At 35.8% G+C, this 67,759-nt stretch overlaps 2 protein-coding genes and 2 pseudogenes across 2 annotated transcripts; 3 read left to right on the forward strand and 1 right to left on the reverse strand.

The window, feature by feature from the left end:
* Window positions 1-5,523: 5,523 nt before the first annotated feature.
* LOC119540982 lies at window positions 5,524-6,479 on the reverse strand (annotated as a pseudogene).
* Window positions 6,480-28,158: 21,679 nt separating this feature from the next.
* Window positions 28,159-29,091, forward strand: LOC119540766 (olfactory receptor 2G6-like). Its single transcript, XM_037844720.1, has one exon. The coding sequence runs from the start codon at window positions 28,159-28,161 to the stop codon at window positions 29,089-29,091; it is 933 nt and encodes a 310-aa protein (XP_037700648.1).
* A 294-nt stretch (window positions 29,092-29,385) lies between these two features.
* Window positions 29,386-37,950, forward strand: LOC119540767 (annotated as a pseudogene).
* Window positions 37,951-53,211: 15,261 nt separating this feature from the next.
* On the forward strand, window positions 53,212-54,132 carry LOC119539712 (olfactory receptor 2G3-like). Its single transcript, XM_037843428.1, has one exon. The coding sequence runs from the start codon at window positions 53,212-53,214 to the stop codon at window positions 54,130-54,132; it is 921 nt and encodes a 306-aa protein (XP_037699356.1).
* Window positions 54,133-67,759: the final 13,627 nt, after the last annotated feature.

Raw genomic sequence — 67,759 nt, forward strand, 5'->3', positions numbered from 1 at the left:
AATCCACATCCAGGTCAAATGATTTTATTTTTTATATGATATTTTTAGTCCATTCTGCAGGAACCATATTACATGTACCCACACATGTATTTAGCAGTGTTTAATTGCCTGCTTTAATGCTCTGCTCACAATTTAATGCTTCTGAAATTTAATGGGTTTGTATTTAACAATTCATTTCTAAAATAACTGATTTTAGCATTAAAATTTTTTCAGTCATAATGTGCTCCAAAATAACCATTCTTTGATCAGTACAATTCAGTTGTGATTAAACATTCAGTAAGCAATAGTCCCACAACTACCACTAAAGGAAGACACAGCCATAATTGATGTTATAGACAAGAAAAGGGGCTCAGATAAAGATGAAATGATATTTCAGATATCAGAGAGAAAAGTAGTAGTAGCAAGTGATATAAATGAGCTGCAAATAGTTTTTCTGACTTTCAAATCATTATACTAAAATTGCTACATATTTGAAGCTTATATATATATAAGCCAAAGTATACTTTTGAGGATCCAAATTATTAGGCATAAACAATCATGTAAGTCATCCATAAAACTATGTACACATGTGTGCATTCTTACACTTATACTTCCACCCCAGAGGCACACACACATATATGCATACTGAGTAGCTTTATGATTAAGAGTATTCTGGAGATATTATATATGAGTTAATTCCTATTTTAGCTGGGTAAATTTAATATTTATTGAAACTATCTGTTTCTCAGTTTGCCCATTTCTAAAAGGAGGTAATAATAATATTTTCCTCATGGAGTTGGTAAAAGGTTTAAGCAAAATAATTTCCATGTGCACTTGGAAAAGTGATGAAGTCTTCCACAAGTATCATATACAGCAGGGCCTGGATACACATGCAGACATGTGAACATGGAACACCACAATAGATTTACCCTCTATTTTACATAATAATCCCCAGTCATTCCTCGTGTTCATCATATTCATCTCCATTTCATCCTTTTCTACTCATCTGCTATAACAGTGAGAGGCAAAGCAAAAAAAATCCACCCACCCAACCACACATATATATCGACACAAAAATTGCCCCCTGAATCTTATGCCCTCAGGAAAAATTATTGGGTATTATACATAAATGTATTAGTAATTTGTAATCCATTAAGTTACACAAAATTTCAAAGAACTTGAGGATAGAGAGCAAGCATACTGATTCAGAACACACTTAAAAATGAAATCAAAACTCTTCATGGCTCCATGGACCCTCTTGTAAAAATTGCCTACAAATCTAGAAGCCTATTAGAATGGGCTGACATTTATATCAAAGCACTTACACAGATCTTTGGATTGCATTAATTTTAATATGTATATTTCCCATGATTCCAAACAATTAGTTTAAGGCTTAAGCAAAGAAGACAAAGACAATGTCTTACTTATTTTTTATTACATAAAGATTTTCTTAAATATCTTGACTCCTCATAAGAGTTCATGCAGTTTCATAGAAAGCTCTTGATTTGAAGGGATTATCATCCCATTTGTCAGTTAAATTTAAAAACAAATTCCTAAATATTAGTTTGTGCTTCACTTGCTCAATATCTTTTCCTCTTTCCATGCACCCTTTACCTTACAATAATCAAATAATACCATCATCATAATATAAAAGATTGCTAACTGAAGTGCAGTGTCTATCTCAGCAGAGGTCTCAGGATCAAGAAGAAACAGGACTTTAGAAGCTCATCCAGATTCCACATGAACATGATCAGACACTTAGGCAGGACTTTTAAAGGAAGTGGATTGACATCTGCTTTTGTGATTATATCAGAAATATTTGCTCCTATCAGAGAGAGTAGGACATGCTATATATAGTAAGAAAAGATGCAAAAATCTCCATGGCTTAAAACAACAATAATTTATTTCATACTCATAATCTATTAAGTTCAGCCTGTGGCTCTGCCAGGTCACCTTTCTCAGGATCACAGCCTCTCAGAGTTGCTACCATCCCTAATGTTGCTAGAGGTTGTAGCAGAGGGAAAGACACAGCTTCAGAGACTTTTGCACTGGCAATTGAATGTTCTGGCTTGGAATGAACATGGGTCACTTTTTCTCACACCTCACTAGCAAAAACTAGTCATAGGCCCCACCCAGGTTTAAAGGGTGTGTGGGGTGTGGTGGGGGAAGAACAGGGTAGGTGGTTACAGACTCCATGGAGAACTATGTATCTCTTTATAGATAATAGAGCTGATGTGCCATAATCAGCTGGTTATCCATATTCAGATTGAGGAATAGGAGAGATGAGATTTGACAATGAAGGGAGGATTCTTTGGCACAAATTCTGCTGTGGGTTTTTCCTCCTCACCTCAAGTCAAGTAAAAGGTATTCAGTGGGATGACTTAGAGAACTTGTTAGGTGTTTCTGGGGTGGGGGGGTGGATTTGGGGAACAGAGTGAGCTGATCTCATAATACTTGCCTAAGAATGCATGAATGTGAGAGACTGAGTGAAGCAGTTGCTAGCTGTAGAGTAGAGTAAGACTTGTTGAATTTCTCCCTTCATTGTATTCAGAGTTTTCCAGTGACAGTTTCAGAAACTGCATTTATGTTTCTGGGGAAACAGAGGAACATAAACAAGGTGAAGAAATGGAGACACTTACAAGCCTCATATCACCTCTGCAGTGTCCCTGTTTGGAAAGGGCTCAAAGTGGGGAGCACAGAATCTTTAACCATAAATGAAGGGTTACATGGAGTGAATATTTGTATTACTGATATGACAATATTACTGATGTGAGTAATAAACTAGAAATGGCCATTTTTGCCATCTGAAAATGACCAGACCAGAAAAATAATCAGACAGTATAAAGATGTAGCACAAGGAAATGTAATGTAGGAAAAGAGCTGCTCAATGATATGGGCAGCATAGATAAAAAAAGAAAGCTATTGCTTCTTTTAATACCACCCCATTAGTGTGCACTGAGTTTTCTAGGTGCAAGTCACTCTACCATGTGGGTCTCATGCCTTGTCTCACTTACCCCATCCCCCCACCCTGTTCAGTTAGTACTCATATTCTATTCACTCCAGATTTGGAAACTTTATCTTCAAGAGGGGAAATGCCTTGCCCTGGGTTTCAGAACCTAGATTGGTCTTACTCTAGAGTCCAGGGACTTATAAAATACAAGAAGCTCTCCTAGACCTCCTATGTTATTCCAAACTCCTTAGAAACAGAGAAAAAAGCCCTTTCTAAATTTGGTCATTATTTACTATTCCAGGTTATGTCTTATTGTTCCCTATTATGATCTTCATTTCTCAACTATAAAAGAGTACCTGGATTTTCTTCAGAATCCTTTTGTTTCATGCATTAATTAACTAGCCCATGGAAAATGACATTGCACTGCAGAGGAGGAAAAGGTTTGATGAATTCATCAGGACATGTTGTGGAAGATATAAGATTCAAGCAGGACCTTAAGAAGTAGAGTGATGAGGTTAATAGAAGGAAAATCATTCTGATACTGATGGGCACCTAATTATTACTGAAAGATGGAATGACTGAGGGCATGTTGTAAAAGCTGAGAGCTAAATTAGATCATGTAGGTGGAGAAAGTGTAAATTTTTACATTATTCTCTAAGCACTGGGAGCCACTTAATAACAGAAAGGTATAGTCATATTTAATAGCTCATTTTTTGTGAAATAATCAGTTAACATGTTTTTTTAAAAAAAGCAAGATTTGAAGAGAACAGTTTAGAACTTTACAGATTAGGCTAAAGTTACCAATACTTTAAGGGCCTCAGTGACTAAGGGGTCAATCACATGATAACTTGAGCAATCTGCAAAGGTCTGTCATAAAGTAGAGAGCATATTACATGGTGGAAGCAATTTATCAAATTCAGTGTTTAAAAAAAAAAAGGTGCCCATGAAACCATTTGTGCCTGAGGGTCACAAGTTTACAAATAAATTAGGATTAAGATAGAGGATCTGAATTAGGGAAGTGATCATATGATTGAGGTGGAAAGAATGGGTGACAGGTAATATGATATGACATTTATATTCATATGAAGGTAGGTAGACATAAATACATGGAGGGCACATATTGAGAGCTTATGCTGAGGCCCACATTTAGAGCTTTATGAAAGAAAGTGGATATGGGGGTATATTTGAAGGTTATTAGAAGAAACTTGGAAGTAATTAGAGCTGCAAAAGAGAAGTCATTGAATGGGTAAGTTCTATTACATTATAGTGAGGTTTGGAACTATAAAAATGGCACTGAAATAGAAGAAGAAAATTATTGGGTGGCTGCTTTTCATATGTAACAGGATTTGGACTAATATTCACAACAGTGAGGTAAAATAGGAACCTTCTTATCGCTCTCTTAGAGGTGAGGAAACTGATGACACAGCACACTTGAGTTCATAAGCATTGCCCTAGGTAATTATCTAGTTCTTAACAGAATTGTGTTTTATACTCATGCACTCTGAGTCAAAGAGCCTTCAGCAAGAACCAGTGCTTTAGAGCAAAGATTACAAGGTCAAAATTGACACTTGTGAAAACTGATGATGATTCAAAGCAGTGTGAAGTTGAGAAGACAGATTGTGGCTGGTGTCACTATTTCCAGGGAAGTTAAAAAAGAAGAGAAACAAATACACACCAAGAAGCAAAGAACAACTTGAGAATGATAGAGGAAGAGTGAAGAATTTGAAGATTAAGCCACCATACAATTTTTGGAAAGTAAATTAGTAATTGTTAAGTTTTATTTGGCATTTACCAGTGCTAGAACTTGTTTTTAACCACTATGCATGAATTAGTTTATTTAATCCTCACTGCAAACTATGACGTGCTTGAACATACAGATTAGGTAAAAAGCAGAAAGTTAAACACAAATAGAGAGTAGAAGAGGAAAATTTTGAACCCAGGCAGTCTGGGTCCAGTACCCATGTGTTATCTACCATAAAAGCCCTAAGAAAGAAAAGAAAGTGATAAATATGATTAAATAAAAGGTTTTTCCAGCAGGTCCTAGAGCCATCTGAAGCTAGATAAGCTGAATGTTTAGTGATACAAATATTTTTCTTAAATATATATATATATATATATATATATATATATATATATAATGTTTCCTTCATAACATCAGTAGATTCATATCTCTGATTATTTACTACAAGCCCCCTTACACAAATTTTCAAATTTTGACTTGCTGTATATTTTCTTAAAATAACTGGGATAATGTGTACAAAATGTTTTAAGTAATATTACATCAGGAATTTCTTAAAAGGAAATGCTACAAGAGTAATTTCCTCACCCTAATAAATAAAACTAGTATATTAAAAAATTGTTTTAATTCTGTACCAATGTATGAAGGCATAAGAGAGTGTGTGAAAAGATTTGTTCACCCAAACACAGGCACTCACAGTGGAATTTTATGAGCTAAGCTGAATCTGAATGTGTTTCTTCTCAGATGGTTTTTGCCTTCTTGTATGTACATACAGAGAGGTAAATGACATGCATGGTATATACTGGGGAGTAGTTATTATCATTATGTCTCTTAAATAAATTTCCAGAACTGAAAGTCACTGGTTCATGACTTTTCTTTAGGAATTTGGCTCTCTCCTCAGCAATCTCTTCAGGGCTCCTTTCACATCCTTGTTCCTCAGGGTATAAATGAGGGGATTGAGGGTGGGAGTCACAACTGTGTAAAAGAGTGTGAGGAACTTGCCCTGGCTGTGGCCATAGGATCGCTTTGGCTGGATGTAGATGGCCGAGCTGGTTCCAAAAAAGAGGGACACCACTAAGAGATGGGAGCCACAGGTCCCCAGGGCCTTGCGCCAAGCTTGGACGGACTTGATTTTATCACTGCTTGAACAATGAGTCCGTAGGAGACCAGTATCAAAGACATAGGAAAAAGAAGCAGCACTAATGTGGCCATAAAAAGCTGTACTCCATTTGCATGGATGTTGACACATGCCAGCTTGATCATGGCAGGCACCTCACACAGGAAGTGGTGGAGATGGTGATGCCCACATCGGGGAAGCCAAAGGGTGATGGTGCTCTGGATGAGAGTGTTCCCTACCCCACAGAGCCACACTATTCCTGCTAAGGCCTTGCAGAATGATGGGTGCATGATAGAAGTGTAGCTGAGAGGTCTGCACACAGCCATGTAGTGGTCAAATGCCATGACAGTAAGGAGCACACATTCACTGGAACCCAATGAGAGGGACACATAGAGTTGTATGGCACAGACAGTGGATGAGATGGTCTTGGCTGGTCCCTTCAGGTTCCACAATAGTTGGGAGGCAATGCTGGTAGTGAAGCAAAGGTCAAGAAAGGAGAGGTGAGTGAGGAAGAAATAAATAGGTGTGTGGAATTTAGAGTCCAGACAGGAGGCCAGGATGATGGCTGTGTTGCCAATGAGGGTTAGAATATAGGATATCAAAACTACTACAAAAAGGAACACCTCCAGTTGTGGTTCATCAGAGAATCCAAGCAAAACAAAATCTTCTCCAGAAGTTAAATTGATTTTCTCCATTGGCATGTTATAGTAAAACAGAAAAATGGGCATTGGAAACTGAACTGGGGAAAATCCTTCATTTACTTATTTGAAGTATAATTGAAGTAATAGTAGATGTAAACTTCTAGATGAGGTTTTTGTGGGTCTTTGCAGAGAAGGGAAAATAAGTAATTACTTTTTTAAAAGTGTCCTTAAAGGCATTCTTTTGAATCAAAATTTTTGTCTCAATACACAATTAACCAATCATCTTTTCTTCATGGGACCACTAAGTATTCCCCATTTCCCGATAAATATTATTGAAAATTATCTACTTAAAGTACAAGAGAAAACATCCCAGCATGAGCACCTGTAAAATACTCTTAATGAAAGGGCATGAATACTGAGACTATGAAATACTAAATAGATCATGAGTGATCATTGTACTTTATTACAAAAATTAGAATACAGAAATATGGAGAGAAATGAGCACTGCATCAGGAAAATAACTGGAAAATATTTTGTGTCTTCTCGGTCTCATAGATAGGTTTTTTTCCTTATTATTAATTATCTGATCAGGGATTAATCATGTTAAAACATAGGCCAGTTTTTGTATAGAGGGGAGCTAAGTGGAATTATAATACTCTTTAACAACTGATTTATGATTATTTACATGCTAATTTTATATCTCTTAAAGTTTGTAGAAAGAAGATATCTCTGGTACATTGACATAAGAATATGAAAACTAACTCAGACATGCACACATTTCCAATATAGATAACAATAAAATGTATATGATAAAATTATGGTAAAACTCACCTGCAAATACTCAATAGTTAAGATCAGGCACTGCATTTGCAAAAGTCATGAAAAGGCAAAATATGTCTTGTTCAGTTCATTCTACAATGTTCTGCACAATAAACAAAAACCCAGACTATATATTCCACTGTAACTCTTTATTTACTCTTTTGTGTGATATTACACTTTTAACCCAAACTTCCCTGCACCTAAAATACTCTCTGACAGAATCATTTCTTATAAGGAATATTGAAAGAAGGATTAAGTTGTCATTTTATTCAGGTATGTTTATGTTTCATAAGTAAATTTGTGTCTTTATAGAGAATAAAGTTTATATTTTAAATTCTGGAACTAAATGTTCAGTTTCTTTTAGCTAGTAAAAAGTTCTCAGAAAACTTGAAAATCATCCTACATAGATTCCCACATCTTCCTATTTCTAATGCTGCTTAATGTAAAATGCTAATTTATCCCAGATTGTTGTTTTTGTTTTAGTAATTAAAATCATATTTCAATGAATTCAAACACTACTAAGTTCTACTACTAAGAACAAATGGGAGTACAAGAAGTTATTTCCATCACCTCCAGAAAGTATCACAATTTACAAACATTAAAAATGTAAAATTTGTCTTCAATTTGCACTTTTTCAAAATGGAATGTCTATCTAAGTATGAATTTATATATTACCCAGCCTTTTTAATCAGAAATCTAGTAAATTCCAATTTTCTTATTTGCTATCCAATTTTCAAGTCCCTTAATCTCATATAACGTTAATTTGGAAGCAGCATGAAAAATAACCTTTATGAATTTTCATATTTTACAAAGGAAAATAACATTAATGTAAGAGATGATAAGTGCCCTACTTACATCAGAATCAGAAATGAAATCAAAATAATGTAATTGATCTTCTCATATCTTTCCATTTCAACATTCTAAATTATTTTTATAACATTGGGATTATGAGGAATCATTCAAGGAGGGCCTACCACTGCAGCCATTCTTTGGTTTATATTTTATCCTGTTTTTGTGGAACAGTAACTATTCTCTCCCATCCAACAGAAACAGCCTATTGAATAAAGTGAGATGACGAGGCATCTGTCTTTTGCTGGTTCAAGTCTGAGAGTTGTGGCTTAACAGGTCTGAGGAGTGATCAGTTTGGACTTTGAAATGTGTCTGTGTGTGTGTGTGTATAAAACTTTAACTCAGCAAAGATTTAAAGAACAATTTTTCCCTACGTGTCTCTTACAAAATCTGAAGTATGAACAACAGCTATCAAGTGTGGTTTAGAAGAGGAAGAAATCCCTAGAGGAATATCCTTTTCGTTCTGAGAAAAAGATCAAGAATTTTCTTTCCCCAAATGCTTTTTTGTAATTTTTCATGTTACAAACAATCATGATTTCATCTGAGGTAGATTCATAAAGTTCTGACCTCAGGAAGAAATCCTAAAAGGAGATTTGTAGGAGACACAAAGTGAGCCATGGAAGGAAGGAGCTGAGCTGGTCAATGTTGATCAGTGCAACTGCGGGCAGCACACGAGGGAGGAAGAAGTGGTCAGATGAGAAAGTAAGACGTGTGATCAATCCTCTAAATCACCCCCTTCTCCCTTTTACCTTTCCCATTGTGTAGAGAAGATAACCAAAGACCTGACTTGAGCATATTAGGGTTTCTGTCCTGAAGTCAATGCCACAGCTCAATAACCATGAGCGAGGCTCAAGTAAAAAGTTCTTCAGCAATATTCTCTGAAGGAAAACACGTAATGATAAATGACAGGTACATGGTCTACAAATACTCTCAAGACCTTGGGGATTTGTATCTCCAATTTGCTAATTAATATGGAGTTCTTAGTGCCCAGAACAGAGTTTTCTCATGAAAAAGGAAGAAGAAAGGTATTTCTCAACTGGACATTTGCTATATCTCCAGTCAGATCATCTCATAAACCAACTCACGCACCCATACCCAAGTCCCTAAAAATATATTTATATTTTTCCTTTGGGAGAATGAAAGGAAAAAGAGGCAATGATGTTAGTATTAGTTGTTAGCTCTATATTTGAGTGGAAAATATTTGTTTCAATTTTATAAACAAATGTTTATTAATAAGTAAAAGCATTTTTCAATTATCAATAAACATTAACCATAAGACCAATGATTGAATAGTGCTTCTTTATGAGGATACTGCAAATTATTTGACTCAATTACAAATTATTGGTCATTAATTTTGTTTGTAATATGACTGTAAATACTAAACTGTACCGATTAATAGTTTTGTATTTAGAAATGTGCACACATTATTATTTATCTACTTGTGTATACTATGGATGTTTGAGCCAATGATATAACATTGCTATATCTAAAGGAGTTGAAATATAATCCATCTATTTCTGAATCTGGTACAAGACTTCCCCCATCCATTCCATTCAGTGATATTATTTGTTTTGTAATCTGTTAGGTGAAAAATTACACATCATCCTCTTGTTTATTTGTTTTGTAAAAACTTTCCTAATCAAGGTTTATGCAAGTATACATGCATGTTTTCTCCCCATTCCCCTATTAAGATTTATATTTTGCAGTAAGTTCTTTACATATTTAATCTTCTCAGGTATATTGTAGTTAAATTTATAATCATAGATTTAATATGTTTTAGTGAATTATTGCTTACTATATTGAATAATTCATCATTTCTTCACTGATTTTCAATACCAGATTTATGACATTTGATTATTTCAGACATGTGTATTTGTATTTAAGTTTATGTTTTTTTCAGTTATACATCTGTCAGAGATATATTTAATAATTGCATTAATTCCTGCAAATTCTATTCTGCTTTTATGACTGTTGCCTTTACAATGTTTTAAGTTCATATGACTATTACTATCCAAAACTTCTATAGCCCCATTTTTTCAGAATTGTTATCAAATTATCATTTTAAGATTGAATTTGATAATATTGATGGTTATTTTTATGTTTTAACTTCACTAGGCCATCATATCAAGTTTGTAATTCAAACTCTAAATGTTGCTTGAAGGCATTTTGTAATTATGGTTAGCATCTACATTCAGCTGATTCCTGGAGATAATGTTGGTGTCTGTCATCCAATCATTGGAAAGATCAGGAGCAAAATCGAGGATTCCCAGAACAGAAGAAATTCTTTCTCAAGATGGCAGCATCGAATCTTACCTGCCCTATGGATTTTTCACTTGATAGCTTCCACAATTGCATGAGTCAATTTCCTTAAATAAGTAAATCTCATATATGTAAATGTGTGGTATACTCTTTCCCTCTCTTTCCATAAGTACATCTTCTGTTGATTGTTTCTCTGGAAAACAATAATGATACAGTAAAAAATCCAAAAACACTGACACTGGATTTCATTCTCAGCTAAACATTATTGCCTTATTGGTTAACTTACCCTACTGTTCCCTACTTTCTCAAAAAGTGTTTCAAATATCCATATGATTTAAATTTTGAATTGTGAATAATGTTATTTGTTGAATGTTTCCTTCTGTTTTTCATCATTTGAGATTTTTATCTGTGGTAATATTCTTGAATTCTGAAATAATTTCCACATGACCATGGTGCATTATTCTTTAGTTTCTTCTTGAATTTCATATAAAATATTTCCATTATGATCTTATGTACATATGCATAGGAAATATTAGACCCTATTTGTCTTTTTCAACTATTTTATCAGCTTCCACAACAGTATAATCCTTGTAATAATGAGATTTTACACTTTTTTCTACTTAGACAATGTAATAGAAAATGAGAAACAATTACAATAGTAGTTAATAATTGAAAGTATCTAGGAAGTAGGATAATAAAGCAGAAAACCTATGAAAACATTTTAAAATTCCAAAAAGTGCATTAGATTGCTCCTCTCATCATACAATCTTACACTTTTCCATGTATGAGGTGAGCAATCAAGTTTAGTCAAGATGAGGATTCTCTACAAAATAGTCAATATTGACACTTCTTATATTATTTAAGCTGTCTTTATAATGTCCTTATGTAAAAGAAAAAGTTATGAGGCATAATATAAATGCCCCAAGATAGTGGACACCTCAATAATTGCCAATTCTCCATGAATCAAACTATTAAAAATGTGGTTTCTAGAAAAAATATTGTAGTAAAAACAGTTTGTATTGAAATGTAATTTAAATAAACAAAAACCAATAGAATTGATTTTAAATCTGTTTCTAAGTTAAAAGAAAAATATAAAATAGAATAAAAAGAAATTGCTTTCAGGAAAAAATAAATCCACCATTCAGATCACAGAAAATACGAGCAGAATAGGCCTCACGTTCAGCATCCTTGTCTTCCCCAATTTGGGTGAATTATGTTAGTAATTATGCTGAGTGGTTTACTTGCTTCATCTCCCCTAATCCCATTTTTAACCTCTGAGGAAGTTATTATCTTCATTTTACACATGAGGAAACTGAGCATTATGGTGATGGTCAAGGACAAACATTTTAATAAGTACAATAAAATCTGCACACCAGAATTCTGGTTTTCAAAATAAGCATACAAAATATAAAATGAATTGTGTAATATTTATGTCACTTTAGAAGTCAGAGTGGTAAGAAAAAAAGAGTTGGGGGAAAATGAGAGAGTATTTATTTCTGACTGAGAAAACACTACTTACATCTGTAGAAGTTGAGCATTTATGCTCAAATTTATCCCCTCCTTTCATTTCCAAATTCTATTTATTGAATATAGATTACTTTTACACAGATATTAAGATAATCTGGCAAGGGCAATTATTTTTCTTTATTTCTACTTTTGACAATTTAGTATAATTATGACTTATTCATATGATACAATTTAGTTCTTAGGAAGATTTTACTGGAGATACAGAAATGTATGTCTTCATATAATTCAATTTTTCTTCTAAATTATGAAATATTTAAATATGCAGAATTAGCCAAAGCCCATGGACTCACCACCCAAAATAATAATGGTTAGCATTGCTATGGATGCAAATCTCTTTTAAGAATAAAACCATTCAGATACAGGGAAAGTCTTCTTTGTTTTATTCCTCAGTCCCATGCTCTCTCATCATCCCCCAAAGCAACTGTTATCCTGAAGCTGATGTGTTCTCCTCCTAACCATTTTATAACTTCATTGCAGAGGAATATGTTCACAGTGATACAGAGTAATGCTTTATGAGTTATTAAAGTTTCCATATGCAGTATATTTTGAAACTTTTTCCTCACTCATTATTATTTAGCAGTATGTGGAAAATACTCTTTTTTCCATATCAGAGCAAATACAATTGTTGAATATTTACTTTAACCTTTCTGATGAGCATGAATTTTACCTCTTGTTTTAATATGCATATTTATTGACTAGCAGAGAAGTTGAATTCTTTTTCTCTTGTGTTTATTGGCCATTGAGTTTTCCTTTTCTGTTAACTGATGGTTCTTACCGTGGACCATTTTGCTATTTAATGACATTAGGGATTCTTTCTTTATTATCACTAATAAAACTTTGTTGGCTGTTGATTTTGCAAATAACTTCTCCCAGGTTTGAATTTTGACATTATCTTCTTTTTTTTGTGCTGCTAACATATGGACAGTTTTTATAAAGTAATCAATTTTGGAAATAATGTTTCAAAAGATTTTTCTCTACTTTTGTTTATATCCTAAAGCCATATTCTTGCATTTTCCCCCAAATCTTGAAGATGGGGCTCCTCCAAATTGGGGTTTATTGCTTGGTGTGACTTAATACATGGAAACACCAAACAGGCTGTGGAGGAAAGAGGGTTTACTTACACTTGTGGGAGGTCAGAAGAAATTCCCAAATCTGCTCCCTTGTAGTGATTTTTCACGTGACTTTTATACCTGTTAGAGACAAAGAAAGATAATCATTTTGGGTAATATGTAACTGGGGTCTGGAGAACTTCGTTAGTTCTTTATCCAGTTATTTACTACATTACTTTGGATTACATCCTTTAAGACACATGGTTCATGGTGCCTCAAAGTTTGTGGTGATAGATGAGAGAACACAGTTAATAATGATTAATGTATAGCTTAATTTCTGTCTATATATGCCTGGGAGCATGTCCCATAATTTGCTTCTAAATGGGACTAAAACTTAAATACATAGCTTGCTTACAGTTTCAAGGTTGAATAGCTTGCTTACAGTATCAAGGTTACATTTAAAATACTAACTCCACAATCTAACATATTGTTTTTCATGTTTAGGGTTTAATCCACAAAGATATGGATTTTGTTTCCTTCTATAAGGCTAAACCAAATTCATTCATTCAATTAGAATTAATATAAATCCCATGTTCTGAGTCTCTCAAATTTTCTCCTCAGACAATCTTGGCTAATCGAGCCCTTTATACTTTTCTTTGAAATTTAGTATTCTTTCATATTATTGTGAACAAGTCCTGTTGTTAGTTCATGAATCAGTGTTAGTGCCAACATATTACCAATTCTAAATCTTTCATCCATGTAAATGGAATATCTGTTTACACATTTAGTTATTAGACACAACCTGTGTGAGGCTTCTTCTCAGCTTTCTTGACTGTCTCCTTTTTCTCCTTAAACAGTGCCTTCTGTGCCAAGACAGATGTTCACTTTGAAACATCATACTGACATGGGAGTCTATGTGGAAATTTCCTCCCCATTGAGTAAAAGCTGACCTAAGAAAGATGACATAAAGGGTTCAAGTTAGATAGGTCCTCTCTCCTTTATCCCCTCTATGGGCTGTTTGAGGGAAGTTTCTCCTTGCACAACTTTGGGTAAGTCTCACATACCAGGCAAACACAAATACATGTTTGGTCTCATTCTCCCATTTATTCCTCCCTTTTCACACCTGGTTTTAACTCCCAAATAGAATATTAGTGCTTAAATTCTTGTTTCCAGATATGCTTTCTAGAGGAACCCAGCATAAGATGGTGTTTACAGAAATCATTAGCCTAGGTATTGTATCTCCAGTTAAAATATTCTAAACTATAAATTTCATTGTCTTTGATCAATCAAAGGAAACATTTCAAGCTGTATTGTATTAGTTCATATAGGTGTAGTCTTTTATTATCTGGGATGTTAATTTATTTGCCTAAGGCCAAGAAATTTAGGGTTGTTCCCAGAATTTTAAATTCTAATCATTCTACTCTCTTTAAAGTGAGCCTAATTCCTTCACACATTAAATAAATCAAACCAATTTATGGTTCTGATGGCAACAAACACAGTACCAGAACACCTGGTAAATAATTTTACCTCCTTTTAGCAGTATAGTTGAAAGAACATCTTACAGAAGGAGGTGTCAGAAGGAATCTATGTACCTGATTTTTCTAATTCTCTTCAATCAAGTACATCAACAGTTTTTGGACATGCAACCCCAAAATATGAATATTTTTGTATCCAAATTAAGTGCATGTATGACTCTATACATGTGTTTATCTCCTTTATAAGCTAAAAGAGAAATTATAATAGCCCCAAAATGAATTCATCAATGTTGCCTAATTTCTTTGTGATATGAAGTTTTAGTTTTAAGGATTTCACAAGAGTTAATGAGTCTGCAATTCTCTCTCTCCTTTATATACTATATATCACAGCTCACATCCTTCTTGTCATGTCCTATTTTTCAGCTCTCTATGAAGCAGTTCTTAGTACCTCAGCAATTGTGTTTTAACTTCATCCATGTGTGCATGGATATGTGGATATCTGAACACATATGTACAACACAGAGAACTCAACTATCCAAAAATTTACAAGTGAATATATTTTAAAACTGAAACTTTTAAGAAGCTATTAAGGGGCAAGATGGTGGAGTAGGGAGGTGTGGGTTTTAGTTACTCCTCTGGGGCAGCTGTTAGTTAGCCAGGAACTGTGTGGAACAACCACCTCAGGGGAATCTGTGATCAGCCACTCATTGTACAACAATCTGGAATTGGAAGAGCAGTTAAGATCACAGCAAAACCTGTAAGTTCCTATGGCCAGAGAGCCAGTGCCACTCCGTACAATGCATGGCAGACTGTCTTGTAGCTGGTTTCCCAAGGAAGAAGCAAGCAGTTTCTCCTGGGAACTGGGAGGGCCCCAGTTGCAGAATTAACAAATTTAGGCTCCTAAATAAAAACTCCAACCACAGATAAACTGAGACCAGTCACTAGAGAATCTGGGAGCAATCAGCCCAGTGGAGAGGAGACAAGGCAAGAATAAACAGCAAAAACAAAACAAAAAACAAAAACAAACAAATAAAAAAACACAGGCTTTTGGAGTTGGAGGTGTCCATAATAGAGAAAGGATCTGGGCTCCAATAGAATCAGGCACATTTGCAAACCTGGGAAGCCAGGGCCCTTCTCTGAAGGGCCATTTTTTCTGGTTTCTTGTTTCCTCTTCTCTTGCTCTTCAATTCCTTGTTGTTTTTCATTTCAGTAGCTCACCAGAGCTCCTGTGTCAACCTTGCCCCATGGCAGAGTAATCATCCAGTAGGAAGAGATAGTCTCAAGGGCTTCTTTTTAAATAGTCTATTCCGGGTCTGATAAAACTTAGGGGCTGGGGAAAGGCCTTTCTTTTTCTCTTATAACTATTCTAACTAGCCCATTGCAGAAAGCCTCAAAGATTTGCAATTGGCCAATGGCCACAGGTAAGACTGGGGCTAAGATAGCTGAGAGACAAAACAATGAATCTAGTAGAGGAGACAATTCCCTAAAGGGCATAAGCTCCCCAAGAAAAGAAGAGGGCGGGCCCAGCTCTAGTGGCAGCCCTCCTTCAGAGAATTCCATGCCTGGGAGCTGGAAAACAGAAACCAGCTTGAGTCAGCCATGCCCCCAACAGTAACAAGGTCTGTGAAGAATTAAAGGCACCTGAGACACCTCTTTACACTGGTGGGGAGCTGCAGGTTGACAAGCACCACCTGCTGGACAGGATAGGAAAAGCACAAAGGCTAGACGCTTAACAGGAGGTCTGGGGACCTGCAGATTATTATTGTCAGGGAAACTCCATGCACTCCTCATGACATTTTGGCCCATCTGGACTGAGAAAATCTGATTGGGGTCAATCTGAGGAGACTCTCTCACTAAAAGGTTACATAGAGGTAGAGCAAGAACCAGTAAAGGAAAAGTTGAAAATCTCAGATCAGCTAAACCGAATTTATGGTAGAGGTCTAGAATAAGTTGAACTGAAGTCCAAAGAACAGATAGAGAACAAAGCCAATGAACAAGAAAACCCTACAAAAAAGAGTGTAAATCAACTCCTGAATAAATTAATCAAGAAAACCAGATTCCTAGACAGCTCAAGATAACAAGCCACACTAAGAAACATGAAAATATGGACTAGCCAAAGGAATAAACTAACAATTCAACTAAAATACAGGAATTGAAGCAACTAATTAATAACCAAACAGATCTCCTAAATCAAGTCAAAAATCAGGTCAAAAATCAATTCAAAGAACTGAGGGAAGACATAACAAAAGACATGAAAGATATAAAGAAGACTTTGGGTGAACATGAGGAGGATGTAGAAAGTATGAAAATGCAAATGGCAGAACTAATGGGAATTAAAGACTCAATAAAAGAGATGAACCACCCAATGGAGACTTATAACACCAGATTTGAAGACACAGAAAAAAGATAAGTGAATTAGAAGACAAAACATCTGAAAGCCTACAAATAAAAGAACAGAAAAGGAAAAGAATGTAAAAATACGAACAGGGTCTTAGGGAACTGAATGACAACATGAAGCACATGAATATAAATGTTATGGGTGTCCCAGAAGGAGAAGAGAAGGCAAAAGAGGCAGAAAGAATAATAGAAGAAATAATCATTGAAAATTTTCCAATTCTTATGAAAGACATAAAATTGGATTCAAGATGTGCATCATATCTTAAACAGAATAGATCCCAATAGATTTACTCCAAGACTCTTATGAGCAGACTATCCAATGTCAAAAACAAATAATTCTGAAAGCAGCAAGGGAAAAGTGATCCATCACATAAAGGGAAGCTCAGTAAGACTATGTACAGTTTTCTCTGCAGAAATTATGGAGGTGAGAAGGCAGTGCTATGATATACTCAAGATACTGAAAAGGAAAACCACCCACCAAGAATTCTAAATCCAGCAAAACTGTCTTTCAAAAATGAGGGAGAGATCAAAATATTTTCAGACAGACAGACAATAAGTGAGATTGATAATAAGAGATCTGTGCTTCAAGGAATACTAAAAGGATTATTAAAGGCTAATAGAAAAAGACAGGTGTGCAAGTTTGAAAGTAGTATGTCCCCTTAAATACCATTATCTTTGATGCAATCTTGTGTGGGCAGACCTATTAGTGTTGATTAGATTTTAGTTCTTTGATTGAGTGTTTCCATGGAGATATGACCTACCCAAATGTAACTGATAACTCTGATTAGATAATTTCCATGGAGACATGGCCCTGCCCATTCAGTGTGGTCCTTGAGTAGTTCACTGGAGCCCTACAAAATCTTAGAGAGAGAAGTGAGCTTGCTACAGCCAAGAGGGACACTTTGGAGAATGCACAGGAGCTGAGAGAGGACATGCAGATGAGAGACAGTTTGAAGATGGCCATTGAAAGCAGACTCTTGCTCTGGAGAAGCTAAGAGAGGACAAACACCCCCAAGAGCAACTGAGAGTGACATTTTGAAGAGGAGCTGTTGCCTAGAGATGAATGTTCTGGGAGAAAGCCATTTTGAAATACAACCTGAGAGCAAGCAAACACCAGACACATGCTTTTCCAGCAAGCAGAGGTTTCCTGGACACCATTGGCCATCCTCCAGTGAAGGTGCCCAATTGTCAATGTCTCACCTTGGACACTTTATGGCCTTAAGACTGTAATTGTGTAACCAAATAAACACTCTTTTATAAAAGCCAATCCACTTCTGGTGTTTTGCAATCTGGCAGCATTAGTAAACTGGAACAACAGGGAAAAACAGGCTTGGAGAAGAATATAGAAATTAAGTCAATCAGGAAGGGTAAATGGAGGGAGGAAAAGAAAAACAAATAAGATATGACATATAAAATCCAAAAGAGAAAATGGTAGAATAAAGTACTGCACTTACAGTAATACATTAAACGTCAATGGGTAAAGTTCCCAAATAAAAAGACATAGACTGGCAGAATGTATTAGAAAACCAAAATCCATCTATAGGCTGTCCACAAGAAACTGATTGCAGACACAAGAACAAAAATAGGGTGAAAGTGAAAGGTTAGAAAAAGATATATCACATAGACAACAACCAGAAAAAAGCAAGAGGGGCTATATTAATATCAGACAAATTAGACTTCAAATGTAAAACAACAGAGACAAACAAGTACACTATACATTAATAAAAGGGACAAATCATCAAGAAAACATCACGATCATAAATATTTATGCATTGAGTCAGAGTGCCCCAAAACACATGTAGAAAACACTGTCAACACTGAAGTGAGAAGTAGATACCTCTATAATAATAGTTGGAGACTTCAATACACTGCTTTCATCAATGGATAGAACATCTAAACAGAGGATCAATAAGAAAACACAGATGTTGAATTGTACAATAAATGAACTAGACTTGACAGACATTTGTAGAACACTACACCCCACAACAGCAGGATACACATTTTTCTCAAGTGCTCATGGATCATTCTCTATGATAGACCACATCTTGGGTCATAGAGCAAGTCTCAACAAATTTCAAAGAATTGATATTATACAAAACACCTTCTCAGATTATAATGGAATGAAACTGGAAATCAATAGCAGGAAGAAGGTGAGAAAATTAACAAATATATGGAGGCTAAATAACACACTTTTATCCAACCAGTGGGTAAAGGAAGAAATTACAAGAGAAATCACTAAATACCTTGAGGCAAATGAAAATGAAAACACAACATATCAAAACATATGGGATGCAGCAAAGTTAGTGCTGACAGGAAAATCTATTGCCCTATATCAAAAAACAAGTTAGACAAAAAATGAGGAATTAACAGCTCACCTGGAGGAACTAGAGAAAGAACAACAAACTAACCCCAAAGCAAACAGAAGGAAAGAAATAACAAAGGTTAGAGCAGAAATTAATAAAATTGAGAACCAGAAAACAATAGGGAGAATCAACAAAACCAGAAGTTGGTTCTTTGGGAGAATAAATAAAATTGAAAGACCCTTACCTAGGCTAATGAGAGAGAGAGAGAGAGAGAGAGAGAGAGAGAGAGAGAGAGAGAGAGAGAGAATGCAAATAAACACAATCAGAAATGGAAAAGGGTACATAACTACTGAACCTACAAAAATAAAGGAGATAATGAGAGGATAAAATGAGCAACTAAGCGCTAATAAATTAGACAACCTAGATGAAATGGACAATTTCCTAGAAAAGCATGAACAACCAATACTGACACAAGAAGAAATAGATGACCTCAAGAAACCAATCACAAGTAAAGAGATTGAATCAGTCATCAAAAAGCTCCCAAAAAAGAAAAGCCCAGAACCAGATGGTTTACATGTGATTTCTACCAACCTTTCAAGAAAGAATTAGGACCAATCCTATTCATACTCTTCAAAAAAATTAAAGAGTAGGGAAAGCTTCCTATCTCATTCTGTGAAGCCAACATCACCCTAATACTAAAGTCAGACAAAGATACCACAAAAAAAGAAAATTATAGACCTATCTCTTTAATGAATATAGATGCAAAAATCCTCAACAAAATACTCACAAATCAATTCCAACAGCACATTAAAAGAATTATACACCATAATCAATTGGGATTTATTCCAGGTATGCAAGGCTGGTTCAACATAAGAAAATCAATGAATATTATATACCACATCAATACATCAAAGTGAAGAACCACATGATCATCTCAATCAATGAAGAAAGAACACTAGAGAAAATTCAACATATTTCTTGATGGAAACACTTCAAAGGATAGGAATAAAAGGACACTTTCTCAGTATGATAAAGGCAATATATGAAAAATACACAGCTAACATCATACTCAATGGGGAGAGACTGAAAGCTTTCCCCCTAAAATCAGGCATGCCCACTGTCACCATTGTTATTCAACTTATGCTGGAAGTGCTAGCTACAGCAATTAGGCGAGATAAAGAAATAAAAGGCATCCAAATTGGAGAAGAAGAAGTAAAACTTTCACTCTTTGCAGATGACATGATCCTCTATCCAGAAAATTCCAAAAAATCTACCAGAAAGCTATTATAGCTAAGCAATGAATACAGCAAAGTGGCAGGCAACAAACACAACACACAAAAATCAATAGTTTTCCTACATACAAGCAATGAGCAACAGGATGAGGAAATCAAGAAAAAAGTTCCATTTACAAGAGCAACCATTAGAATCAAGTATTTGGGAATAAACTTAACTGATGCCTCAAGAAACCTATACAGAGAAAATGATAAGAAACTGCTAAGAGAAATCAAACAGGACCTGAAAATATGGGAGAACATACTGTCTTCATGGATTGGAAGACTAAAACAGTTAAGATGTCAGTTCCACCTAACCTTATTATAGATTCAATGTGATACCAATTAAAATCCCAAGAAATTACTTTGCAAAAATAGAAAAACCAATAAGCAAATGTATTTGGATGGGCAAGGTGCCCCAAATAGCCAAGAATATCTTGAGAAAGAGGAACAAAGCCAGAGGTCTCCCACTACTTGACTTTGAAGCATACTACAAAACAACAGTGGTCAAAACAGCATGGTACTGGCATAAAGATACATATACTGACAAATGGAATGGAATTGAGTGCTCATAGACCCACTCGTCTATGGACATTTATCTTAGATTAGGCAGTCAAGCTGAAACAACTGGGAGAGAGTTGCCTCTTCAATAAATGGTGTTTGGAGAACTGGATATCCATATCCAAAAGAATGAAAGAGAACTCCTCTCTGACACCTTATACAAAAATTAACTCAAAATGGATTAAGGATCTAAACATTAGCACTAAGATCATAAAACTTTTAGAAGAAAATGTAGGGAAATATCTCAAGGGTCTAGTGATAGGAGGTGGCTTCCTAGACCTTACACACAAAGCATGAGTAATCAAAGAAGAGATAGATAAATGGGATCCCCTCAAAATTAAACAGTTTTGTACATCAAAGGACTTTGTCAGAAAAGTAAAAAAGCAGCCTATGCAATGGGAGACAATATTCAGAAACCACATATCAGATAAAGGGTTAGTATCCAGAAGATTTTTTTTAAATCTTCATTTTATTGAGATATATTCACATACCACGCAGTCATACAAAACAAATCGTACTTTCGATTGTTTACAGTACCATTACATAGTTGTACATTCATCACCTAAATCAATCCCTGACACCTTGATTAGCACACACACAAAAATAACAAGAATAATAATTAGAGTGAAAAAGAGCAATTGAAGTAAAAAAGAACACTGGGTACCTTTGTCTGTTTGTTTCCTTCCCTTATTTTTCTACTCATCCATCCATAAACTAGACAAAGTGGAGTGTGGTCCTTATGGCTTTCCCAATCCCATTGTCACCCCTCACAAGCTACATTTTTATACAACTGTCTTCGAGATTCATGGGTTCTGGGCTGTAGTTTGACAGTTTCAGGTATCCACCACCAGCTACCCCAATTCTTTAGAACCTAAAAAGGGTTGTCTAAATTGTGTGTAAGAGTGCCCACCAGAGTGACCTCTCGGCTCCTTTTGGAATCTCTCTGCCACTGAAGCTTATTTCATTTCCTTTCACATCCCCCTTTTGGTCAAGAAGATGTTCTCCGTCCCATGATGCCGGGTCTACATTCCTCCCCGGGAGTCATATTCCACGTTGCCAGGGAGATTCACTCCCCTGGGTGTCTGATCCCACGTAGGGGGGAGGGCAGTGATTTCACCTTTCAAGTTGGCTTAGGCAGAGAGAGAGGGCCACATCTGAGCAACAAAGAGGCATTTGGGAGGAGGCTCTTAGGCACAACCATAGGGAGGCCTAGCCTCTCCTTTGCAGCAACCGTCTTCCCAAGGGTAAAACTTATGGTAGAGGGCTCAACCCATCAAACCACCAGTCCCCTATGTCTGTGGTCATGTTAGCAACCATGGAGGTGGGGTAGGCGAATACCCCTGCATTCTCCACAGGCTCCTCAAGGGGGCACCACATCTTTTTTTTTTTTCCTTGTTTTTCTTTTTTTTTTTTTTTAACTTTCCCTTCTTTTTTAAATCGACAAGAGAAAGACAAACAAACTAATTTAAGATGGGCAAAAGGCAAGGATAGACACTTTTCTGAAGAGGAAATGACTCAAAAACATATGAAAAGATGTTCAATTTCACTGGCTACCAGGGAAATGCAAATCAAAGCCACAATGACATATCATTTCACTCCTACCAGAATAGACATTACCCAAAAAACAGTAAATTACCAGTGCTGGAGAGGTTGTGGAGAAAGAGCCACACTTATTCACTGTTGGTGGGAACGTAGAATGGTGCAGCCACTCTGGAAGGCAGTGTTGAGGTTCCTCAGGAAGCTAAGTATAGAATTGCCATATGACCCAGCAATTCCATTACTAGGTATATACCCAGAGGAACAGAAAGCTAAGACATGAATGGACATTTGTAAACTGATGTTTATTGTGGTATTATTCACAATTGCCAAGAGAAGCAAACAGCCAAGATGTCCATCAATGGATGAGTGGATAAACACACTGGTATACACACATGATGGAATATTACACAGCTCTAAGAAAGAACAAAGTCATGGAACAAACAATAACATGGATGAACCTTGAGGATATTATGTTGAGCAAAGTTAGCCAGAAACAAAAAGACAAATACAGTATGGTCTCACCAATATGAACTAACATTAATGAGCAAACTTTGAGAGTTATAACTGAGAACACAGGTTATCAGGAGATGGAAAGTTATTAGACATCAGGCACTTCATGCTGAAGGATTACAGAATGTTCAGCAGGATTGACTGTGTAGATCCAGAAATGGAGAGTGCAGTGCTGTGTGATGGTAGCACAGTATTGTAGGTGCACTGACCAAGGATGTCTGTGAGTGGAGTTTAAGGAGGAGGACTAGGGGCATGTGTGATATCAGAGGGAAGGATGGATGATAGAGACTGGGTCTCTGTAGCTTGGTGAAACCTGGAGTGGTCAGTGATGGTGACTAAATAAACAAATGTAAAAATGTTTTTACATGGGGGAGAACAGATGAATGGATGTTGAAAAGGGGAGGGTATTAGGGGAAAGAATATAACCAATGCAACTGGAGTCTGGGGTTAACAGTAACATTATAATATGCTCCCATTAAATGTGACAGGGGCAATATACCAAAGCTGTATATCTGGGAGGGAAAGGTATAGGGGAGGGGTACAGGATTCTTTGTAGTGGTGTTATTGACTGACCTTATTGCTGTATTTCGTTTTATGTTTACTTTTCCTTTTGTCCTTTTTATTATTGTTTTGTTTCAATTTGTTTCTTTTGAGTAATGAACACGTGTAAGTGCTAATTGTGGTGACAAATGCACAACCATATGATTATATTGTACATGATTGTATATTGTGGTTGATTGTATGGTATTTGAATATATCACCATAAAATTGCAGGGAAAAAAGTAAGCAGAGGGACACAAGTGAGAGAGAACTTGGAGAGAGAAATATATGTATTCATTGTTGGGTGAGAAGAATGGTGTAGCCTATCTGGAGGATAGTATGGTAGTCCCACAAGAATCTAGGTTTGTGGGGGTTTCAAGGTCCTACAACCTCAGTTTTGGGTATATACTTGGAGGATTGGAGAGCAGGGACATGAATGGGCATTTATGCACTGGTATATATGGCAGCAGTATTCACTATTTGCAATAGACAGAGGTGCCCTGAGAGTACATTGACTGATGAATAGGATGATGAACTGTAGTGTATGCAGACAATAGAATGTTGAGCAGCTACAACAAGAAATGAAGCTGTGAAACATGCAACTAGGTGAATGGATCTTGAGTACAACATTTTGAGTGAAACACACCAGAAATGAGAGGACAAACATTACAATACCTCACTAATATGAACTAACTATAATGTGTAAATTCTGAGAACTGAATCTTATAGCACAGATTATCAGAGAAAGGCTTATTGTAATGGTCCCTAGATTGCAAGCTTTTACAGCAGTCACATCTATTCCTGAGTTGTAATGGTTATCTCTAAATCCTGAAATGCTGAGCTCCTTGTGTACAACCTGGTCAGTCTCTGGAACTTTGGATGTCTGTGGGACACATGAGACATGGAGCTAGAAGTTGGCAGCTATGAATGTCAGTATTACCCCATATGGCAACTGTTGAAAGAGCTGAAAAAGAATTCAGAATATCATTAGAGATGTGAACAAAGAGAATCTGGTTAGGACTAAGGCAAATGAGGACCAAGGTAAAGGGTGATACTGACTGGGTTTTTAAACTACAACTTATATGTGTGAGACCAAGGGAGGAGATGTTTATCTGGTGCAGGGTCTATATTTTCTGTAGCTCACTAGATAATCTAACTTGCAGGATTAATTTGTTTGAACACCTTAGGTACTTAGAGCTCTGAATGGAAAGTGGGATTTGGTGAGTTTGTACAGGCTTGGATGAAATCCGCATATATCCTGGAGTGATATGGGCAGAGAGTAAAAGTGTATTTGTGGGGCCCCTTGAAGAACTGGGGAGAAATGTGGAGGTGTTGTCTTCCTTACCTGGACTATTGCTGATTTTCCTGCAAACACTGAGTACTGCCAATTTGATGGGCCAAACCCTCGATCTGGGGGCCTTCCCCTGTGAAGCTAGTTGCTGCAAGGGAGAGGCTAAGCCCACTTATAATTATGTCTAGGAAACCCCCCAAGAGAGACTTTGTTGCTTAGCTCTCACTAAGCCCACTTGGCAGGTGAGCTCACTACCATCCCCCTACATGGGATGTGACCCCCAGGGGTGTGAATCCCTCTGCAATGCAGGAAATAACTCCTGCAGGTGAGCCTGGACCCAGCACTGTGGGATTGAGAGGACCTTCTTGACCAAAAGGGGAAAAGAGATGAAACAAAGTAAGGGTCCAGTGGCTGAGAGACTTCAAATGGAGTCAAGAGTTCAATCTGGAGGGGCTTCTTATGCACTATATAGATATCACCTTCTTGTCTTTAGTGTGATAGAATGGCTAGAGGGAAATTCCTGAAGCTACCAAACTGCAGACTAGTGACCTTGATTCTTGAAGATGATTGTATAACTTTGTAGATTGCATAATGTGACTGAGTGCCTGTGAAAACTTTGTGGCTCACCTCCCTTTATCCAGTGTATGGACAGATGAGTGGAAAAATGGGGACAAAAATTAGATGAAGAATAGGGTGGGATGGAGGTAATGGAAAGAGTTAGGGTCTCTTTTTTGCATTTGTTTTTATCTTTGAGTAAGGAAAAGGCTCAAAAATTGATTCTGGTAATGAATGCATAACTGTATGATGGTGCTGTGAATAATTGTACACTGTGGATGACTGTACAGTGTGTGACTATATCTCAATTAAATTGTATTTAAAAAAGTAAATGATCAATGGGGGAGGAGGGAAATGAGATGTTTTGGATGTTCTTTTTTCATTTTTATTTTACTTTTTGGAGTAATGAAAATGTTCAAAGCATGATTGTGGTGATGAAAACACAATCTATGATGATCCTGTGAACAACTGATTGCGCACTTTGAATGACTATGATATGTGATTATATCTCAATAAAATTGCATGTAAAAAAGAAGCTATCAAGACAGTATTGGCCATTTTACTAGCATATGTGGTGGGAGGTAGGTGAGTGACCTTAATAGGCTATGCAAAGTTCATTTTGATTAGAATGTAAGATTGTTCTCACTGTCTGTGATTTTGAATGCCCTTTCTTTTGTGGATGCATTTTCAGTGAGAATGCATGTGCTTGTGTATGTTGAGAAGGTGATAAACAACTGATTGCCTTCCTGTAGAAAAGGAAGCCACAAGCTCTGTGGGTCTTTTCTCTCCAGAGACCCAAGTCCCTCTCCAATAGAGCAAGAAGTAGTTGCCTAGGAAGAAGAGCTCCAGAGACATGTGCTGAGTGAACAATCTGAGCACCATCCAACTGCAGATAGTTTGAGCTGACAGATTGCAGTAGAGAGTTTGAGCAAACAGGGTACCCCCACATGGCCCTTGCACTGTCATCAAACTGTTACTGTAACTGAAATTTTTATCAAGGCCATCACCATCCTCTACTGCTAAATTGTCATTCCTCCTGGCAGGTAGGGTTTTGTTTTTCACATAATGGGAAAGAAAAGGAAATTTTGTTTTAAAAGTTGAGGAAATCCAGGGCTGTTTCCTACTTGCAGCAAACAAGGGAACTTTTCTTATACAACCTGACATTTACCGTATCCATTATCATGGAAAATTGACTAATTTCTTCTCTTTGAAGACATCAATCTCCTTATCTTCATTTAGATTAACAGGAATGTGAAAGAGGAGGGAGGACTTTTGGGGTGGGATCTCCTTGGAAAATATTGTTTATTCTTGTGCATAAAAATCCATGGTCCAGAGAATGGAAAGTTACACCAAGAAAAATGAGGGCACTCATTTATTGTGTTTTTTTTTCATCCAGTAGACATCCAGTCCTTCAACATCATGGTTCTTTCTCCCTTTACTGTAGAGTAGAGGAAATGGGGCCAGCTAAAGTGAATGTCAATTCTGGTGCATTATGGCATCCAGGTTTTGTACTTAGTCCCAAAATACTTAGACAAAAGTTAATATGACCACAAATGTCAGTTTTCTTTCAATATTATAATTCTAGTAGTGGCTTATCCTCCAGTCAGAACACATATACTAGTGTCAGTTTGGCAACTATCAGAAGGCATTTGACTACTACCACCAATGCAACAGAAAATAAGCCACATATTCTCTTTAAATTGTACTATGCAATAATTGCCTAAGACTACACCTCAGATTCAAACAGGAATCTTTTGAGGTTTTGTTTCCTAGTTAGGATATTTTAGGGCAAACAAGAAATTTCATTTTGAGAGGACTTTTGGTTAGCTTATTTTTGTTTGTAAGAACTGGTTTAGACTTGGATCAAAGAGGTCAACATGTTCTGGTCATTTTGGGAACCCCACCATTCAACTTTCAGAAGAACAAATTTCTACAGCATATTTCTTAATCTATGTGAGTTAATAATTCAAACTATATTTATAAGTTCTGTACATTTTATGTTATGAAAGGACACTGAGTTACTGTAAATGACTGAATTCACAGATACATAATAAAAGCCTCCCCAAGCATGTTGAGAATGGCATCTGCTGGGGGATAGAGCTTGCTGATTGGAGTCTGTGAATTAGATTTTAAAGGGCAATATTTATATTGTAGATCAATGTCTCAAATAGGGTGAGCACAGTAGTTATCCTTCCTCTATTACCAGTTCTATCTAGAGTAGTTATTTGCTTCCTAGAAAAGCAAATAACTTTATATTAAATATCATCATATTTAACTCTCGTGTGTAAATATTTCTAACTAATCTTACATTGTCTGTCTCCAAGCCTGTGTAACCTCACTCTCATACTTTCTCAATGTGTCTTTCAATTAATATATTACTTCTATTCTCTATCATGTATCTATGTTAAGTAGCAATCTTTAACTTTTAATTTATTAGCCTTTCCAGAGAATGCACATTGGTGACCTATAGAGCATCTTCCAGGTGTTTGAAATATGCCTTAAATATATTTTGTTACATGATTCTAACATTCATTCTTTGTTCATGTGTATCCTTTCAATGTATTAGATGTTTTCATAACTTAGGTATTTATACTCTTTCTACATGAAAAATTACCTTATACAGTGTTTGCATTATTTTATCTCTGTTGTTTCTCTCTATGATTCTGGTTCTCAAATTTCAACCTTGAATCAAGTTGTTATTTTTTTTTTGTTGGCTAAGGTATCTGATTTTCTCCCCAAAGGAATAATATTGGAATGACCAAGAAAGGTGACTCACAATGAAGAAGCAATGAAGGGGACAAATATGAGCAGCCCAGCAGGTTTTATCCTACTGGGCTTTTCTGACCAGCCACAGCTGGAGATGGTTCTCCTCCTGGTCATCTCTGTCATCTACATTCTGACACTGATGGGGAACACAGCCATCATACTAGTCTCATACCTCAACCCCAAACTCCACACACCCATGTATTTCTTCCTTTCTAATCTCTCCTGCTTGGACCTCTGTTTCACAACCAGTATTGTCCCACAGATGCTTTGGAATCTGAAGGGCCCTGAGAAGACCATTAGCTACACTGGTTGTCTTATCCAGTTATATGTTGTTTTCAGTCTGGGCGCCACAGAATGTGTCCTCCTGACTGTGATGGCCTATGACCGCTTCAATGCCATCTGCCGGCCCCTCCACTATGACATAATCATGCACCCAAAGCTTCTTCAGCAGCTAGCAGCTGTGGCCTGGAGCAGTGGTTCTGTGGTGTCCACAGTTGAAACAGTCCTTGTTTTCCAACTGCCCCTCTGCAGCCACCACAGGGTGGATGACTTTTTGTGTGAGGTGCCTGCCCTGATGAAAATTGCCTGTGTGGACACAACCTTCCTGGAAAATGAGCTCACCTTAGCCAGTGTTGTCTATGTTGTTACACCTCTGGGGCTTATTCTGGTCTCCTATGGTTGCATTGTTAGAAGTGTGCTGAGGATAAAATCTGCTGAAGGAAGGAGGAGAGCATTTGGGACCTGTGGATCCCACCTGATTGTTGTAGTTTTGTTGTTTGGGACTCTAATTTCTGTCTACATCCAGCCCAAGAGCAAGTACACACAGAATCACAGTAAATTCCTTACTCTCTTCTACACTGTAGTGACACCCTCTCTTAATCCTTTGATCTATACCTTGAGAAACAAAGACATTAAGTGGGCTTTGAAGAGGCTGCTTAGAAGAGACCCAAGTTAAGCAGAAATATGAAACATACTCAAGAAATCTCTCAGTTGTTGGATACTTAGGCATAGATTCTCCTTTCATGTAGGAAAGCAGGTCTCAATCACTTACATAAAGGTAGATATGAAATTTCCTTTCAGTGAAGTCCTGTAATTATCTCCCATAAATCCTTCTCCTTGTTTCTGGAAATATCATATATCTCTTTTGGGGCTACAGTGTAAACCTATGAATAAATAAATATTCATTTATTTTATATATATATATTTATCTATGTATGTTTGTATAAATCCTTAGGATATTGCTCTAGTGATGATCTTTGTTATTCAGGAAGCACCTGTGGGACTAAGTACACCAAGAGATTTTCTCATTACTCCTATCCGCAGACGAAACCCCAAGAGAGGTGCCCTGAGGCTCGTTTATGCTTCTCATAGCCCAGAATAATTCTCAACAATTTTGATCTACCATTTAGCCCTATGCCTGGAATCTAAGACAATTTGCAAACAGAGTTTTAAGCATTGTCTTTAAGTCTGAATATTTACATTTAACCTACAAACAAATTGCTTTCCAAATAATAAAAATATCTGCTTGGCATTTACATAGTATTCATTTTTTAATATTATATTTGACAGAACTTATGAAATGGTTTTCTTTATATTGAACATAATGTTTTCATCAGTCCTAAAATCATACTTAACAATTTTGGAAATTTTTAAAATAAAAACATTTCCCTTATTTTGCATATATTCACAATATTATTTATTTACAAAATATTGTCACAATTTCTATTGACTTTAATTCTAGACTCTGATTAGGCATATATGCAAGATTTCGTTAAACTATAAGTTTAGTTTTGTAAGAAATAAATGCTTTTAACGGAGACTGATGCCAAGGAAATTACTTTAATACAGATCAAGAACTGTAGTTGAAGAGACTATGAAGTTGATTGGGATTATAAAGAAAATGTATTGGAGAAGATAAACTTGACTGAGTCAGAAGGACATTCATAAGGTGATTTGGGGGTGTCTATGTAGACTTTGCATATCTCTGTTCACAGCATATAATTTGATGTGCATTAGGAATTATAAGCGTAGTGTTGAATTAAATGCAAATCAGGTATAGGTAAGGAGTAATTTTAAGGTTAATAGTATTGCAGAAAGGAGAATTCTCTGAAAATAAAAACTGCAATGTATCAAGATTTAGGGAAAAAGTCTTTCTTTTATAGAGAGGAGTAAACAAGGCTAGAAAGAACCAGGTATAGAGTAAAGGGATGAAAGGATAGTGTGATCAGGTGGTAGCTCAGAATAGTTTTATCCTGAGGCCAGGCTATTCCTGGGGGTTGTCTTTAAGAAGAGGCTCAGGCTGAGTTTTGGCCCAAGTTCAGGGACCTTGGGGGAGGAGAGAACTGTCAAGTTTGATTAACAGGCATTTTGTTCCTATTAATCAGTATGGCTATTCATTTATGAGATAAAGAATGGAAATTTGTAGGTTCTTTGCTATAGGAAAACAAGGGAACATCAGTGAATCTTACCTAAGTCATATTGGGAAGGGTATTTCTCTGCCATAAGCTGTTTTTCAGACACAAAATTGCGGGGGCATTTCATTAACCGTCACTATTTTCCAGGATCACAGGGTTTAGGTCCACTTTGACATTGTCAGTGATTATGTTAAAACTAAATTTTTATTGGTGGAACTGTACAAATAAATGCCTAATAAGCAAAATGATTAGCCCCTAAAATTTAAATCTTGTCATTTCAAAGAGATACAAAAAAAGAAAATAAAAATATCCTTGTACCTGCACTAATTTTAAAATCTTAATATTTTCAATATATTCTTTATACATTTAGTAAACATTTTTATTTAACTGTCTTTTCAAGTATAACATACATTTTTTTAAAAAAGAGCACATACTGTAAGTGGAGTGAGTTTTCACAAAGTGAAAGCCCACTTGTCACCAACACCCATGCTAAGCAGGGAACATTATCAACACAGGGAAGCCTTCCCAATGCAACTTTAAAGCACAAGGCACACCTGCTAATTATTTGGGTGAGATTTTTTATTGTTTCTATGCTGTTTTAATGTTTTTATTTAGAAGTTATTTTAGAATTACAGAAAAAAATCACAGAAATATTACAGAGATTCCATGCACCTGTCCCCCAGACTCCCTGATGAAGACATATCCATAGGACTAATTATAAAAACAAGGATATTAGCAAGAGTACAGTACTATTAAACGAACCACAAACCCAGCTAGAATGACACCAGTTTATCCCTTACTGTCCTTTTTTCCTTTTCAGGATCCCAAATTGCATTTGGTTATTATATCTCTTAAGCTCTTCCAGTCTGTGACAGCTTCTCAGTCTCCTCTTGTCTTTCATGTCCTCAAAACATTTGAAAGGTTCTGATCAGTGTTTTTGTAGAATATCTCTTGATGGATTTGTTTAAAATATCCTGACTATTATGTTGAGGTTATGCATTTTGGCAGAGTACCACCGAAGTGCTGTGCCCTCCTCAGTTCATCCTAACAGAAGGCAAATGATATCCATATCTTGGCCTTCAAAGCTGGATTCAGGAGGTGTCTCCACTGTGAACTATTTTTTCAGGGCAATTAATAAATACCTTAGGGGAGATATTTTGAGACTATGGAAATGTCTTTTCCCATCGAACATTAGCTCACTGATTTTCGAATCCACTGGTGAATCTCGCGTGTGACAATCACAAAGGTGATTTTGTATTTCCCTCATTGTTTCTATAGGTATTAATTGGAATTCTTCTGTGAGGAAGAGTTCCTCCTCCTTCCCTCCCTTTCTTCCTTTCTCCTTTCCTTCTTGCCTTCCTTCCTTCCTTCCTTCCATTTCTTTTTTCTTCAGTTGCGTATATCAGTGTGTGCCTGTGGGTAGTCATTTTATTTTATGGGTTAAATTGTGATGCTATAATATTTGTTTCATTACAAATTGTTTCAACTTTGGTCATTGGGAGTTCCTTGCTTTTGGCTCCTGTTTCCTGACAACATGCCTTCATTCTTTCTCAAGTACTTCTTTATTTTCTGACACAAGATTTTATAGGCTGATTTTATTTTCTTTGCTTCGGATCTGGAATCCATCATTTCTCCAAGGAGCTCTGGTTCCTTTTATTGGAGAATGATGTTTAGAAACCAAGAAGTGGTACTAGAAGTGTTCTTTGCTAATCGGGTATCATTGCTACTAGCCCACTTAGCAGAGACAGCTAGGGAATATATAATTTATTCTGTATATAAGAATATATATGTACATGTACTGTGTTTATAAACATGTATTTGCAAATCATGCATACACACACATTTATGTTTATACATTTATCGCTTCCTCACTCTGTGTGTGTATGTTTGTGTATATATATATGTGTGTGTGTGTTTGTGTGTGTGTGTGTGTGTGTGTGTATAGCCAAGAGATCTTACCAATAAAACTAATATCAATTCAAGACCACAGAGTTCACTCTAATCTATCTGCTTTCCTTATTCTCACTTCTTTCTCCTACAGTGAGGAAAAAACCGAGCTCTCAACCTCTACAATATATTTACTTATATTTTAAATACTCTAAACATATGAAATAGTTTCAGAATAGCTATAGAAATAGCAATGGAAATGGATTCACTAACTACAGCAACACTATTTGCATAATTAGCTTATCTTTAGCTCGATGGTATCCAGTCAAAGTAGTTTTCCAGAGTTGCCTACGCTAGATTACTCTTCCTCACCCTTACAATGTAGTTAAACAATTTATTTTATACAGTTCCAATTTTATTAAAGATTGTATTACACTTGGTTGCCACTCACATTCTGGTTGATTTTAGTTAATTATTTATTTGGGAGTATATGAAACATTACTGTGGTTCTAAGAGTCACAGATCTACAAATGGCAAATCCAGTGAAGCATCACCACCTCTTCATCCTTACTAACAATTCCCACTCATCTCTTCCTTTCATTCTCACTTATCCCTTGTAGGGAACCACGTACTTTAGTTTGTTTATTTCTCTCCTGTGTGTGCTGTGTTTCTTGACACCAAATAGGCAGATATGTGTATTTTCTTTCATCACTTTATTTCATACCTGAAAATAGCATTATGTAGACACCCTTCATACTTTGCCTTTTTAATTTGCAGCATATCTAGAAATCACTCAACATCCATATGTAAAGAACACAAATTGTTAAAAGCACTAACTTACATTAGCCTATAATAAATCTTGCAATCTTGCAATTTCTAGGATAGCCACAAAAGAACAAAGTAATGTATTGCAAACAAGCTGCTAAGTGATGAAAGTGAAATAATAAAGCAATATGAGATTAATTATAAATATATAAATGAAGAGAATAAAAAGCAAGCAATAGACTGGACAAATAAACCCATTTGTAAAGATGGTACCTAGAAATCCCATCATAGCAGTAATTATATGAATATAAACAGCCTGAATTTCCAAATAATTACAAATTGTCCCAGTAGAACTAAACAAAGAAAAACATAACTAGGATGCAGCTTACATATGAGGATGCAAATAGTTGGAAAGTAAAGGATAAAATATAGCAAGTAAAAATTGCCCAACAGAAAGTTGATCTAGCTTTACTGATATCAAACACAGTAAACTTTAAAAGAAACACCAGTATTTTAATGTATTTTATTGTTATCTCTGAAAATAAATTATTATACATAAAAAATGCCTTCAATTAAATATTCTATCTTTTTCATGACACATGAGCTACATTTTATTGAGGAAACCTTAGAAACAGAGATGAGAAAAAATCTCTGATAATATGACTGCTTAGAGAAACTTTAACATTTCATTTGTATCCGATGAAACTTATTTCTAAACTTATTGTACAAATAAATATGGGCAATAGTATACAAATATCTTTAACTTACTTTATACTTAAATAATTTCTTCATGTCTTCCTAGATTAATAAATATGCTTATAAATTAATATGTCTAATGCATGCAAATAATTCCTGGTAATAACTATAAAATAATAGACCAGTCAGTTATTTTTGCATGGTTAGGTTGTTTCCACTGTTAACTTCCATGTACATATGTAAATGAAGACAACAAAATATTATGTTTAAATCAATGAATTAGACAATCAGTGATAAAATATGAATATTTTATCAATACTATCCCCTGATAGAGGTATTATTACCGGATATATCATATTTGGAAAGAAGATGAAATCACTTTATTTGGGGGATAGGCTTAACTCATGGTAGCTGCCAGAGTACTCCACTCTTTGTCATATTACAATTAATGTATGTCAGCTCAATAAACCCTCACAGGTCAAGTGCTAACAGACACTTCCCTGAGAAGCAGAAGTTCAAAGGCAATGCAATGCCTGCAATGATGCCTGGAGCTACTGAATGTTTTGTAAACATAAGAGCAAATCTCTGGATGATGTCAAATATAGAGAGTTCAGATTCACCTGCACACATATAATATTTTAAAAACTATATAACAATCCTGAAAATGTTTTATGTAATTATTCTTTAGTTCAGGTTTTTACTTCCATCCTTAATTTTAATATTACTTCTTTTTTTAAAAAACATTCCCACATATGGAACACAGATAAAAATTTCCCATATTTTACTTTTAATATTCTGGAACAAGTACCTCCTTTTTAAAAATTTTTTATTCCATGTTTACTTATTTTTAGGATACCCAAAAGTCACAAAAAGAAATTTTTGATTCCATATTATGTACTAATTAACAAAGTTGAAGAAGTTGTTAAAACAGTTTTATGGTAAGAAATAATGCACTTCCTACAGCTATTAGGGAATTAAAAGTCATGTGGGGCAGATATATGTAGGAAAAGGCCTTCTTGTAACCACAGCATAAATCAGATGGGACCCTAAGGGGCTAGAAAATGCCTGAGGGTATAGAAAAAGAATTTTCCAGGCTGCTGAGGTAGATGCTGGCAATTTATACTCTGAACTTAGACTAAAATAATTTGGAAAATTTGTCTAGTGTTGGACTCACCTCATAAAATTCTTGTGCAGCCAACTTCCTTCCAGAATTTGATAATCAGAACCTTACCTCTGAAAGCAGAGATGACTCTGAAATTATAGTCGCTGTTATTAAGGAACCTCTTTACTTCTGGGTAATCTGGGCATCTTCTCAAAGAGCACATTTGCATGGCCCTCAAGTAATTACCCCTGGGTCAGAATTTTTTTTTTGCCCAGTTTTCTCTGGAGGGCTGCCTTGACTTCCTTGTTCCATAAACTAAAGTTGATGGGTCACCACTTCTATAGAAGAGGGTGAGGAGTTTGTCTGTTCCTGGTGAATGACTGGTTTTGGTCCTCAAATAGGTGACAGATAATGAGCCATAGAAAAGTGTTACCACCAGAAGGTGGGGAGAACAGGTGAAAAGAGACTTTAATGAGGCCCTCAGGTGAGGGCATGTCCTGTTTTTGGCTCTGTTCATCATATAATACTTTTGAAATTTAGGAGATTCTATTTTAATCATACCTTCGTCAATAATGTATTCTTTACATTTACAAATTTAAATAACCCTGATATCTTCCAAGGTAACAATCTGTGATCCACACACTTTTGGCTGGGATTAAACAGTTAGACATTCACTAAATAATAATTCATAACTACCAAAAATGGGGGCATAGTAGAAATTTAAGGTATTGATAAGAACAGAGGCTCAGATTGATGAAGTGGTATTTCTGAGGTCAGACAAAAAACTAGCTGTAGAAATGGGATAGAAAACAATTTTGCAACTTTTAAAGCATTGTTTACACCACATTAACTACGGTATTGTAAGCTGGTATATTTAAAGCAAAAATATGCTTTTTGAGGATCCTAGTTATTATGAAGAAACAAACATATTAGGTGCATTCTCAAAAAGATGTGACATGGTCAACATGGTGACATAAACAGCTACAGAAAACCTGTCCCCAGAAATTCAGAGAAAAAATGGACAATTCTCACTTCTTCAGAATTCTAGAGGAAGGTATAGAGTGGAGAAGGATTCTGTAAACACTGAAGAACAGAAAAAAATATCAGGTAGGAAACTTCCATCCTGAACCAGCAGGTCCTCTCCCCTTCCCTTTACTCAGTCCCACACAACTCAGAAAGTCCCACAGGCAGCAGTTGGGTTCCCTCCCACCTTCCCTAGGGACATAGACTATAAAATCTCTCACATAAGTGAGACAAACCCCCAGTTCTTCAGAGAACTCAATGTTGAGTTGTCTTATGACCCAGCAATTCCGTGACTCAGTATATACCTAGAAGATCTGAAAGCCGGGACTCGAACAGATATCACAGCAATGTTCATAGCAGCATTATTCACAATTGTCAAAAGATGAAAATAATCTAAGTGTCCATCAACAGATGAGTGGATAAACATAATATGGTATATACAGATGAAATATTATGCAGCAATAAGAAGAAATGAATTCCTGAAGCATGTGACAACATGGATGATCCTTGAGGACATAAATTCTATGTGAAATAAGCCAGACACAAAGGAACTCAATGGGAGATAGTGTATGATTAGAGAGTGTATGATTTCACTAATATGAACTAACTAGAATATGTAAACTCAGAGTCTTAAAATATAGGATATAGGGTACCTAGAGATAGGCAGAAGCTGGAGAAGGGGAACTGGCTACCTAATATGTACAGAATTGTTAGCCAGGTTGAACTTAAATGTTTGGGAATGGATGGGTGTGACGGTAGGTTGATATTGGGATTGTTAAGTAATAGTGCCATTTTGTAGGTGAATTTGATTGAAAGGGGTTGTTTATAAAGTCATGTACATCACTGATTAACATTACAAATATACATAAGTTCTTGCTTGAACTACTAAAAATATGAGACATATAAAGAGTTAATAATAGGGTGGCATATGGAGAGAAATTACCTTTGCAAGCTATGGACTATATCAACAATAATGTTTTAATATTCTTTCATCAACAGCAACGGGTGTACCACACCAATAGTAGGGGTCATTAATGGCGGGGGGGTGTGGATAAGGGATATGGATGTTTTGGGTTTTCCTTTTTTGTGTGTTTATCTGTTAGTTTTCTCTTTGGAGCAATGTATCACCTAAGTGATACAATCAATGTAGAATCAATGTAGAATCAATGTAACACATTGTATTCTTTGGACGGAATATACGGTTTGTACATATGTTTCAATAAAATCTGCAGATTAAAAAAATCCTATTAGAAATTTCCTCAATGGGAACAAATAAATGTTTATGAAATGCAATGAAACTTTCGCAGAGCACCAGCGCTCAGGACGCAATGTCGGTCTCTCTCGTCTTCGCTTTGGGCCGCCACTTGCCTCGCTGCGCTCTGTGTGCTGTCAGCGGCTGACAAAGGACCCTCACTCGGACCGTGATTGAACCCGCGACCTCAGAACCCACCGACAAGACTTCGCCAATGCCCCCGGCGACACGCCCCTCCTCCGGCCACCACTCTACACCGGGAATCTGAGAAAGCTACAGCTGCTTATCCTGTGTCAGTGCTAGCACTGCTAATACTACCTGCTTCTGGATAGCATGTAAAGAAGATAAGAGCTTCTGTTCACATAATTCCACAGTTCGTGATAACCAGGTGATGAACTGCGCAGAATTCTGTTCTGCTCCTACTGCCACTCCGTTGCCAACCAATTCTACAGCTAAAACCACAACTCAGCCTGCCTCTCCTACAGCTTCCCCCACAGTGACTACATCAGGTTCAACAAACACCACTTTGACTCCAACCTCACAACCTCCACGGAGTCCAACTTTGATGCAGCCAGTTTTATTGGAGGACTTGTCCTTGTCTTGGGTGTTGAGGCTGTAATTTTCCTTCTCTATAAAGTCTGTAAACCTAAAGAAGAAAATTATCACACTCTGTGAAACATCATCAAATTAACATGGGCTGGCAGTTCATTTGAATAATTCACTGAAACCAAACATATTATCTTTCAAGGTGTTCCACCTGGAAGACGCTATTCTAGGATCTTGAAATTTCCAAAGGATGCATTTAGGATAATTTGGATCATTGTCCTTGAAAAGTCAATTAAATCATTTTGCTCAATGGGAATATTTAAAACATTCTACATGAATCCGTATGGCTGTCTTCTTTTATTTTAAATGGCTGCTGCTGGGATTATGTTCTCTCTTCTTGACATGGCAAATGTAACTTTTTGTAAGTGATGGTAAATATTCTCCTGAGCAGACAACCTCATGACTCTTGGCAGTTTCAATTTTGTAATTTTAAAGCCTGAAAGCTGTGTTACTTTCATCGTAACTCAGGATATAGTTTAGTGACCAGAATTGAGAAGAATGTGCCAAACAAGCTTCAATCAGGTGGATTTTTGGCTATCATTTAAAACATGGAATAAATTTATAAATTTAATAGTACTAAACTGTAACCTTAGAGTAAACTTCTGTGCTTGATAAGTTATTTTTTCTACATTAGAAATAAGATCCCACACAGGGAATTACATTCCAGATTTAAAGAAATGAAGGGATACAAACCATATAGCAAGTTTTTATTCATACTTGTAAAGCACCTAATATCATTAAGAAAATAATGAACAGTGCCTTAAAAGACAAAAACAAACAAACAAACAAACAAACTACAATGAACTTTCTGGTTAAAGGAACTTAAGAACCTGGGGAAATATTTTCTAGTAACTCCTCTGGCAGCATTTTTTTTTTTCTGAGATAAATTCAAAGTTGTATGAACAGTTGCAAAAACAATACTAGCCCCATACACAGAATTCCATCATACCCTGACCTCCCTCCCCTGATAGCTCAATCCACCAACTTTAACTTGCTGTCACATTGCTATTTCTTTCCCTCCCTCCCTATCATCCATCATCTATTGCTCTGTTGTCTGAACATATGAGAGTTAGCTGCACACATCCTTGAGCATTCACTGTAATTCACGTATACACTTCCCATGAACAAGAACATTCTTTCATGCAATCCCACTAAGCGCAGCTAAGAAGTACAATAGATTCAACAATGATTAAAAGCTTACATTCTATATTTCCTTTTCCTTATGACTCAACTGTTTCTCTTTGAGCCACTTGTCCTCTATCTTCCAGTCCCATCCAAGTTCATCCTTAGTATTCAATTGTCATCTAGTTAGACTGACTTTTTATTTTTTTTTTCAGTTGTGGAAACAAATATACAGCCTAAATCTTCCCATTCCACTCCCTCCCTAGCCTTTCATTAGTGGGATTAATCACGTTTAGAATGTTGTAATGGTCTTTCCCACCATCCATTACTAGAAATTTCCCTTCACCTCAAACAGCAACCCTACACTCATTTCTTAACTCCCCATTGCCCCTTCCCCAATTTCTCTTAACCCAAACTCTACTTTTCATTTCTATGGTTATATCCTCTGATAATTTCTTTGTGTTTACTGTGGGGCTTAAAATTAACCTCTTAAATCCATATCAGTCTTGTTTTTCTTTGATACCACCTTCACTTCAATAGGACACATAAACTATGTTCCTATACTCCTTCACCCCCCCACCTTTATACAGTTGTCTAAAATTACATATTTTACATTGAGTTCAAAACCACTGATTTGTCCTTAGAGTTTGTGTATTTTATATCATGTAGGAAGTAACTAGTAGAATTACAGTTCAAAAATTATTGACTTCTACTTGTATTGCATTGTGGTTGGATAATGTGCTTTGAGTATATTCAATGTTTTGTTTTTTTTTTTTTTAAATTTCTTGAGGCTTGTTTTCTGTCCCAGTTTATGGTCCCTTATCAAGAAAGATCTGTGATCACTGGAGAAAAGTGAGTGTCCTGGTGCTTTGGGATGTAAGGTACTATATATGTCTGTTAAAATTCTCTATATCCCTTTCTCCTTTCCCTGTCTCTCCTCCAGCAGGACTCCCCTCAGAGTCTGAAGTAGGGCAGGTCTTTCATTGGCAAAGTCTCTCAGCATTTGTTTGTCTGTGAAAAATTTAAGCTCTCCCTCAAATTTGAAGGAGAGTATTGCTGGATAAAGTATTCTTGGTTGGAAATTTTTCTCTCTCAGAATTTTAAATATGTCATGCCACTGCCTTCTCACCTCCATGGTTGCTGCTGAGTAGTCACTACTTAATTTTATGTTGTTTCCTTTGTATGTGGGGAATTGCTTTTCTCTTGCTGCTTTCAGAACTTGCTCCTTCTCTTCAGTATTTGACACTCTGATCAGAATATGTCTTGGAGTGGGTTTATTTGGATTTATTCTATTTGGAGTTCGCTGGGCATTTATGCTTTGTGTATTTATATTGTGTAGAAAGTTGGGGAAGTTTTCCCCAACAATTTCTTTGAATACTCTTTCTAGACCTTTACCCTTCCCTTCCCCTTCTGGGACACCAATAAGTCTTAAATTTGGATGTTTTATTTTATCTATCGTATCGCTAAGATCCTTTTCGATTTTTTTGATTTTTTTCTCCATTCTTTCTTTTGTTTTTTCATTTTCTGTTCTGTGGGCTTCTAGGACACTGAGATGTTGTTCGGCTTCCTCTAGTCTTGTATTGTGACTATCCAGAGTCTTTTTAATTTGGCCAACAGTTTCTTTTATTTCCATAAGATCTTCTATTTTTTTATTTACTCTTGTAATGTCTTCTTTATGCTCTTCTAAGGTCTTCTTTATGTAGCTTATATCCTGGGCCATGGTCTTCTTGATGTCCTTTAAATCCTTTGCCATGTTTTCATTCCTCGATTGTAGATCTTTGATTAATTTTGCAAAGTATAATGTATCTTCTGATATTTTGGTTTGTGTTTTTGGAGTTGGATTGTCCATATCTTCTGGTTTTATCATATGTATTAAGATTTTCTGCTCTTTTTGGCCTCTTGGCATTTGTTTTGCTTGATAGGGCTCTTTCAAGTTGTAAAGAAAAAGGGATATTGATTTAATTTTTCAGGAACACAGTTTGGTGATGTACACTTTCTCTAACTAACCAGCATATGGTGTCTGTGAGTCATTTATATCCCTCGAGTCAGTTCGCAACCTTTTTTCTGTTTTGTGTGGGGAAATGATTCTTGTGGGTTCAGTTGGAGAACTCAGTTTGGGTGTGTTGCTGGAGCTGTCCACCCTGAATGTGGGGTGTGTACAGGTAGCCAGGGAGGAAGGGCAGTTCTAATGTTCAAATCCCCCAGGATCCTGGAGATTCAAGGCCGCCCCAAGAGTCTAAGCCTTCATTTCAGTTCAGCCCCAGCCTCTCTCTCTCACTGATCCATAAACCACCGGACTTGGCATAGCATCCCTGGATTCTCCAAGTGGATCCCCCCTCCCAGACATGCTCCTCCAGGAGCTCAGCCAAGGGAAGGCTGTGCTACATCATCAGTGCATGCCATCCCACAAGGGAAGCCCCAGGCCACCAGGCCATGTGGCGGGGCACTCCCAGCCCAAAGCAAAAATGGCCGAGCAGGGCATCTCAGCTCCCTCCTCCTCACACAGTTCCTCCTTCCCAGCTCCGGGACAACTGGCGGGGCTTTGGGCTGTGGGCAGAGCCCCGGGCAGAAGTTTATCCAGCCCTCCAGGGGCCAGCTGCGAGCCACGGGGTTTCTTTCTGCTTCTGGCTCTCCCCTCCATTTCCCTGAACCCAAGGGTATCTGCTGCGGGCTATCTTCCTGGCCAGACAGCAAGAGACCGGCCCAGCCCCCTCTTGCTGTGTTTTACTGTGTGGTTCCCACAATTGCTACTGGAGCCGCTCCTTTTTTTTTTTTTTTTTAAACAGCCAGCTGGTCTCCATACACTGAACCCTGGCTTCCCCAGCCCGCTGCATGGCTGCAGGTCTTCCAGCCAGCTTACTCACTCATTTCAGAATGCTGACTCCCTGTTTCACCAAGTATATGGCCCCTCTGGAGCTAGGAGCCCTCATCCAGTTGGCGCATCGCTGTAACCGGTATTCTAGGTCACTTTCTGGTTTTAGGCTAGTGTTTTTCACAGAGGCGTTTTTTTTGCCCTGTCTCAGCTAGCTGCCATCTTAGTTCTCCACTCTGGCTGCATTTTAATTACAATGCAGTCTTCCCTTCCCCAGGCATTGAGTCTATATTATAATATGAATAATTGTATTAAGAAATCCATACATCTGGAAGAGGTTGTATCTCACGTGCTATTGCCTAGTAAAATAAATAATGAATTTAAATAAAATCCCTAAGGATATACATTTGAACAACCCAACTAAAATCTTGAGCTTATAGACACACATAAAACAAAGCATCCAAGAGCTGCTGAAAAGCTCCCACTGATTGAGTCCTTACTTATGGACCAGGTTTGTGGGTTACATGTGTCACCTCACTTAATTCCCCTGTATTATCACCTCCCACACTTTAGTAGACAAGCAAACAGAGGCACAGAGCAGTTGACTATATGGCCCAAAGCTACCAGCTTGCTCCTCATCTCCCTGCTCTACTGCCTCTGAGTACTGGATTTCAGAGATTTGAGTGGAACCTTTATTCACAGACATTATAGTCCATGATGAGGGAGTAAATGAGGACTGATGCAGGCTGAATAAATAGTAACTCTTAATGACCCACTCCATAACACAAATTAAGACTGGGCACCTATTATTTACAAGACATGGTGAGAGATTTCAAAAAGCAGCCACATTAGCAGCATTAAGATTGTGTCCCCTGTAAGAGAACAGGCTAATCTTGAACCTTCAAAAGATGGGACATATGTTTGGAATAACTTCCCAAGAAACTCTTACTGAGAGCAAATTTTAAACTCTTTTTGCCCTGTGATTATGCTGTGACAAAGCCATGGCTTGCATAGCTGCACAGGAAGTCCTGGGAGAAATGACTCTCCATCATACTCCACAACCAACTATTACCTCAATGGCATAGGGTGTTAAGCAAGTGCTGTGGAAATGAGTGCCATTGCAGCTCACAACACCGCTCTTCTTGCCTCTCACCCTGGAATAAGCACACGGACATGACAGACCAAGACGGATTATATGAGAAACTTAAAACCAAATTACGGAATAACACCATCACTTTTCCCCTTAGTTCCAAATGGAATATCACTGGCAAAAAAAGAACAAACCCCCAACAGAGGTGACATTGAATCTGATATTTTGCCATTATAATTGTTTAACAAAAGTAATCCCTGTGGGTCGTGAGGAAATACAAAGTTCTAATTACGTGTGATGGTATAACTATTGCTGTTATGCCATCTACAACATTTCTTAATTTTTCTCTCAATATCCATTAGTAGTGTTCCCCAAACTAGTGTGATCGTAAGAATCACCTGCAGTTTGCTAAACCTATGGATTCTCAAGCTCCTCTCTTGGAGATTTTGATTTAGGTCTGGGTGGGGGCTCTGGATTTTGAAGACCTTAGGGTATTTTAAACTGAACACAAGAGGAAGACTGAGTGGCTAGACATACCCCTTTGTTGGACACTTGTATATTTGAGCTTCACAGTATGACATGGCCTTCAGTTACATCAAAACTGTTATGGGAACTGGTATCTTAATGCCTGGATTTAGTAATTTATACCCCTTTACAAAGTAAATGTGCCCATGCCTAAAAAAAAAAAAAAAAAGTCAGCCACAATTTATTGATCCTTTACTGTATTGCAAGCACTTTTCATTCATGTCCTCATCTAACCCTCAGGACAACCCAGAGGCAGTACTCTGATACCATTCTATAGAAAAGGAGCTGAGACAAAAGGATGGGAACTGACTTCTCCAAAGTCACCCTGCTGCTATGTGGAAGAACTTGGATTTGAATAAGATCTGACCCTAGAGTCAAAGCTCTGAGCTACTTCCTTCACTGCCACTTAATGACATCTCCCCATCTTTGCTGTCACCACACCTGTCATCAACACAGAGCTTTAAAACTTAGAGAGCAGGTTCGTTTGTGAACTTTGCAGCAACTATATGGAGTAGGCAAGGCAGAGATCACTGGGATAAAAAAAAAGACACAAAAATGTACTTTTTGCATATGCACATACATCTGTGTACCCTCAAACAAATACATATTCATATCCAAATTCCTGGAGATATTCTATAACAGTTCAAATCCTAGTACAGTCATCTAATAGCCTTATCAAATCTAGCATTTACTTAAATTGTCTTTTCCTCATATTGCCCATGTATAAAAGATTATAATAGTAACTTCTTCATTGAGTTGCTATGAAGATTAAGTAGTTAATTCCCACAAGCCTTTAGAAGAGTGAGTAAGTGCTCAATATGTATCAGATACAGGAATGCTTGTATATATGTGTGTGTATACATGTATTGTTACTATCCACTTACCCTCAAATATGTCCCCTCTTGGATAACTTTACATCATGGGACTTTATCATGCCTCCTATTTACCATCTTCCTCTGTCATTTATGGTTTTCTCTTCATGTACCATCATTAAGAAGAGATGAAAAGCATAAAATACATACATACTTACACAAACACAAAGGTCACTTGAATGTTATATCCTGGGGAAAAAAATAGTCGTATATTACCAATAAATTAGTGGATTCAAACTGAATCTATTAATTTTAGTGTCCACTGAGCTATGCAAAATGTGAGGTGACTGACTGCACAGAGGCCAGGGCCTGCTCTCTGTCAATCATTTCATATTTATAAGACACACAGGATAAGTAAACATATTGTAAATACATTCTAAAACCTCAGAAAGTTCACTGACCACAAGTGAAAAATAGGTTCAGAAGTTTCAAAGACCTGTATTTTTAAATATTTAAACAGATAAAATTGGCATTCTGTCTAGAAATAAACACTGAATCACATAAATACAAATGTATAGGATTCACTGGAGACAAGAATACAATGTGGTAAAATTCTCTTCTCCCTGCTTGTCACTTGGAATATTATTGAAACATGTGAAATTTGACTTTTTATTATGCTATCTAGTGATTTTTGGTGCTGTCATCTGTTGAACTTAGTTTGGAGCTTGAGATCCATGTATATGAGATAAGCTCTGTGTACAGTCCATGAATATGCATGGCCATATATATTGGCAGACAGTGAGATACTCAAAGCAGGTGTCAGGGATTTACAGAAAGGAGGATGGGCAGGCAGTGAATCAGTTTGGCAGAGTAATGCTGCTCTGTCTCACCTGTGACATTTTCTTGACAAACTTCTTGATCCATAATCTCATTGTCATGGAAGAACAATGAAGACCTTCCTATCTTTCTTGTTGACTTGTTTTGAGTTACAAATGCAAACACTGTAGAAGCAAACCATGAATAAAATATAAGTTATAGCTGTTAAAATGCAGTTTATCAGTGTCAAACCTCCTGCCCTTTAAAACCTCACATTATTGAAATCATAGGAAACTGCATAGAATATTCTTTTATTATCAGCCTGTAAATACTGTATGTTGAGTCAGTAATCAAGTTATTCTAACTGGCTCCATGCATATCTAAAGAAATGGGAATTCATAACAATCATTATTTATAATATATATTCCTATTCAGTGTTTTAAAAGACAAAGTGGCCATGAACACTGGCAAAGTTTTGATGATTTATATCAGGAGATTGACTTTCATTGATCACTGGAAGTATGAAAGAAACAGAGGATGGAGATCAGATACCTTTTAAATCTCAATAGTTTGGATTCACATGCCACTTTACCCAGTCCCAATATCCAAGGCAAGCACACTTTATTGAATTCTTTGGAAAAAAAAATCCAGCACAAATGATTCATTTGGGGCCAGTTTCACATAATTAGAAATGTTCTATTATTCATCTGTGTTTTCATCGTTAAAGGTTTCTTTGTTTTCTATCAACTAGGAAAATGTGTCATTCACTTTAGATATTACAGGTGAAACACTAAGTACAGTGCCAGGCATACAAGAAACACTGGGTAAATATTATGCTTGGTAAGAAATGAATCAGTCATTGGTTGAAAATTTACAATTTACAATCTAGCAACTCACTGCATGGATCATATAGTAATCCTACCTTTAAATTTTTTAGGAACTACCAAACAGTTTTCTACAGCACCTGCACTGTTTTACCTCCCCACCAATAATGTAAATCGTTCCAATTTCCCTACATCCTCATCAACACTTGTTATTTCTTGTTGTTTTTATTAGTATTATTACATTATTGTTGTAGCCATCCTAGTGGGTGTGAAATGGTATTTCATTGTAGGTTTGATTTACATTTCCCCAAGGGCTAATGATGTTGAGCATCCTTGTGTCTTTTCATGTACTTTTTGATGATTTATATATCTTCTGTGGAGAAATGTCTATTCAAGTCCTTTGTTCATTTTAAATTTTGGATCTCTTTTGTCCTTTGATTGTTCAATTGTAAGAATTCTTTATATGTTCAGAATACTAGAAGCTTATCAGATATGATTTCCAAATAGTTTCTTTCAATCTATAAGTTACATTTTCAAGGCCTTAATAATGTCCTTGGATGCACAAAATTTTTAATTTTGATGCAGTCCAATTTCTTTTTTCTTTCAATGCTTTTGCTTTTCGTGTCCTATCTAAGAATATGTTCTCAAAACCAAGGTCATGAAGATTCTCCCCCACCTCCCTGTTTTCTTCTAAGTGTTTTATAATTTTAACTCTTATATTTAAGTGTTGATCTCTTGTGAGTTAATTTTTGTATATGGTGTGAAGGGTTTAAATTCTGTCTTTTGCAAATGGATATTCAGTTTTCACAGCAACATTTTTTTTGAAGATACTATTCTTTCCCTATTGGACAGTCATGGAACCTTTGTCAAATATGAGTTATGAATTGCCAATGGTTGTATGGGTTTATTTCTGAACTCACAATTCTATTTCCTTGGTCTAAATATCTATTTTAATGCCTATATACCACATTTCCTTTATCACTGTAGGTTCATAGTAAGTTTTGAAATCTGGAAGCATGGGTCTTTAAATTTTGGTCTTTTCCAGTATGGTTCTGGCTATTTGGGGCCCCTTGCAATTTGAGTATCAGTTTTTTCCATTTCTGCCAATGTAAGCCAATAAAATTTTGATAGGAATTGTTTTGAATCTATAGATTGCTTTGGATGGTGTTGCCAATTTAACATTATGTCTTCCAATCCACAAACATTAGATACCTCTTCATTATTTAGACCTATAGCTAAATATATATGTGTGTTTATACATGCATATGTACATATCTATATGTATGTATATATGTGTGTGCATGTATAATATATTTAGATTTTCCACTCATACATTCTTTTCTAGTTTCTCAGAGAAGTGTCTTAGCATACCATCTGATTGTACATGCGTCATATTTATTATATACTTCTAATAGTTTCATCTTGCATGATTCTATTCTAATTTTTATGAGGAAATTTTGTGTTTGCTAATATTAACTTAGTGAATAGCTGTTCCAGTTTGCTAATGCTGCTGTTATGCAAAATACCAGAAATGGATTGACTTTTCTAAAGAGGGTTTATTTGGTTACAAAGTTACTGTGTTAAGGCTATAAGAGTGTCTAAGCTAAGGTATCAACAATAGGGCACCTTCACTGAAGGATGGCCTTTGGTGTCCAGAAAACGAGTTAGCTGGGAAGGCACATGGCTGGCATCTGCTTGATCCCGGGTTATGTTCCAGTTCCTCTCGCAGCTCCTGTGCATTCTTGGTTCTTTCTCCCAGGATATTTTTCTCTAAATGACTGGCGGTCCTGTCTTAGCATATCCCAGGGCAAACTCTGGGCTTCATCTCTCTTAGCTTCTCTGGAGCAAACTCTGGGCTAGCAAAAGTCTGCTTTAAATGGCTGTCTTCAAAATGTCTCTTTGGCTGCAGTGTGTTTTTCTTATAGGCTCCAGTAAACTAATCAAGACTCAGGCTGAATGGGCAGGGCCACATCTCCATGGAAATGCTCTAATCAAATGTATTATCCCTAGTTGGGTGGGTCACATCTCCATGGAAACAACCTAATACAAAGATTCCAATTTAATCAACACTAATATGTCTGCCCCCACAAGATTGCATTAAAGAACATGGAGTTTTGTAGGACATAAAACATCCAAACCACCATGATAGCACCTTTTGTCACATACAAAACATCATCTTTTTACTGTTCAATACTCTTGCCTAGAGTTCTATTTTTTACTCATTCTCTTTTGCATTAATAAATTTGACTACTTATTTCATGTTTTTTGTGTTATTTATATCTCTTGTGCATAGTTTCTAGGTTCATAATTCTTTTTCCCTGTAAAATTAGAAATGTTCATTTATTTTTTTCTCATAGTGTATCAGAAGAGAAATCCAGTGCCACTATGCTTTTCTTTATTTTTAGGCAACCTGGAATTTTCTATATGGAAACTTGTAGGGTTTTTAAAATATCCTTGGAGTTGAGAGTTTATATTGAAATTTCACAAGTGGCTTTTTGTTTTCCAATTTTTATTGCTTGGTTTTAGTGCATTGTTTAAATCTGAAAATTGATTCTTCAGTTAATATATTCTATTATAACTTCTTCCATTCTCCTGTAATTACATTCTTAAATCAGATTTAAAAAGATATCAAATCATATCTTTGTCTCATAAATTTTCTCTCATAAATTCATATCTATGATCTATTCATCTATGTTCTGGTATATTTCTTCAACTTGATTTGATGAATCACTAATGCAACATTAGCAATCTATTCCAATATGTGCAATCAAATCTTACTTTTCAATAATGCTTTTATGTTTGCTAGTTGCTAAATTTTCACAATAAGCTGAATGGCCATATGTAAAACATTTAAAGACACTAAGAGTTTATACACTGTAAAAGTTTTTGTGAGAATCTATAATGGATCTCCAATGTTTTAGAGGTGCCTTATTCGTTCCATTCCTCCACCTACACAAGCAGTATAATATATTGGGAGATGGGCTTAACTTTTAGAAAAGTGAACTGAAAATGTTGCAGACTACTTTAAAATGGATGTGTTATATCCTCACTCTAGGTATAAAAGAAATATTTAGGCATTACTTCTATTCCACATTAATACTGGTGACCCTAACAATCTCAGTCAAGAAAAGAAGACAACAACAATCAAAAACAAGTAAAAGGATTAAAATCAGACAAAAAGAATCATTATTTATAGAAGACACATTTGGATATGTAGAAACATTTTTAAATATAAAAATTACTAGAATTTAAGAGTGAGATGCCAAAACAAAATGGTACATCCGGTATGATTCCATTAACATAAAATTCATAATCAAGAAAAAGTCAACTATAATGGTGGTTACCCTGGTGGCAGTTGTCATTAGTAAACAAAGTATTTTGTTGTTCTTGTTGCAGGAATTCTGAAGTCCTGGTCCCTAAGTGCACTGGATAACTCTATATTCTGTTTCAATCCTATTAAATTCACCATCTTCTACACATAACATTTTAGGAGATTGGACCACATTTTTATCCCTTTTTGACTTGTGCCTAAATCCAGCCAAATACTAATCTTTTCAAGAAAGAACTTAATTTCAGTTGCATATGATCATCTCTTTATTTTATATATATCATTGCCTATATATCAGTTTTCCCATATTTGTATATAATGTCTATTTCCAGTTTATTTTTAGATTATGACATTAAATGAACTGGGTCCACTTTCAGGATCCTCTCTAAGTTGTAAGTGAGAGAAGTGTTTTTTATGTGCAACTTAGTCTGGCCCTCACACCCCTTCTGAAATTTCTTGTTCTTTGTATGTTTATAACCAGGGATTTATATTTCATGTCAATATCCAATCACCCTTTTTATACTTAAATGCATGTTTCTATGACAGGGTCTGTCAAATCTTTTTCCACTATCTTACTTACAAAAGATGTTTAAAATGTTGTTCAGTTAAGTGTTTTTTCTCAAATTATTTGGTAATACTGTGGAAGAAATCTAATGAAATCGGGCATATCTTTAACTATATCAATGTACTTTGTGAATTTCTATGAAGGGTCTCTCAAACTTATTTATCCAGAAAAACTTTTTAAAAGTTTGGGAAACACTGACCAAATCAAACATATTACTACTAAATGTTTGGTTGTATTCTTCCTAAAATAGAACCCGCTGTGTAAACTTATTCTATTAAACATACATTGCTGAGGATCAGAACTTTATTTTCACTTTTCCAAGATTTTATTGTAATGTGAATTGAGGTACTGAAAGCCTTCTAGACAGATGATAGAAGTGTTCAGAAGTAATTATTTCCATAAATTTCCCCAGGAAACCTTGATTCTTGGTCACTCTTGTGCTTGGTATTAATTGCTCTATTGGGAATAGACAGTCCCCAAGATCCCATTCTGGGGCTGATACCATTTCCTGCTTATTCCTGCTTTGTTACAAACTTCAGCTGCTTTATGGCTCAAAAAATAAGCACTTCCACTCCAAACATGGTCCTGATTTCAGAGATCCATGTTCAGAATTTCATGGTTCTGGAAAGCTCATGTCTAAGTACCATCTTCTGGTCTCATGAAACTAATTAGAAGAGTAAAGGGACAGATTTTTAGAGGTGAGAAAATCATGAGGACCAAATCCTTTTTCTGGCCCATCAGCATAAACTACAAATTATCTATATAGAGAAATCATGACAATTGCTTTTTGCAATTGCTCATGGAACTTCCCAACCATCTCAAACCAATATTTCATGTAGCTTTCATACATGCCTCCTGTGAAGTGTTTTTATTTCTGAATATCACATTAACTTGACTCCATTTTTTAGAAGAGAGTTCTAAGTTTAAGATAAAATTTACTTGTACAGTTGCCTTCATTTTGAAGAATGTACATTCTAGAAGGAGAAATGCAGGGAAAAAACACAAAATGGTGGTTCTCTATGTTTTGGGAAATTTCCTTCTCACTCTCAGCTTTCTTAAATTCTTTCCAATTATCCAGTTTTTTTCAGGACTGAAGAAGAACTATTTCTCATCGATCCATAAATTTGGATACATAGGTATTGCTGAAGCAGATTGTGTTTACCTATGTGTATGTGTAGACCCGTGTCCTTGTGCCTTTTCTCTAGAACATTCTATGTTCTCAAGATTGGTTGAGAATTGAAGAGGCTCCATTCATATTCAAATACGCTGTAAATCTTGATCTCATGGATTCTATGTTCCTAAGGACAAGTGAGTTAGTGGAACCAGGTTGAGTTAAATAACAGAGACACGATAACTGTATCAGAGCTATATATATACACATAATTTTTTATGTATATAAATATATTTAATTATTTATAACTATTTCTTATATTCAGAAAACCTTTAACACTTCTTGGAAGTAGCTTTCACAGCAGTGCATTTTAAAGGACTCGCCTGATATTGCTGGGGACGTTGATGTTTCTTTGACTAAATAATTGAGTGGGGTGGTATCTCCTTTGAAATATATGGGGTTTTTTTAAGTACAATATTTTGTGTGTATTATATTGCTGTGTGATTAATATATGTTGTAAACACATATTTTTTGCTAGTTAGGAGATGAGAAATAGGGGGAAAAGCAGTTTTATAGAATGAGTAAAGACACTGGTTTATTAAAGCTGAGTTTATCTGATGCCCACTATGTTCTGATAATAAACCTATATGCTGCTGATGATAAGAAAACACTTAAGTGAAATATCTTGCCCATTAGGAGTTTACTTTCTATTTCAGGACACATGGTATTCTCAATAAAATGGTCCTTATGCAAATAACAAATGATTACAAACAAAGTAGTGCAGGATTCCAGAAGAGAAATGTTTTGTAGAAAGTAGATTTGAGTGCCTCTTGGAAGATGCTGGCCCAGAGATAAATATCAACAGGTGTGTATAATTTGTTAAGGGTAAATGGAATGGAATAGTCATAGCAAGGAAGAGACATAGGATAGGCAAATAATTTGAATCAGAAATAAGAACTTTGTGTGAGTAGAGAAGTCAAGGAATATCTTGGCCAGAACAAATTATAAATGTTGAGAGAGAATTCTGAAAACCAAAAGGGGAATAGAAATTGTGCAGACTGAATAAACACAATGATGAGGTTTTTGACTTTCACATTTTAAAAATTGAAAATTGTATTCTGGTGGACATCCTATTTTTATAGATTCTGATAGTGATATGGAGAATAGAATGAGGACTACAAACTGAAAGATAACAGAATCCTCAAACCTTATCTATGCACTGGTTAAATCCTATTCATTCTTTTGTAGTTTACTTATACACCCCTTGCCGAGAAAGGCAGTCTGATTGCATTCAGGAAAAATGATCTACTACATTTTTTTTATCCTATTTTCAAAATATACTATTTTTTTCTCATCCCCAACTTCTTCTGCAGGTCAGCAGTGATCTATGGAATAAAAGTACCCCTAAATTAATCAGTGGCAATGTGTGATGTAGTCAAACAGGCTTCTTCTTATACTAATACATAACATAAAGTTATATAAAGGAAAATATAAATTATGCTCCAAACACAAATTAAATGGAATTCAAGAAATGATTTAAGTTTCAGGTACTTTAATTAACATAAAATTAAAATGACCAATTCCAATAAAATGCTATCAGTAAGGCATTAAAATTATTTGCAACTTATAATAGTGCTACTTTCTGGAGACTGTTAATATCATCTGAACTAGACTGTCCAATCTTCCATTTTAAGAAAAATTGGGGAGGAAAGGTATTTAAAATGTAGATGTTCTCTGGGTAGTAATCAAAGCAACATGAGATTCACATTCCATCTTAGCATGATATTGGCAAATACATGTATCAATGTAGAATATGGAAATAATTATATATAAGATTTTTTTAGTATATACCTGATCCTAATTTACTACTTTTACTACTGACAACTGCTGAAATAGCTACAAAGAATATGTCCACTCATTGGGCAACAACTCCCTTTTTCTTTTACTTGCAACCTACAAGATACTGTTAGAAACTACAAGATTCTTTCTGGTGTGGATTTCCAGAAAGAAAAAAAAAATGGAAAGTTTGGAAGTACTGAGAAATCATTAATTATTAATCACTTCTTGTATGCTCTTTTATGCCAACACACCTTTTAACAGTTTTCTTTGAGTTCACACTTATACTTGACTTTGGAGACCTGCCTGTTTCTCTCTCTACTCTCTCTCTGTCTCTACCTGGTTTCTCTCTGTTTCTCTCTCTGTCGTCTATGTACCCACACCCAGTCCCCACACTCAGGGTCAATTTCTCTCAAGTGTATTTCTGATTTCAGTTGCCTCCCCGGCTGTATTTTCCTACTTGTCTCTCTCCTTTCCCTGAGTAGGGCGATGAAGAGGATTAATGAGAGTTTGGGAGGTGATTTCATACTGGTGGGTTTCTCTGACCAGCCGCAGCTTGAGAAGATCCTCTTTGTGGTTGTGCTAATTTCCTACCTCCTGACTCTGGTGGGCAACACAGCCATCATCCTGGTCTCCTGCCTGGATCCCATGCTCCACACGCCCATGTACTACTTTCTCTCCAATCTCTCCTTTGTTGACCTCTGCTTTACTACAAGCATCGTTCCCCAGCTGCTGTGGAACCTCCACGGTCCAGCCAAGACTATTACCCCTCTGGGCTGTGCCATTCAACTCTACGTTTCCCTTGCCCTGGGATCCACAGAGTGTGTGCTCCTGGCCGTCATGGCATTCGATCGTTACGCTGCTGTGTGCAGACCACTCCATTACGCCACAGTTATGCACCCATGGCTTTGTCAGTCTCTCGCTGGCGCGGCATGGTTGAGTGGAGTGGGCAACACCCTCATACAGGGCACCATCACCCTCTGGCTGCCCCTCTGTGGGAACCGCAGAATTCACCACTTCTTCTGTGAAGTGCCGGCCATGATCAAGTTGGCCTGTGTAGACATTCATGCCAATGAGGTCCAGCTCTTCATGGCATCCTTGGTCCTGCTCCTCCTCCCCCTGGCCCTCATCCTGGTCTCCTATGGCTACATCGCCCAGGCAGTGATGAGGATCAGGTCAGCCCAAGCCTGGAGTAAAGCCCTCGGCACGTGTGGGTCCCACTTGTTGGTGGTGACGCTCTTCTATGGGACCATCACAGCTGTCTATATCCAGCCCAACAGCTCCTATGCCCACAGTCGGGGCAAGTTCATAACACTTGTGTACACGGTAGTTACCCCCACCCTCAACCCCCTCATTTACACTCTGAGAAACAAAGATGTAAAGGGAGCTTTGAAGAGGCTGGTGCGGTAAAATCAGCGCACAGTAGAGTGAAAAATTCTGATGAGGAAACTGCAGCCCTGGCCTAACTATCGGGGAGGTATTAAAGGAAAGGACGCTGGGAGGCATTACCCAGAGACAGCCTGGCAGACCGGCTGCAACACTAAAACCACAAGGCTCTCTGGACAATCCATAAGCTGCTGAAATTGCTTTCTTCAATGACCCTACTTAATGTACTCAAGGATACATTGACATCTCAGATTCTCATCAATGATATCTCTGGAGATATCTAATGATATTTATTTACAGGTCTTTATTTCCTTACTTCATTTAATAGATAGAAGTGTTTCTTTCTGTTTTAAATCGTGTTTAATTACATTTAGTTATCTAATTTCATTGAGAACTGATAAAATTTTCGATAACAGTTTAAGAAAAAAATCAGCATTCTTTTTATTTACATAGAAGGACATTATTTTAAAGTCTCCATCAAAGTTTAATGGCACTCTGATTGATATAAAAGTCTTAATAAATGATTATAAAGGTTTAAAATAAAAGAAACAGATTCCTAAGAAGATACATCCTTATTGTTTAGGTTTTTTTGTTGTTGTTGTTTGTTTGTTTCTAAGAATCACTGACTTTTAATTAAGTTTGTGGTTTTTTTTATTTTAAAGTTGTTTACACTTTCAACTTTTAAAGAGCAATCAACCAGAAGGCAAGGGTGTAGGGGAAATAATCTTGCAGCAATTCTCATGTATGTTCAAATTTCAGAGATTCCTTTGGTGGAGTTAAAAAGCTATTTGCTGTTTAAAGTTTATTAGACATTGCAAAGATTATTTCCCCTTGCCCATAGTTTTAGAATTTCCTGTATTTCTCCATTCAATCTTGGCAGCCACAATCAGACAGAAAGAGGGTGTGAGGACCTTTTTTTCTTGGATCTCTAGTGGCTTCCTTATGTTTTAAATGATGCATTGGCTCTTTATTTTTTTACTCAAACTGCAACTCAGAGTTTAAAATATATATATTCTGAATTTAGTTAATTACATTGCTTATTTGACTAGAAGAAAAATAAGAAATACAACAAAACTGCATTAGTTATAAACAATTTAAAAGGTTTTACATGTGATGTGCAATCATATAGAAAAAACTTTCCTGTATTATTCTTACTTAAGATGATTCCATTGAAATATTAGACTGCTTAATAATTGTGACATAAAAACAGCTCTACATAATCCTCTGGTAAAATGTTAGCATAAAGTTCCACTTTTTATAATCTTGGGTTTAACTGAATAAAAAGTTCAGATAATTTGAATTGTCTAAATTTCAAACATTAGTTTTATTGAATTCAGTTAATATTTTAATTTATGTAATTATAATTTTTTATAATTTGGTTAATATAAAATTTTAAAATATGTGTTTTAATAATCTAGTCTATCATAGGTAATGTTCTTATTAAAAATGAAAGAATTATGTAATGCTTCAATTGAGTGGATTCAGTGTGTCAGCTTAATTGGTGATTTCCAGACTTCATATAACATTGAAGCTAATGTTGATTTCATTTATGACTAATCTTTGCATACCTGGACATGCTCTATGTTAAACAGAGAATACAAAACACTTGTAACTGAGCATAGTTTTATATCTACCACTTTCTCTTCTATTTATACATTATAGAATGGACATTGACAAACAGAATAATCAAACATACAATTACATTTGGGTAATGTTAATGTATGAGTTCTTTTTTACTAGTTTGAAAGGAATATGTAATATATACTTGGGGAAAAAATAGCTAGACAGTTTTTATTCCGTTATCTGCTTTCTAATAATCTCTATGTCTGTGATGGAAAGAAAAGCAAGCTTCTTTGTTTAAGGTTTTCATTAATATAAACTATCGAGACTGTAGCGTGTTCAAAACTTTCAGAGAACATGAATATGCTTGTGAAGTAATAGATCAGATTTCTCTGTTTATTAAGAAAATGCTTGCTGTTCGTTTAGATGGAAATTTAATTTAGTGTACATTTTATGTTATTACTTTCTACTGTGTTATGTTAAATATTTAATGTTAAATGTTTAAATGTCACGGCTTCCTGAGGCTATGCATATCAGTAGACCAAACATTATGCTAATCAAGAAGTTTAAAAGGAAAAGCTAAAGAATGAGATGTCCATATAGGCTTTGAAATGCCCCAACATATTCCTGGAAATCTGGAAGGCCATGTGTATGTCCACACCTACATGGAAATCTCTGGAGAGATCAGAGAAGGCCCTCATCTCTCACCTCTGATGACCTTGAGGCTCTGTGAAAGCAGGAAGTGAAGGTTAAGGCATAGTTGTAAACTACCTGGCTGAGTGTTGAAAGTGCTCGCCAATAGGCACACAAAATCCCTCAGAAAAACTGGGAAAGTTATTGGTGTCAGCAACTTAAGGAAATCTCTGTGCAATCCTTAATTGATCACTTAGTTAACAAGTGAGATTTCAGTGACCACACATGATCAAGACAGAGATTGTACACAATTACTTCAGAAAAGACATTAAACAAATAAATAGCAACAACTACAACAAGAAACAACAACACTAACCTTTGGGAAGGGACATAATTTGGCTTCCACAGTGGCCCATCATATTATTTGAAATGTCTAATATTCAATAAAAAACAGTTAGGCATGCAAAGAAACAAGAAAATATGGACCATTCACAGAAAAAACAAAACAGGCAATAGAAATTGTCCTTGAGGAAGCCAGCCATGAGATTTACTAGGAAAATACTTTAAATTGCTATTAAATGTTCCAGAGCTAAAGAAAACCTTAAGAAATAAAAGAAAATACCAGAAATATGTCTCACCAAAAAGAGAATATCAAAAAGAGAGAGAAATTTTTAAAAATAACAAAATAGAAATTCTGAAATTGAAATAGAGTATAAGTGAAATGGAAAAAAAAATTCATTAGAAGGGCTAAAAGGTAGATTTGAGTTGGCAGAGGAAGAATCAGAAAGTTTCAACATAAGCAATTGAGATTGTCCATTCCGAGGAAGAGAAAGAAAAAAGAATGAGAAAAATGAACAGAGTATCAGAGACCTGAGGTATAACAATAGACATATTAACATATTCATAATGGATGTCCCAAGAAGAGGAGAGAAAGGGGCAGAAAAAATATTTGAAGAAAAAATGGCAAATAATTCCAAAATTTGATCTAAACATTGAAGGAGCTCAATGAACTGCAAGTAGGATAAACTGAAACATCCACCCTTAGGCCCCTCATGATCACACTGCTGGAAGATAAAAATCTTGAAGGTGGAAGGAGAGTAGTGACTCATCACATACAAGGTGTTATTAATAAGATTAGCAGTAGATTTCTCATCAGAAAAAATGGAAGGCAGAAGACTTGAGATAACATACTAAAATTGCTAAAAGTAAAAAAAACTCAGCTAATCAAGAATTCTATATCCAGAAAAAGTATCCTTTAAAGTTGAAGGAGAAATTAAAACATGCCAAAAAAACAAAGACTGAGAAAGTTCATCATTAGCAGACATGACTGACAAGAAATACTTAAGGAATTTCTTCAAGTTAATACACAGGAATAAATCAAGCATGCCAGTAAAGAAAACTATATACATAAATTTTAAAGACAGTATAAATCCATCCTTCTACTATCCTTGCTAATTTAAAAGATACCTACAAAAAACAATAATTGCTGTTGATGGGCAAAAAATGTATAAAAATATAATGTATAATAATAACATAATGAGAAGGATGGAAAAATATAAGAGCTAATTTTTTTATATACTATAACAATTAAGCTGATATTAATCTGAACTATACTGTTATAAATTAAAATGTTGACTGTAATTCCCTAGGCAATTTCTAATAAATTAATCAAATGTATAGTTAAAGGAATGAAAATGGAATTAAACTGGTTGATGGAAAATATCTATTAAGCACAAAAGAAGGCACTAATGGAGGAAGAGAGAGACAATAAGATATAAAATAGAAAAGAAATAGCAATGGGAGAAGTCCTACTTCATCAGTAATTACAATTAAGTGTACATGAATTAAATATCTCAATCAAGAGACTGTATTCAGCAGAATGGATTAATAAAATATGATCCAATTACATGCTATCCACAAGAGAGACATTTTAGATTCAAAGACACAACTAGATAGAAAGTAGAAGTAAAGAAAAAGATATTCCTTGCAAAGCGTAACAAACTAAGAACTGACACAACTATACTAATATCAGACAAAATTTAATTTAAGATAAAAATTTTTATGGGAGACAAAGTAGGACATTGTATATTGACAAAAAGGCCAAACTATCATGAAGATATAAGAATTAATAGAGCACCAAAATACATGAAGCTCTAAGTGAAGCAATTAAAGGGAGAAAAACAAGTCAAAAATAATAGTTGGAGACTTCAGTACCCCAATTCCTATACTGAATAGCCCAAGTAGGAAGATTAGACATTTACAACAGTATAAGCAAGCTAGACCTAACAGATATCTACAGGACTTTCCACCAAACACAAGCAGATGGAACATTCTGTAGGGTAGAGAATATGTTAGCACACAAAAAAAATTCTCATGAATTTAAAGGTTTGAAATAATAAATGTATGTTTTTTATCACAATAGGGTGAAATTAGAAATCAATAACAGAAGTAAAACTGGAAAATACACAAATGCATGGTCATTAAACAGCACATGCATAGAAATGGATCAAAGAACAAACACAAGAAAAATCAGAAAATTCTTTGAAAAGAATGAAGATGAAAACATGTCATACCAAAAATTAGAGAATGTAGCAAAATCAGTGCTCAGAGGGCAATTTATATCCATAAGTGCCTACCTTCAAAAAGAAGAAAGATATCAAATCAATTACCTAAGTTTACAGCTTTAGGAACCAGAAAAGAAGAACAAACTAAGCCAAAAGCAAGCAGAAAGAAGGAACTAATAAAAGTAAAGCAGAAATAAGTTAAATAGAAAATGGGAAATAATAGAGAAAATCAACAAAACCCAGAGATGGTACTTTGAAAAGATAAATAAAATTGACAAATATTTAACTCATCTGACAAAGAAAGAAGAGGAATGATTCAAACTACCTTCAGCAGGAATGAAAAAGAAGAAATTGCTCCCAATCCTGCAGAAAAAAATAGAATTACAGGCATGCCAACAAGTTAGATAACCAAGACAAAATGGACACATATCTAGAAAAATACCAACTATCAAATGACTCAAGAAGAAAAAGCAAATCTGAATATACATCTAGCTATAAAGAGGTTGAGTTGAGATTTTTTAAATTGCCAAAACAAAAGGTGAAGACCACATGGCTTCACTGGAGAATTCTACCAAACCTTTAAAGAATTAATACCAATACTTCTCAAAGTCTTCCACAAAATAGAAGAGGAGGGAACAATTCTTAACTTATTCTATGAGGGCAGTAATAACCTGGCATGGAATCATGACAAAAATATTACAACAAAAAAAATTACAGCACAATATCTGTCATATTTATAGAAGCAAAATTCCTCACCAATACAATAGCAAACTGAGTGCAGCAGCATAGAGAAAGAATATGCAGCATGACTAAATAGGACCTATTCCAGGAATGCAAGGTATCTTCAACATATTCAAGATATATTCAAATTCAATGAATCATGTAATAGAATAAATGGAAAAATGACATGATTATCTCAAGAGATACAAGAAGAACATTTGATGAATCCACCAACTTTTCATGACAAAATACTCAGAACCAAGGAATAGAAAAGAATTTCCTCAATCAGATAAAGAGCATTCATGAAAGACCCACAGTGAACAACTTAATGGTGAAAGATTGAAGGATTTCCCATGAAGATCAGAAAAAGACGTATACGGATGTGCCTGCTCACCACTTTATTTAAAAAAAATAACAGTTGGAAATAGATATATGATGCATACTCAGTGTCACTAGTCTTGGAAAATTAAGATTGCAATGAGATACCACTATACTCTTTTTAGAACAGCTAAACTGAAAAATAGTGACAATACCAAAGGCTGGAGGATGTGGAGAAAGTGGTTGTCTCAACCATTGCTATTAGGAATATAAAATGGTACAACCATTCTAGAAAATAGTTTGGAAACACATATACTTAGTATGTGACCCAGCAGTTGCACACCTTGGCTTTTACTTATGCTTCAGAAATGAAAACATGTGCAAATAAAAGCTGTACATGAATGTTCATAATAGATTTATTTGTAATAGCTGGAAACTAGAAAAATCCAAATGTCTTTCTATAGGTGAGTAGTTAAATAAACTAATCCATACCATGGATTATTTCTCAGCAATAAGAAGGAATGTGCTACTGATATATGCAACAATTTGGATAGATCTCAAGGCATTACGCTGAGTGGAAAAAGAAATCTCAAAATTCATATACCACATGATCCTATTTATATAACAATCTCAAAATAATGAAATTATAGAGATGGAAAACAGATTAGAGGTTGTCAGAGGTTACAGATGTTGGCAGGAGAATGGAAAAGATGTAAGTGTAAAGGAAGTAGCATGAGGGAGATCTTTGTGGCACTGGAATAGTTCTGTATCTTGATGGTGATGGTGGTTACACTAATTTGTGATTGTGACTAAATGACATGGAACTAAACACACACCGTGTGTCAAAGTCTATTTCCTGGCACTACAGTTACTTAATACATGACCATTGGGGGAAAATTGCATGAAGGGTATAAAAGGCTCTTCTTTCTATTACTTTTGCAACTTCATAAGAATCTATATTATTTCAAAATAAGAAGGTAAAAATTTTAACAGGAATTGGAATGGAACACTTCAACTGAAATTACATTATGAAATTATATTTGGGCTGATCTTTAAAAACGGCTTAAATAATTTTGACTCATGCTGCTTTAATCCCCAGTCTAATTTTTACTGTAAACTAAACACTACAATGGATATACTGTAAAATTGATAATTCTTACACAGAATGGTTGAAGCCTGTAAACTTCCCTTAGCTGCTTTGATTCAAAAACACTTTGTGTGGATGCTAAATTAAGCATTGATATTTCTCCTGTATATATGAATTATTAAATTCATGGAAATGACAAATTCCAAAGGCCAAGTAGCTAAGAAGAGATGAGGCAAATGTAGATACTTTGGGCAACTATTTTGGTATGCAATAAATACTGAAAAGACAACAGTGTCTTTTCAGAGCTTGCACATTTTGTGCTAGATAAATGGTTACAACATTCACACATGTACAATTTCATCATAAAAATTAACCAGTTTTGTATCCATTCGCACATTCATTTCAACCTTCCTGACTTAAATATGTCAGCTCATTGGATTCTCTTTTTAATTGGTTATAGGATCTGCCTGGCTCCCTCATTGATGAGTGAATACATTAAATTTCTTATATCTTGTATTTACATGAGTCATGATTTTAGTGTTTTCTGAAGACTATCTCTTAGCATTGACAAGATGGCACACTCATTCATTGTAAGCAGTCATGTAAGGATAGGTCTCCCCTTCCCAACCCGCTTGGACCTCCCTGGAGCACAAAAAGAAAAGACAATTGGAATCTAAGAGAAAAAATCAGGGATTTCTCCTTCATGGGGAGAGGGAATTTTGAATAGAACAGGAGGATGAACTTTTATTTATGAACAGGACTTTATTTATGTCATAAGTCTATAGTTAAGCCAAACATTGTGCTTAATTCTTTATATATATTATCTTTCAATTGTCTCAAAAATCTTTAAGATATTGTAATCCAATTTTAAAGGTGAGAAAGCAGACTTGGAAAATAATCTGCCAAAGTTCAAAGATATTAAGATGTAATGGAAAACTTCTGTAATGGAAAATGTAATGGAAAACTTCTTCCCATCATCTTTATTAAGAATGTATTCTAAGACATTATTGTTTTTAACATATCCCTTATTTAATGTATAAATTCACTCATTAATTCAGTTAACATTTACAGATCATATACCAGCCCTACAGAGTTGTATATATGTCTATATGAGTATTCTAAAATGCATTAATGAATTTTTCACAATATCAATATCAATATATATTAGATAGGTTCTGTTATATGTGGAAGAACATTGTAGACACTGAGGACACAACAATTAACATGATAGACAGAGTCCCTGCTTCCACAGAACTTACATTCTGGAATTGAAGTCATATAATAAATAAATAATCAAGGAAATAACTGCGATAATTTGAACTTGTATATAAAGAAATAAGTAATCAGGAAATTGTGAAACTGGATACAGTCAGAGAGAAGAGAGAAATATAAACTGCTCTCCTCAAATATCTCAAATAGGACTTTTTTTCTCTCATTCAATGATTATTAATTTGAGCAAAATATCCCTCATATTTCTATGAGAGTACTATAGTTTGGTTTATTTGTTTTGAAATGATTTCAATAAGAAATCTAAACAATTTTTTCTCTGAAAAGGTCAGAGGAACAAGGAGATTTCATTCCCATTGATCTTCACTCTTTCAATCCTTTAGTAAAACCTGAGATCTTGTCATCATACAGTGTCTGACAAAATCCAAATCTGTCTAATCATTCGTCAAACTCTTCAGAATTTTCATACATGTTACTGTGAATCCATATCCAGATCTTATTATTTTATGTATATATGAAATTTTTGGTCCATTCTGCAGGAACCATATTACATGTACCCATACATGTAATTAGCAGTGTTTAATTGCCTGATTTTATGCGCTGTTCATCAGTTGATGCTTTTCAAATTTAATGGGTTCTGATTAATCATCCTTTTCTAAAATAATTAATTTTAGCATTTAAAATTTTTATCAATCCTAATGTGTTCCAAGATAACAATTCCTTGATGAATACAATCCGGTTGTGATTCAACATTCAGTAAGGAATAGTCCCACAACTACCACCAAAAGAAGACAGAGCAGTAACTGATGTTATAGATAAGAAAAGGGGCTCAGATAAGATGAAGTGGTATTTCAGATATCAGACAGAAAAGTAGCAGTAGCAAGTGATATAAATGAGCTGCAAATAGTTCTTCTGACTTTCAAAACACTATTTATACCACAATTCCTACATATTTGAAACTGATATATATAAGCCAAAGTATACTTTTGAGGATCCAAATTATTAGGCATAAATAATCATGTAGCTCATCCACAAAACTATGTACACATGTGCACATTCTTCTGCTTACACTTACACCCCAGACAGAGGCACACACACTCATATGCGTACTGAGAATCTTTATGGTTAAGAGTACACTTGAGATATTCTGTATGAGTCAAATCCTAATTCAGCTGGGTCAAATGTAATATTTATTGAAGCTTATCTCTCAGTTTCCCATTTCTAAAAGGAAGTAATAACAATATTTTCTTCATGGGGTTGGTAAGAGATTGAAGCAAAATATTTCCCATAGGCACTTGAAACAGTGATGAAGTTTTCAACAAGTATCATACATAGCAAGGCCTGGATACAGGTGTACACACATGTGCACATGGAATGTCACAATAGATTTGCCCTCTATTTTACATAGTAATCCCCAGTCATTCCTCATATTGATCATCTTCATCTCCATTTCATCCTTTTCTACTCATCTGCTATAACAGTGAGAAGCAAAGCAAAAAAATCCATCCATCAACACATACATACCCACACAAAAATTGCCACCTGAATATTATGCCCTTGGGAAAAATGATTGTAGATAAATGTATTACTAATTTGTAATCCATTAAGTTTTGCAAAATTTCAAAGAACTTAAGGATAGAAAGCAAGCATACTAATTCAGAACACACTTAAATATGAAATCAAAACTCTTCATGTCTACATGGGGTGTTCCACTTGTAAAAATTGCTTACAAATCTAAATGCCAATTAGAATGGGTTTATACTTATATCAAAGCACTGGTACAAGTTTTCTTTGGATTGCATTAATTTTAGTATTTATATTTCCCATGATTCTAAACAATTAGGTTAAGGCTCAAGCAAAGGAAACAAAGACAATGTCTTATTTATTTTGTTGCATAAAAGATTTTCTTAAATATCTCTACTCCTCAGTAAGAGTTCATGCAGTTCCATAGAAAGCTCTGGATTTGCAGGGATTGTCATCCCATTTGTCAGTAAAATATAAAACATATGTCAAAATATTAGTTTGTACTGTACTTGCTCAAAATCTTTTCCTCTTTCCACGCACCCTTTGCCTTGCAATAATCAAATACTACCATCATCATAATATAAAATATTGTTAGCTGAGGTGCAGTGTCTATTTCAGCTGAGGTCTCAGGATCAAGAAGAAACAGGACTTCAGAAGCTCATCCAGATTCCACCTGAAGATGACAGGACACTCAGGCAGGATTTCTAAAGGAAGTGGATTCACATCAGCTTTCATGATCATATCAGAAATATTTGATCCTATCAGAGAGATTAGGATATGCTATAGTAAGAAAAGATGCAAAAATCTCCATGGCTTAAAACAAGTATTTATTTCATAATCATTATACATCTATTAAGTTCATCTCAGGGCTCTGCCAGGTCTCCTCTCTCAGGATCACAGCCTTATAGAGTTGCTACCATCCCTAAATGGTGCTACACGTTGTAGCAGTGGGAAAGACACAGCTTTGGAGATTTTTGCTCTGGCAATTGAATACTCTAGCTTGAAATGAACACAGGTCACTTTTGTTCACACCTCATCGACCAAAGGTAGTCATAGGCTCCACCCAGGTTTAGAGGGTGTGTGGAGTTAGAGGAGGGGAGGTGGTTACATGCTCCATGGGGAACTATGTATGCTCTACCTAGAACATAGAGCTGATGTTCCATAATCAGCCATTATCCATATTCAGACTGAGGAATAGGAGAGGTGAGCTATGAAAATGAAGGGAGTTTTTCCTTGGCACAGATTTTGTTCTGAGTTTTTCCTCTTCACCTCAAGTCAAGTAAAGCTTATTCAGAGGGATTGGTAGGTGTTGCTCTAGGGGTAGGTGTTGCACGAATGTGAGCTGTAGAGTAAGACTTGTTGAACTTCTCCCTTCACCATATGCAGAGTTTTCCACTGAGTTTCAGAAACTGCATTTATGAAGCTACACACATAGAGGAACATGCACAGGTGGAGAAATAAAGATGCTTAGAACACTCATATCACCTCTGCAGGGTCTCCATTTGCAAAGGCTCATATTGAGGGAGCACAGAATCTTTAACCATAAATGAAGAGTTACATGGAGTGTATATTTGTATTATTGTTATGAGAATATTTTATTACTAGAAACGGGCATTTTTACCATCTGAAAATATCCAGACCAGAAAAATAATCAGACATTATAAACCTGTAACACAAGGAAATGTAATGTGGGAAAAGAGTCACTCGATGGTATTGGCAGCATAGATAAAAGAAGAAAGCCATTGTTGTTTTCTTTTAATACCACCCCATGGGCAGTGTCATTGTTACCTCATGCATAGACGAATGTGCACTGAGCTTTCTAGGTGCAAGTCACTCTGCCATGTGTATCTCACATCTTGTCTCACTTACTCCTCCCCACCCTGTGCAGTTATTACTCATATTCCACCCACTCTATATTTGGAAACTATCTTCCAGATGGGAAATAGTTTGTCCTGGGATTTAGAACCTAGTTTGGTCTTACTCTAGAGTCCAGGGCCTTAAAAAATACAAGAAACTCTCCTAGACCTCCTGAGTTATTCCAAAGTCATTAGGAAAATAGAAAAATCCCTTCATAATTTGGTCCTTATTTGCTCTTCCAGGCTATATCCTGTTGTTCCATATTATAATCTCTTAACTCTAAAGCAATACTTGGATTTTCTTTAAGATTGCCTTGTTTCATGCATTAATTAAATACCTCATGAAAAATGACATTTTGCTGCAAAGTAGGAAAAGGCTATAATTAGCTCATCAGGGGACACTGAGGAAGAGATGAGATTTAAGCAGGACATTAAGAAGTAGATATGGTATAAAGTACATGAGGTTAATAAAATGGAAAAAAATCTGAAACTGCTGAGGATCTAATTACTGAAACATAGAATGATTGAGGACATGTGAAATGTGAGAGTTCAATTAGATCATGTTGATGGAGAAACTGTAAATTTAAACTTTATTCTCTAAGCATTGAGAACCATTTACTATTAGAATGACATGTCATATTTGAAAGCTGATAATTGTGGAATAATCAGTTTACCTGAACAAAAAGCATGATATAAAGAAAACAGTTTGGAACTTTAAAATTAGGCCAGAGTTAACAAACTTTAGGGACCTCAGCAACTAAGATGTAAACTACATGATACCTTGAGCAATCTGTGAAGTCTGTCGTCAAGCAGAGATCATGATACATGGTGGAGGCTATTCATGGTCATTCAGCTAAACTCAGCTTTTCAAAACAAAGGTGCCCATAAACCCATTTGTGCCCAAGGGCCACAAGTTTACAAAGTGTATTAGCAGTAAGATATATCTGAATTAGGGCAGTGATCATTGCGGAGATGAAGAGAATGGGTGGGGATGCTATAGATATAACATTTATATTCATATAAAGGTAAGGTAGACATAAATATATAGAGGGCCCACATTGAGAGCTGATGCTGAGGCCCACATTCACAAGTTTTATGAAAGATAGTAGATACTGGGGTATTTTTAAAGGTTTTTGGAAGGAACTTAGAAGTGATTAAAGCTGTAATAGGGAAATCATCAAATGGGTAAAGTCTATTGAGTTATAGTGAGACTTGGAACCATTTAAATGCATTGAAGTAGAACAATTATTGGGTGGTTGCTGTTCATATATAACAGGATTTGGACTAAACTCTACCTGGATTAGCAGAGTTAATAGTCACAGAAGTCAAATCAATTAGGAACACTAGATACCGCTCTTTTACAGGTGAAGAAATTGTGACTTGACATAGCACACTCCAGTTCCTAAGTATTGACCTAGATAATCATCTAGCTCTTAACAGAATTGTGTTTTGTCCTCATGCACTCTGATGCTAGGAGTCTCCAGCCAGAACCAGTGCTGTAGAGCAAAGATTACAAGGTCAAAATTGACCCTTGTGAAAACTGGTGATGATTCAAAGTAGTGTGAAGTTGAGAAGAGGATTGTGGCTGGTGTCAGTGTTTCCAGGAGAATAAAAAAGAACAGAAACAAATACACACCAACAAAGTATAATTTGAGAATGAAAGTGTGAAGAATTTGGAGATTTCAAGACCCATGCTGTTTTTTCTTAAATTATTTTAATAATTGTGGAGGTTTAGTCAGCATTTACCCAGTGCCAGCGTTGTTTTTTAAGCAATATGCATGAATTAGTTTATAAAATCTTCACTGCAAATTTTGAATTTCTTGAGCATACTGGCTACTTAAAAGCAGAGGCCTAAACATAAATAGACAGTAGAATAGCAAAATTTCAAACCCAGGCAGTCTGGCTCCAGAATGCACGTTATCTACCACAAATGCCCTAAGGAAAGAAAACAGAGTGACAAGTAGGATTCAATACAATGTTTTTCCAAGCAGGCCATGGGGTCATCCAAAACTAGATAAGATGAATATTTAGTGATATAAATATTTTTAATAAATATATAGGGATATAATTTTTCCTTCATACCTTTTCCAGTAGATTCATATTCTGATTAACTACTACAACCCAAACCTACACATATTTTCAAGTTTTGTTCTATATTTTTC

This window comes from Choloepus didactylus, chromosome 7 (assembly GCF_015220235.1).
Source record: "Choloepus didactylus isolate mChoDid1 chromosome 7, mChoDid1.pri, whole genome shotgun sequence".
NCBI lineage: Eukaryota > Metazoa > Chordata > Mammalia > Pilosa > Megalonychidae > Choloepus > Choloepus didactylus.

Coding starts and splice junctions, on each gene's coding strand:
- LOC119540766 (XM_037844720.1), top strand. CDS start 28,159: ATGAAGGGGACAAATATGAGCAGCCCAGCAGGTTTTATCCTACTGGGC.
- LOC119539712 (XM_037843428.1), top strand. CDS start 53,212: ATGAAGAGGATTAATGAGAGTTTGGGAGGTGATTTCATACTGGTGGGT.